This window comes from Phalangium opilio, unplaced genomic scaffold, assembly GCF_054372755.1.
Source record: "Phalangium opilio isolate 3A_F unplaced genomic scaffold, DU_Popi_V2 ptg000088l_1, whole genome shotgun sequence".
Classification (NCBI taxonomy): Eukaryota; Metazoa; Arthropoda; class Arachnida; order Opiliones; family Phalangiidae; genus Phalangium; species Phalangium opilio.
Genome location: NW_028324193.1, coordinates 2,475,438 through 2,547,205, shown reverse-complemented (window position 1 = coordinate 2,547,205; position 71,768 = coordinate 2,475,438). Strand labels below are relative to the sequence as shown.

Sequence of the window (71,768 nt, the reverse complement as noted above, 5' to 3'; positions counted from 1 at the left end):
CTAATTTATAAACTAATGTCGTCTTCTTAAGGCAAAGCAACAATGTTTATCCTGTGTGGTTTCGTTTAGTAGGTGGCTCTCTGTAGCACATGAAAAATATTAAGCATGGGCGAATACCAGGTTTTGACTGTCGAGACGAATATCGAATAGTGAAAAATTTTCTTATCGAATACCGAGACGAATAGTTGTTTGGGAACCGAATATCGAATAATTAGGCTTAACTTAAAATTGCCCTTATCGAATAGTTATCGAATAGTCAGAAATAGAAGGATTAATTAAAATCAATTTAAATTATATTTAGAATTTAGATGCGCTATAGAGTAGTAGCACTTCAGGCCTATTTTCCCATAGAAACTTATACATTAAAAAGTGTAACTGCCATTGCTTTTTTAAAACATTTTTAGGGGTAATATTTTTGTTTTCTCGAATAGTTAATCGAATATTTAACGAATAGTTAATCGAATATTTAACGAATAGTTAGTCGAATATTTAACGAATAGTAGGCCCGAATAGTAAAATTCACTATTCGATATTCGTTCGAATACCCGAAATGGGGCTTATCGAATATCGAGACGGTTATTCGTCTCGATATTCGATCGAGTTATTCGTGTTACTCGAGTATTCGCCCATGCTTAAAAAATATGATATCGGTGCCCTAGCATTGGTAATAGAGCCTAGCACTAGTGAACAAATTTGACGATTTTATGCCGCCAAGTGAAGAGTTTGGTTACCTCGATACTTCTAGTCCCTTATCTTACTTCTGATATAACCAAAGGTAAGGGTAAAGATTACATAAAAATAAATACTTCTCAGTACCAATGACTTGTTATATTCATTTCATGCGGAAATAATATGGGAATACACATTATTCATTACCAGTTATGCGAAGAAGGTCACACTTTACCTCGACACCCATTCCTCTATTTTCCCAATTTAAAAAATTTTAAAAGCACCAGTGGTTCAAGTGTATGGGTCATCTGAGCCTTCGCAACACACTCAGCCAATAATACCATATAGTTCGAAACCTTTTCACATTAGTGACTCTCCGGACTTCCCCGCCAACCTTAATAACCTAAAACTATATAACATTCGTGTACATGAATGATTATTGTTGTGGCTTGTCACTCGCTAGCGCCTGAAGGACCGATCACTCAGTGTAATTTGTGTACATTTGTAAGTGAGTAGACCATTTTAGAAATTACATACAGAGAAACTAAAACACAAGGGTGATGCCACCATTGGGGTCTTCTCTCTCTCTTGCCTAGAAGCACTGCTATAGGCAGAGCGAGTTGACTGGCCTCCTGCCTCTAGTGAACTTTGGCACCGTCTGGCGGTGACCCTTAGTGCGAGGGAGAATGACCCAATGGTGGCCTCGCTCCTGTGTGTTTTCCGAAATGGTCTTTAAGCGTGCTAAAATGATTACGCGTAATACGTAACCGGTGTACAAGTAGCGCCAACAATGTGGAAAGGGGTGGTGACGTTTCAAATGAAGACTGAGTTATGACCAAGAAATTCTAAAGCACGGAGAGGGAAATTGCAGTGCAATCTTTTCTTCACAGAGGCGACAATAGAAATGTAGCATTTCGATTAAATATTTACATTTTCCTTTCGAATTATATCAAAGTTCGTTTGCTCTTTTTAGAAAGTCAATAGAATATTTCAAATATTCAATATTGATCCCTGAACACGTACTCCCTTCAAAATAATTAATTTCATGATAAAATGTTTTCGGTAAATGTAATTGTTCTTGAAAAAGCGTAGATATGTAATTTTTTAAATTAATTTAGAGGGAATGGATCGATTAACAGTAAAATCAGTTGATTGAATTTAATATTGATTAAAGATTAAATGGATAAAAATAACTAAAACAATTGCAATATCTGAACTTCAGTCAAATGATAAACCTCACACATATCGTTTGTTTTTTCGGCCTTGGTCCAAACCAAGACGTTTTTTTATAATAAGTAATGACTGCACGCCTTATTTTGTTAACTAATAGTCCTCATTTATTATAATTTTAGCTCAAAGTGCTATAATTGACACGCTTTTAACAAGTTTTATTAATTGTGGTTATATGAATGTAACGCTTGATGGATGAAGCTCCTTTTGATACGATGCCACTTTACGTGAGCCAACCAACAAACAATGGCTGCTAAGATTTTCGTAACAAAAACGTCATTGAAATTTACTACAAATATTTTAATCTCTAAAATCACCAGAATATTTTTTACTAAGCAATTTTGCTAAGCCTCGGTCAAAATAGCGTTATGTTGAATTGTTGATGTTATAGGCAACATCAACTTCGGTTATTTGGGATAAAAGCCAGACAATACGAATACAGTCGGTAGGTTCAAATAAATTACAAACAAATTAATTATTAATCTTACTGGTAGATCAATCAATTACTACATTGTTATCTAAGACAGCTGGGACATATTAATAAGATGTAGAGGTAAATTTTACACCTTAACTATGAAACCTCCGCTGAGTCGTTGACTAAACACTTTAAACAAGGGAAATTATGACTAGCAGAACTGTATAGATTCTTTCATTTAATAACATTTTACATTTGCATTATTTAAATTCAAATTCTGCATTAAATGTTAAACCATTGCTGTTCATTGGATCTCTAAATTATTTTCATAATTTCAACAAAACCAACGTACCTGTTGTAATTTGAGGATGAGTTTTTTAAAGTCGTTTATAACACGATGTTTAATTAAATGATATTAATTTTGGATTTATGTTAAATATGTAACACACTGTTCAGCGGTTCTGTTACTAAGCCTTCTCAAAGATGTCAAGTTTCTGAAATTATTGGGAATAGACGATTCTTAGACGCAAGTGTTCGTTACCAAAAATTGTTTCAAACTTACACTTATGGGTCGTGTTATGGTTATTAAGAGGATCCCATTCTCAGGTTTTTTATTTTATATTCTTTATTGTTAAATTAATTAAAATCAATCAATTCTGGTTAAATATGTAACACTTACCTCGTATACTTTCAAAAAAACCAAACCACAATAAAATCCGAGAGGTGCGTGGTATTCTTGGAAATAGCCCTATTTTTTATTACGTTTCTGAAATTATCAGAGCTAAATATCAAAGACACATATTTAATTGCTCTCATTTCGACACAGCAGCAACCATATAGATTCATTCATTTAAAAACATTTCTCATTTCTAATTATTTAAATTCAAAGGGCTGTATTAACTTCTAAAGGCGAAAACAGCTGACTTGTCATCCTAGTAAACAAATATCGGGCGGCCAGGCTGTCTCTTACACAACAAAGTTGGCCATTCTCTCTTATGAGAAATGCATCCTTGTCATATGCATCTATGTTTGCCATTGTCTGGCCTTCTAAGGACTCAGGAGCCCTAGGATTCGGAGTCGGACTCCCAAGTTCCAACTGAAGCGAAGATTTCTTTTGCCCGGAGCATAGCCTACTCGATCACGAGCAACACGTCGCAAGCTGCTTGCGCTATAGCGCGAATCAGGGTGGGAAATAATTGAAGGAAATGAGGTTTACTTGAGAGGTGATGGAAGGGGTGTAGGGCCACGTCACCTCCGGCGGACACGGGGCAATCTGCACATATAGGGTAAGATCGCCGACATGTGTCTTATTCCCTCTAACTTTGCCGCCCAGAAGCATGGCTTACAGGAGTGCGCCACACTCCCGGAATTTCGCTGTACTCATCTTTCTATTACGAAATGTGTAGATCCTTCTACACCCAATACGTATTAGTCATGGGCCGTGGCGTTATGCGCGCTTTTTTGTCACTGTATTACCTATCAAGTAACGTAAAAAATTTAAGTATTTAAGTAAGTAAGGTGTTTTTGGGATGGTAATGGCGCGTGTTAGATTCGTTTGTGCTAATGTAGTAAAGTATTTATGTTTTCTAACTCGCTAAGGTAATATTCGATATGACCCAACGGTTGGGGTACATTAAGTTCTTACCACTTATAGCGAAAAAAAGGTGTTTTTATCTATCCAGCCTCCACAGACAATCAACCAACAAACAACAAAATCCCCAATGTGTGTGTATATATATATATATATATACATTGAAGGGTCAAGAAATGTTTTCAACGATAACAATGTTGTTTCTTTCCCAATACTTTGAAGAGCCGGAAGAGGATCTTTTCTTAAGAAGGGTTCAATCCAAACGTCCGTCCGAAGACGGAAAATTGCTGTTACCGCATACCATAGAACTAATGTACTTTTTTTTGCAATTCGTTCATATAATGAGTTCCAACGTGATAGCGTGTAACGGGGAGCCCGTTACAAGAGTTAACCACTAGGGGAAGCGACATAATCGATACCAGGGATCCCCGCTAGACGGCCCAGGAAAGCTAAACGTTAGACCTGTCGTCTGCTCGAGAGCCGGGATTGGCCGATCAACGGGGGCCCGAGGGGATATAATCAAACGTAGCCCGGGAATCTGGGCAGTTGGAGCGGTACCGGGATCAAGATCAGTTAATACCTTTTGTTATATAAATTAGCTTTATTTACTTGTTTAAATGTTATTTAACGGATTGTTCAAATATTAATTTTACTAACGGATTGTATATATAAATTAACCGGTTTTCTATATTAATAAATATATTGAAATAAGTGAAACTACGTAGTCGTGTGTTTTCGGGAATCAGCGATAGCGCGCGATTACAATTGGTGCCCCGAGTGAGGACTAACTTTTGAAGTTCGCGCCTTTATCTTCTGGATCTTGTGTTTACTACGGACTTGCGTTTTATACGGACGTCGTTTCACCGAGTGAACTTTTTGGTATACTACTGGACTTGTGGGCTGATGTGCATCTTAGTGTGTTCCTTCTGCACAACGTGGGATTAGAACACCCTACAGTGAGCCCCTGATCCGGCCTGTGGGGATGTTTCTTTGTGTCGGAATTTGCTAGTACCCCGTTTATCTGTCGGAAGCCATTCCACGTTGACCGTCGTACGATTTGTATCGTATCATAAGATTTTTTGCGCCCGACTACGAAGACCAGTTTTTCGCTATTATTTACCTGATTGCCTTGTTAACTGATCAACAATTTTCCGGTAAGGCGGTGGATTTAATTCTTACTTAGGGACGATAGTTTGTTTGTATAAACGGACCGTGATTCCGTTAACTATTTACCCTAAGCCTCGGTCACTATTGTGACGAGCTGAGTCATTGCGCATAGGTTTAGCCTATCTTCAGGGGCCGCCAACTTGGGCCTTGGACTTTTTGTCCGTTAAGCTTTATTAAATTTATCTAATTGGCCTTTATCTTTCGGTATCCAACATGGGGCTTTATTTTATTTGGGATCAAATCATTCTGCCCTATTTTATCCCATTTGCGGTCACGGTGACTTTAGGATATGCGGGCTATTTAATATGCCGGGAAATTGGTGTGACCGTGGGATATGATCGACATACCCCGTTACATGGATTTAATATACCCCCACCTCGTCAAGGTATTAATCCCCAGCTGCCAATTGGCAATATTAAACAGACTGGGCCTCCCATACCCTTAACATTAAACCCTGGCGCTGGGTGTCCGGTGCAAGCGCGTTCCGGCTCTTCTGACCTAATGGCCCTGTTCCTCAAGGATTGTGATTTACAATATAAGGACCTTAAATGCTCAGGACCTCCCCATAGGGCAACTTCCAGTATATTATCCAGGTCGGGTAGTGTCTTACGACCTTCCGAGTTAGATGCCGTCGATATACAACAGCGTAAAGACTGGCAAAACTGGGCTAGGATTGAAGCCGAAAGAATTCGGGCCCGCGTGGGTCATTTTCGTGAAGACCTAGGGACGGGTGAGCCACATCGGGAGCCACCGCGGGGAGCTGCCCCTTTATCCCCTTTAAGGGCACCCCCTCCGCCAAATATCCCGGTACTGAGAACCTCGTCGCCCTTGCATCAGGGACAGGTTTTAGCCTCTGCCCCCCTCTCCCCTTCGTCCAGCCAGGAGCTGTCAACCCGCCCCCCTTTGCAACCCCAAGGAATCAGGGTGCCATATCTAATATTCCGGCTAGGTCAAGAAATCGTAATTTTCCGGGGGAAGCCCCTCGTATGGTAGCATCCGGTAATAGCTCGGGTAGGGGCCCTGTTCTTCGACCTCCGCGTGTTCCGGTGGTCAATCCACCTCAGACACCACCTCCAGTGACTCATAGGACGATGGGGACCAATCTCTCACCCCCTGCTGCCCTAATTCAGCATATTTCGGTGGTCAATCCACCTCGAACACCACCTCCAGTAACTCATAGGACGATGGGGACAAATCCCTTACCCCCTGCTGCCCTACTTCAGCATATTCCGGTGGTCAATCCACCTCAAACACCACCTCCAGTAACTCATAGGACGATGGGGACCAATCCTTCACCCCCTGCTACGCCAGCTCAGCATGTTCCAGTGGTTAATCTTCCTCATATACCACCCCGCGTGACTCATAGGACTAGCGGGACCAGTATGACACCCCCTGCTGCCCCAGCTCAGCATGTTCCGGTGGTTAATCCGCCGCAAACACCCCCTCGGGTAACTTATAGGACTATGGGGGTCAATCCTTCACCCCCGGCTACCCCAGCTCAGTATATTCCGGTGGGTAATCCGCCTCAAACACCACCTCGGGTAACGTATAGGACTATGGGGGTTAATCCCTCACCCCCTGCTGCCCTCGCTCAGCATGTTCCGGTGGCCAATCAGCCACTCACGCCACCCCGAGTAACTCATAGAGTGTCTGGAACTACTATACCCCCGCCGGTGAACCCCACTACCCCGGTGCAGATAGTGGCCACCCCAGCCAGTGGCACGCGTTATAACCCGGTTCTGGGACCAGCCATTATGTTGCCTAGTTTTTCGGGTCGAGAGGATCCCAAAGAGTATTTATGTCAAATGGAAATATTTATTCAGTATCATAAGTTTACAGTTCAGGACATAGCATTATTTATACCCTTGTCCTTAAAGGAGGATGCCCTTAGCTGGTGGAAAAATCTTAGCCGCCATGCTAGTCGCCCCGGGGATTGGGGATATTTCCTTCAACAATTCACCCAAGAATATTTGTCCTCCCGAAGAGACAGGGAAATCAGGGTCGCCCTCTATAGTTTAAAACAGGGTATGGGTGAAGATCTACATTCATTTCGTAGACGAGTCATACAGTTGAACGAGACCCTGTTGGATCCTATTGCAGAACATGAATTAGTCGAGATTTTAATTACCAATGTTTTACCGGAAATTACCTTGCTGTTGCCGGTAGGTTTATGTCGTACCCTGACTCAAGTGCAGCAAGAATTTAGCCGTATCCAGAGTGGTTTAGACCGAAAGTATGCCCAGGGTGGAACAGGGGGATATCCTTCAAGTCCTGGCCCAAGGGTGCGTTTTTCCGGTCCTACTGGGGCCACGGGCAGTAAAACCGGACAGACGAGTGGCCCGAATAGACCACCACTATCTCAGGCTTGCTATCGGTGTGGTAGTTTTAACCATCTTCGTCGGGATTGCCCCAGACCCGCAGGTACACCTCCTCGCCCGACGCACACGAGAAATTTACCTGCACTTCCACCTGTGGCCCCCCAAGGACAGGCACCAGGTGCGGGAAACGCTTAGGACGCATCCTGGCAGGGTCTCGGGATGTGCGCCGGAACCCACAAGACCCCATTCTCATTCATTCAGTCAAAGAAGATAAGATTAACGATAGTCGACTTAAGGGTATAATCATTCAGATTGCATGTCAACCATGTGTGGCTTTTCTGGATAGTGGGGCAGACCATAGTATTGTCGCGTGGGATTTTTTACATAAATTAGGAGTCCTTGCGTTAGTGGTTCCTCAGTCGAAAATGGTCAGGGGTGTACAAAAAGGTATAACTACGACTTCTGTAGGGTATATTGAGTTAGAAATAGATTTGGGGACGCAGATGGGAACGATACCGGTACGCTTTCACGTTCTAAAAGATATAGAATTCCCACTTATCCTGGGAATGGACCTATTGGACGAGCTTCGAGCCAGCATCGACCATGAACGTAACGAATTCCGGTATTGTGGCTATACTCTACCCCTCATTTATTTGAGAGATCATGCGCCTGGGTTCACCCAAAACCACGAACTCGACACAGGGACAGTCGATGTGTCCCAGTTAAATATGGGTACTTTGACGGAACAAGAGGTGGGGGACTTAATCAGAATTTGTCAAGAGTTTTCATCCCTTTTCTCCGGTCGTTCGGGTAGAACTCACCTGTTACGCCATCGTATTAAGTTAAAACCAGGGACTGTCCCTATCCACCGACAGCCTTATAACCATAGCCGGGTGGCTAATGAAGAAATAGATAATCAGGTCAGAGAATTATTGCAGCAGGGGTTAATCCGGCCTTCCGATAGTCCATGGGCGTCGCCTACTATAGTGGTGGGAAAGAAGAATACCACAGAGAAACGAATGTGTATAGATGTTACCCGATTGAATAGTGTTACGGTAGATGACCCCTACCCGGTACCACGTATAGAAGACATCATAGATTCTATGGGAAAGCCCAGATACATTACTAAGCTTGACCTAAAGTCCGGTTACTGGCAGGTAGAGATGCACCCGGATGATATCGAGAAAACGGCATTTGTCACACGGGAAGGGAAATTTGAATGGCTAGTAATGCCATTCGGGTTAAAGAACGCCCCTTCCACTTTTTCTCGGTTGATGAATAAGGTTCTGAAGTATGCTAGACGATTTGGGGTTGGTGTATACCTGGATGATATTGTCATAGCTAACGCTAGTTGGGAGGAACACCTGGAAGCTCTTCGGTATGTGTTTTCACAGCTAAAACACGCCGGTTTAACGCTTAATTTAAGAAAATCGAGTTTTGGAGTCTCCAAGGTAGCAGTACTCGGCTATGTAGTAAGCGCACAGGGTGTACAGATTGACCCAGAGAAAGTGAAAGCTATTAGGAATTTTCCCAGACCACGAACCATGAAACAGGTTTCATCCTTCTTGGGAATGTGTGGGTTTCACTCCCGGTTTATCCCGCATTTCGCGGATCTGACGGCCCCTTTTAATCGCCTCAAACGTAAACACCAGCGATGGCGGTGGGGAGACGATGAGGAGAAGTCTTACCAGGCTTTAAAACAGGCGATAGCTGAAGCAGCGATGCTACAGGCCCCAACCCCGGAGGGGAAATTTATAGTCACCACGAATGCTAGTGGCATCGGTATTGGGGGTATGTTAACCCAGATCCAAGGGGAAGTAGAAGTCCCCCTAGCATATACCAGTCGTCTTTTAAGACCTTCGGAATTGAAATATAGTACTCCTGAACAGGAAGCCTTAGCGGTTGTAGAAGCCGTACGTAAATTTCGCCACTATGTAGAGGGCCGGAAATTTTCTGTCTTATCGGATCACAGGGCGTTATGCTGGTTACTACGCTTAAAGGATAAGAAAAGTCGGCTAATGCGGTGGGCCCTGGAACTACAGGAATTTATGCCGTTCGAAATCCTGCATAAATCCGGAAGGGAAAATGTGGTTGCCGATGCCTTATCTCGATGCCCGGTATCCGATTTGGATACAGTCAGTCCAAAGGTTTTAGAAACGGACGACCTAGATCAGTCGCCCGGTTCGAGGGACCAGGAAGTCCGGGTCAATATGGTATCGTGTAACCCGGTAGCGTTAGGTCTCCCGTTAGACGTAGCAACTAAGGCTGATATTAAGCTAGCACAGGCTAGTGATCCGTACTGGCAGGCTGTTAGACAGGACTTAGAACATGGAAAGGCGTCAAAATTGTATATACTTAAAGATGATATGTTATACCGGATAGCCCAGGGTTTTCAACCAGAAAAGGTAGTCATTCCAACCGCGATAGTACCACGGATATGTCAAGCCTATCATGACCATCCACTATCGGGTCATAGAGGTCGCACCGCTACGTATAAACGGGTGCAAGCTAAATACTACCATCCAAAGCTGTATTCCCTGGTTCAAGATTATGTCCGGGGATGTGACGTCTGCCAGAGATATAAGAGTCGCAATACTAAGAAACCCGGTTTAATGATTCCTTCTCATAAAATCCATCCCAGGGACTTGGTTGGGATTGATATTATGGGTCCCTTACCAGTAACGAAATCCCAGAATAGGTTCTTAGTGGTAATGGTAGATTATTTTACCAAGTATGTAGAGTTATTCCCGGCACGAAGTGTTACCGCCCTTTGTAAAATCTTACTGCAGTATGTTTCACGTCACGGTACGATGACAGCCTTATTATCGGATAACGGGCCTCAGTTCATATCGGTCTTATGGAAACGTTTATGCCGACTGTTAAAAATACAATTGAAATTCACATCTCCATATCATCCCCAGGCAAATATGACCGAACGAGCAAACAGGGTTATAGGTGAAATAATGAGTATTTATACCGGGAATGTCCATACGAAGTGGGACGAAAGCTTGCCCCTTATTCAGTTGGCCATTAACAGTGCCGTACATACTTCCACTGGTTCATCCCCGTTTTATTTACATCATGGTTATGAGTCTACGTTACCCTGGGATGAGCGTACATTTGCCGGAGTCCCTGAGGACATAGAAGGAGAAATAAGGGGTTATGAGGATGGGCCGCTCCGGGAATGGCAGTTGGCCATTGATTTTGCTCAGGAGATGAATGAGCAAGCGAGCGCTAATCAAAAGTGCTTTTATGACCGGAACTATTCCGATGGGGAACTAGAAGTGGGGCAGTTAGTATGGAAAGTAGGACATAGCTTGTCGAACGCTGCAGCTAAGTTCTCGGCTAAGTTAGCTCCAGCTTGGGAGGGTCCCTATCGGGTAGTGGAGAAGATATCCCCAGTTTCCTATGTTATCATGGATTTAGAGTCAGGGGCTTTAGCCGGTACCTGGCATATAAACCAGTTGAAACTACTGCTGAATTCTGTGGTCCTAGAAACTCAGGAAACCACGGAACTTGAAATCCCGCCGGTAATACAAGAAAGGGAGAACGTTGATGACCCAGACACTGGGCAAGAGCATGAGATGGATATAACGCTGGACGAAAGGTCGTTTAGGGAGGCAGATTTCCGGGATGATCAGGGGAATGTCTGGGATACGGTGCCCGTTAGAATATATGACTTCCGGCCTCGTCAAAGCTAGGCGGAAGTGACTGTGGATATGCCGTCGACCTTGATAATTGTAGAACCAGATGTATCCTATCCGAATAGTAACATTCCAGTAGAAAATGACGCAGTTCCCACCACGATTCCACGGCGGGAATATAATCTACGGCGTCGGGGTCGAGATCAGGAACAGGAACAGCAAGGGGTAGACCTAGCGGTGGCAGGTCCTTCCGGTGAGGGAAGGCTGAAACGAGGTATTCAGAAGGACCCGGTGTCGGAGATAGACCAGGAGGATGAGGACGATGTGTTGATGGCTCCCTTTCGGTATGGGTGGAAAAGGGAAATAGTTTTGAGAAAGGATACCGGAGGTCGAATTGGGGACGTATATTATTATACCCCGGAACCAGTTAGGGAGAAATTGCGGTCATACAAACAAATTGCGGCTTTTCTCGGTACCCATCGCGACCAAGCCCGCCTATTAGGCATGCGTAATTTCAGCATGAAGCCCCAGCCGTTTGCGTATCCCCCGTTTGAAACAGTTCGCCACGCGTTGTGGTGATTTATCTTTAAAAGAGGATCCGGATCTCTTTTATTTATTTATTCATTTATAGGGAATCATGGCCAAAGCGAGAGGCGGCATTATCTGGGGGAATGCCAACTACAAGAAATATCTAGAGGCAAATCAACATGAAGAAGATCCTGACGTTTCTGTCAGAATGAAGGTGAAAACGAACACCGCCCGGACCCTGCCGAAAACCACCACCGCCCTTAGACGAGTTGTTCCACGTCCGCCCATTCCACCCGCTTTAGCGGATGCAGAACAAGCCACAGTAACAGACACTGCCACCCCGGGTCCCGTGGCACAATTTAATACTCCCCAAACAGAAACGGATCAGGCCCCGCCAGCACACACTCCCCCACCGGGTCATGTATCACGACCTAGTACTCCCTCCGTAGAAACACTAGCAACACCTAATGTCGCCCTACACCAGGAACCTTCGGTATTCCCCTTCGTGGACGCTTACTGCTCCCTCGCATGTTATCTGGCGAGAACGTGTTTAGGACTGATGCCTATCATCAACATGCCACTTCATCTCCGACGATATTTCCAACCGGATACAAAGGATGTTATTACCCATTTAGGCGCTACCCCAGAAGAACTTAGCGAGTTGTACGTAAAGAAAATCCTGAATCTTAAGGGCGTCCTGGGAACTGTAGGGTTCCACCTCTGTTCTCCAAAGCATACGTAGAGGGCGACAGACTCGAGCAAGACCTCAAACACGCTTTAGCTTTTTCAAAGATAAGGGCAATAGGAGCTATCGGTCTGGACTATTCCAGGCCTATTGATATTTGCCCTCACGCTATTCAACGGGTAGCTTTCCGTGACCAACTACAGATAGCCCATCACTATGGATACCCGGTACTGATACAGTGTCGGGATGGACGCCCATCTCAGGAGCTTTCAAGGAATGCCTGGAAGAATTACAACGAAAACTGAGGAGTGATCACGTCATTGTGATGTTGAATTTTTCCGGGGGACCTGTGATGGCCACTAAGTTCATGGGAATCTTCCCGAAACTCTACGTGGCCATTTCTCCTATGATGCTCCACACGGGCCTTCCCCATCTGATCAGGGATATTCCCCTACATCGTCTCATTGCCCAGTCTGGGGCCCCCATGTTTAACAAGGACCGGAACCCACCTGCGGACACGCCTGTCCCGTCACCAGGATTAACACTAGACGTCATCAAGGCCATAGCGGCCGTCAAACAGGAACCGGTAGCGGAAGTGGCAGCCACCATCTTGAATTCATACCAAAGGATCTTCCGCTTCCCCGACTAGACCGACCGAGCTTATGGACAGGACACATAAAAAAAAATTATCTAGTTTTTTTGTTATTATTGATAATACTGTCTTCTGTTCTCATTAATTTTCGGTTTTCAGGATAAGAATAATCCCGGGTTTCTTTAGGGACTAAGTTTTTGATTTCATTCTCTATATGAACTTTTGTATTTTGGGGTATGATTGTCTTTCCCGCTAAAAGCGTGGCCCTTTGTTTTCCTGCTCTTAACACACCATTATTAAAAATACGTTCTACCTCACGTTCTTGTGGTCTTCCCGTGTCTCTGTATGGGGAACCGGAGTTTAGGGTTTCCCTTCCCATTAATTCTCTTGCAGACACTCCCAGCGGCGTTTCACAGCCGTTTCCCTTTCACCCGAGGCCGCTGCTTCTTTCTTGCAGAGGGGGAGGATGTAACGGGGAGCCCGTTACAAGAGTTCACCACTAGGGGGAGCGACATAATCGATACCAGGGATCCCCGCTAGACGGCCCAGGAAGCTAAACGTTAGACCTGTCGTCTGCTCGAGAGCCGGGATTGGCCGAGGGGATATAATCAAACGTAGCCCGGGAATCTGGGCAGTTGGAGCGGTACCGGGATCAAGATCAGTTAATACCTTTTGTTATATAAATTAGCTTTATTTACTTGTTTAAATGTTATTTAACGAATTGTTCAAATATTAATTTTACTAACGGATTGTATATATAAATTAACCGGTTTTCTATATTAATAAATATATTGAAATAAGTGAAACTACGTAGTCGTGTGTTTTCGGGAATCAGCGATAGCGCGCGATTACAAGCGGATCTTGTCTTAATCGGTTTTTTAGCCAAACTTGTTCATGGCGTACCCCGGGCACAAACATATATACACATACAAACATATCATCAGCGCAAGACCATAACCACACCTCACTTAAAAGTTGGGAAACAAAAATAAACCTCTCCGAGTCGAGACGTTTTTCTTAAATAATTAAATAAATATAATATATATTAAATATTTTGATCGTCATTAATTTACCTTTATTCTAGTTAAATTGTTTTAAGAAACTTTATTCCTAAATTCATTTTAAACATAGCTATTGTTGACGTTTGAATACAAGCCTACGCCTCTTTAACAATTTTTGGAAAATTAGGGTATATAAGGCGATTGATTTACAATAAATGGTAAGAAAACCCGCAATTGCGTGAACCTTTGGTGGAAGCCCTGCCATTGAAGGGCCAAACTTTTCTCGTAACCCTAGCAGATCGCCGCGTACATCTTAACCTTAACGATAACATTACTTTCTGCAAACACGTTTGCTCCGATTTGCCAACTGCGAACGCGGTGACAGCCCCCCCTACACACAGACACCCCCTACACACAGACACGCCCATTCTAAAACTTCTCCGTGACGTCATTGTCACTCGAAGAGGTAAAAAGTAGGGTCTTGTTTTGATTTGTGTTTTCAGCTATTTGTTTTGTTACCGGCCGCAATAAGCGTCTTAAAATTTGCTAAACAAATACACCACGGTGATTTTCAAGTCGTTGATAATTTGGCTGTCGTCCTTCAATTTGTAACTTAACTAAGGCAATTTAAAAACTCTAAAACGTTTTGATGAAATAATATAAACTCGCGTGCTGCAGATCTTAGCATCATTCCTCATAATGTACGGCAGAGGGGGTGGCACCAAATTCGCTTGACCCTGAATATCGTCCCATGAAATATCCAGGATTGATTACGAGAGGCTCAGTTTAGATTGATGTTAGCATAATATTGAAAAGAAGGGAGAATTTTGACATATTTCCATATTTTTTAAGACGGTGAAAGTACACAGTACATGTTTAAACTGTATTATTTACATATATTATATATTCTGTATTTAATTCACAATATTATTTAATTTCCAACGATTGTTGCGTTCTTTGGATTTTGGTTGTTTTTGTAATATTTTATCGGTGATCATTTCCAGGCATAATGCTAAACAAGACATTTCAATTCCCCAAGTATACATGATAAATATTATCGATAATTATTGGATGTTCTTTACAGTAATTTCATTGACGGTTGTCGTTTCATCCGACGCCAAGAAAAGATGAAACTCATAGTCGATAGCAATAGTACATCGTCGAGTCTGAGCAGTTTCAACGAATCGAGTAGTCCTATATAAGAAACACAGACAATTCAAGAGTGTGAGTTGTTAATGAGAATATGCTTGGACTGTGTTCAATAAAACTCTAAGAACATGGTTTCCTAATAACGTTTGGCTAGAAGCTGATGTAGTACAAACACTGCTTCTTAGTGAAATTTCTAAAGATAATGAATTATAGCTGAATTTTTTCCAATAGCAGTGACAAAAGATGTATGTATATTGTATAACTTGGAGAAGGTTCTAGTATAGGGCTCATAATAAATTTTTAGTGCAACGGGCTAGACATGAAAACCGTGACGTCATGATTTCGCTGCTCAACATCGTCGCCGTCCCGCCACCATCTGTGAATAATTTTCAATGTGGCCGTCACAGAATCAAATGGCATCAAGTTAAGACTTGTAAATATACAAATTTCAAAGTATTAAGTTTAGTCGAAACTGCTGCAAAGGCTGTTTCTTATTCTCGCATTACCTTACGTTTGCTAAATTTAGCAAAACATACTGCGTTAGTGATTCCCCTATGTTTTGTGTGAAACGTCCTGCAAAGAAATCCTGAATATGATTCTCTGACCACTGTTGCGTTGTCTGTTAGAAAGAAATGCGTAACGTTTGCAGCTTTTTAATGTTTTTAAATACGGAAACTCACAGCAATTTTAAAATCATATTTCTCTGTCGAAGTCATCTTAATGAAGCTATTTTCACACGTCACAAAGCTGGTGCGAGGAAATATTTACTATGGGAGAAAACCAAGACTTAAGTTTACTTCTCAGTAGACGGACGGTTTTAATGACGTTATTGCTATTTTTAAAGCAAGACACGTAAAGCCAGACAATATTTAACCATTTGAAACTGCCTAGTTCAAAGATTTTCTTCGTAATTGTTGTATATAAAAACAAGATGATAATAATAACCTTCTGAAAGTTAAAACGGTTAGCTTTTTATATTGACGACAGTGACCTTCGGTTTAGTTATAAGTGTTTTGTATTATTGTTTAATAAATTGCTCCATATTGGGAGGAGTTAGACATGGAGATTTGTAAGCAATTTTTAGAGTTTCTAATTTCCGCCTACCAAAAGTTATTAAAGTTACCGACCGCCTTCAATGGTGAATAAAGTTACCGACCGCCTTCAATGGTGAATTAAGTAACTGACCGCCTTCAATGGTGAATTAAGTTACCGACCGCCTTTCAATGGTGAATAAAGTTAACGACCGCCTTTCAATGGTGAATAAAGTTACCGACCGCCTTTCAATGGTGAAAAAAGTTACCGACCGCCTTTCAATGGTGAATAAAGTTACCGACCGCCTTTCAATGGTGAATAAAGTTATCGACCGCCTTTCAATGGTGAATAAAGTTATCGACCGCCTTTCAATGGTGAATAAAGTTACCGACCGCCTTTCAATGTTGAAAAAAGTTACCGACTGCCTTCAATGATGAATAAAGTTACCGACCGCCTTCAATGGTGAATAAAGTTACAGACCGCCTTCAATGGTACGATAGGAGTAACGTTTATCAATTTACTCAAGTTTCAGATAAAGAATTTTTTTAATGATTTTTAAAAATTTACTCTTTTATCACTATTTAATTCAATCAACAGATTTTACTGTGGATCGATTTATTCCCTCTAAATTAATTGAAAATACTACATGTCTACGTTTTTTCAAAAACAATTCCATTTTCCGAAATAATTCTATCATGAAATTAATTATTTTGAAGGGAGTTCGTGTTGAGGAACCAATATTGAATACTTGAAATATTCTACTGACTGTTTAAAAAGATCAAGGGATCTTTGACATAATTCGAAAGAAAAATGTGAATATTTTATAATGGTTGCAATTAAACTGGACGCGATTTTATACATTTAACTTCTATTACCGAAATGCTACATTTCCGTTGTCGCAACTATGAAGGAAGGGTTGTACTGCAATTTCCTTTTTCCATACTTTGGAGTCTCTTGGTCATAACTCATTCTACATTTGAAACGTCACCACCCCTTACTACTTTGTTGGCACCAATTGTACACCGGTTACGTATTACACGTAATCATTTTAGCACGCGTATAGACCATTTTGGGAAACACTCATTCGGAAACACATAGCCAGACGGTGCCTAAGTTCAGTACCGGTGGGAGGCCAGCCAGCTCACACTGCCTAAAGCGGCGTTACTAGTCTATAGGGAGTAGACCCCAATGGCGTCATCGCCCCTGTGGTTTAGTTTCTCTGTGAGTAATTTTCAAAATGTTCTATTCACTTTCAAATTAACCGTCGTCTACACCAATTACGCTGAGTCACAGGTTCTTCGGATGTCAAGCCATAATCATCCTCATTCATGTACACAAATTTGTTTTAAAGTGCTATGTTATTAAGGTTAACCATTTACCAATGTTAAAAAATTTGAATATATATGGAAAAATTGGCCAAGTGTGTTACGACGGCTCAGATGACCCATACACTGTAACCAAATGTGATTGAAAAATTCTTTATATTAGGAACATTGAGGGAGAGGGAGTCGGAGTTTAGGGTGACCTTATTAGCATAATTCGTAATGGATGAAGTGTCTAAACATATCAATTCCTCAACAAGACATTGGTTCCGAGAAGTATTTCTTTTCAGGTAATCTTTACCCTAACTTTGGTTATATTTATACCTTTATCATATTTTTCAAGAGCATAGAAGGAGAGCTACTTAGTAAAAGACACCATGCTGGACCAAGGTTGTTGCCTTTTCTTTAGTATATCACACTTTTTTATTAAATAGTCTGAGCAAAATAAATTATCATATTTTCTTGAACATCAGTCTCCTCAGTAACATATAACGCATGGAAATTTCTTTTGCAGCAAATTTGAAGATTTGTCCAGCCAGCAACAATTAAAACTGTGTCCTTCAAGGTGCTAACAATTTAGTAAATATCGACACGTTATCCCTTCAAAATAATTAAATGTTTTCATAAAATGGAATTGTTCTTGAAAAAGCGTAGATATGTACTTTTTTTAAATTAATTTAGAGGGAATACATCGATTAACTGTAAAATCAGTTAATTGAATTAAAAAGTGATTAAGGAGTAAATGAATAAAAATAATTAAAAAATTGCAATATCGGACCCTTCAGTAAAGTGATAATCTTCACTTATATCGTTTGTTTTTTCGGACTTAGTTTAAATCAAGACTTTCTTTCCATAATTATATGTCACTTTAGTCTCAATATAATCAAAGGTTAAGTAATTTTATATTTGTTTGACACATTCGACGTTTGGTAGCTTAATTCACCATTGTAAGGCGCTTGTTAACTTAATTAACCATTGGTAGCCGCTTGGTAAACTTATTCCCCATTGGTTGCCTATTGGTAACTTAATTCATTTATTGGTAGGCGTTTAGTAACTTAATTCACCATACGAAGGCGGTCGGTAACTTTATTCACTATTGGAAGGTGGTCTCAACGTCATGTTTTTGTAGAAGCTTAAGTCCTTCCAATTGCGAGAATTACGAAAAAAACCTCAAAATTTCAATAAGAAAAATTATTTTTAAAAAGCATGACTCGAGCCCTAGTAAAACTGTGAAACTGCAATACAAAATAACTCACGTGGAAATAATGATTTGGAATTTAAAAACCAAAACTTAAATGTTGTTAATGAAACTATGAAAAGGCACTATCCTGAAGTTTTACCTTTTTTAAAGATGATTCTCAAACTTAACGAACTGATAGTTTTCTTTATTCACGATCCCAATTGACAGTCACTTTCAAAAAATTCACATGTTATATCTATAGAAAAATATAGCACTTCTCACCAAATGTCGGATTTTTATTATGGAACTTTGTTTTCTACGAAATCGATTATTTGAAATTTTTCCCACATTAAGGGCCTGGATTTTAGTTAAGTGCAATTTTTTTAAATAAGCAAACGTAATACAAAAAAGTAACAACCAATCGAAAAAACTTCAAACTACATTACCGATCTTTTAGAGTTTCGGCTTTTCCATTGTCAATATCACAATATATTATGACATTGTCTTTGGAAATATTAGCATTTATATTAAAACATCTAGTAATGACGGTATTTGTTCAAGTTTTCGTTGCTATGCCAGTTGTGTATAGAAACGAAGTAAAAATTAGTCAATTTTGACACGCAATTGCAAGGCCAATCGAGTTTTCGTTTTCTTACTTACTGAGGTTATTCCGTAAGTAAGTTTGTTTTATAATTCTGGCCGCCATTTGTCTAGATGGTCGCAGAATTGAAAAACCTTTCTGCAACTTCATGGACCATACTCAATTAAAGTATAAAATTTTCAACGTTCTTTTATACGCGTCTGTTTCTTGGTTCTTATAAATAAAGTGAAATTTTTAAATAAATGTAAAACTATTCCAAAATTTCACCTCGTTATAGATGGTTAGATAAATAAAAAAGAAACTTGTCCACACAAAACATGTTATATTTCTATGACGTAGATTGGAAAAAGTGAACTATTGACCGGGAAGCTATATAATACTAAGACCAAGGCTTAAATAGGCTCATTGTTTTTGCTACGCCTAGAGTGAAAATTTCAAAATCACGCTCTTCTGAACCTCTTACTAAATTGTGACATAGAAAAGGAAAGAAAAGAATTCCCGCACATTTAGAATATCAGCACGATTGTTGAGGGAACCGGGTTTTTAAAATGATGAAAGAAATTTGTCTTTGTGAAAATTTAACCGAATTTAATGAAACTTTTAAGTGAAAAATACCCAATACCTTATTAAATGGTATAGTAAAACTTGTCCTTTAGAAACATCTTACCTGCAAAATTTCAGCTTCCTAGGTAACGCGGTTTGGACTGAGCATTGATTATCAATCAGTCACGACGATTGCTTATAAATATATATAGCGTTCTACAGGTTGCTTCTTCACTCGCTGTGCATCAGAATTCACAACTTAATCGCGTCTTAGGATTCAGAGTTTGATCCGCTACTGAATTGAAGTCTTTGGTGACATTAATAATTCATATATGAACTCATATGAGATAATATTATTCTAGGCGACGATTAACATTCTTATTTATATAAATATAAGGGAATATTGCCTTAAGAAAAACAAGTTAGGAAACCAAAACGAACCTCTCCGAGTCGAGACGCAATTAAGAGGATTTTGTTAAATAATTAAATAAATAGAATTGATATCAATTATTTTAATCGTCATTAATTTACCTTAACTCTAGTTCAATCATTTTAATAAACTTTATTCCCAGAATTATTTTAAACATGGCTATTGTTGACGTTTGAATTCAAGCGTACGCCTCTTTAACAATTTTTGGAAATTTAGTGTATATAAGGCGATTATAAATGATAGGAAAAACCGCAATTGCATAAACCTTTGGTGGAAGCCCTGACATTGGGGGCTAGACGTTTCTCGTAACCCTAGCCGATCGCCGAATACTTCTTAATCATATCGATAGGAGTAATGTCAAAAATGGTTTTCTGCGAACACCATTGCTCCTATTTGACAACTGAGAACGCGGTAACAGACACACATACAACACAACCCGACACGTCCAGTGTAATACCTCTCCTTGACGTCATCGTCGCTCGGAGAGTTAAAAATCACTATGCAAAATATGATATGTCCTTCGGTTGAACCATGGATAAACTATCTCATAAAGGATTTGTAATTTCCCGCCATTAGTATGCACGGGTTCCCCAAACTTTGCGGTTAACCGTTCGAGCACCGGCGCCAATACCCTAATTAACATTTAAAATAAGCCAAAACAACCCGGGCTGAAAAAAGGTTTTTTTGTTCTTCAATGCGTGTCTAGTTGAAAGTATTTGCCGGCTTATTCGCTGATAGTTAACAAGGCGAAACCGTCCTAGTTCGACATTTTTTTTTCATAAGACTATAAAAAATTCAAAAACAGTCAAATTTGAATTTATTTAAGCCAATGTGATAAGACAATGGACATCCGACAGATATATAAATCTAATTGTAATGTGAAACTCTTCTTTTTTTAAATAAATCGAAACCATAACTTACAGAAATCTAAAAAACTGAGGAAGAAGGACTCAAGTTACAGTTTGTAATATTCAATAATTTTGTAGAATAATTGAAACTATTTAGATAATTTCCTCTACTTGATATTACTATCATTCAATACTCGACTGGTACTCGACAAGCATTTAGGAGCTAAGTTTAATTAAAAGAATACCCCCCTACCAAAAAAAACTAAATCGAGTACACGCCCGATACCCGAGAAGCAAGCTTTTGATGAACCCAAGCAATTCAATATCCGAAACTCACAACCCGTACACCTTCCATAGATTAGAACTAGAATCAGTTTACAAAGGAAGTGATATTCAAGGCCCTACGCCTAATAGGTCAGAAGTGAAAAAGTCTCAATATTTAAGAATGGTTATCCCCCTACAGAGAGAATCTATCTACTTGCGAGAAATATTTTTAACGTCATAATTCTTTTGGTCAATCATGTTTTTATTAATAAATAAATCTGCAAATGCCAAATATATGGCGTTGTCAATGTTTCTTTCAAGATGCTAAACGCCTGAGTGCAATCATCGCTCTATTTAAAGTCAGTTCTCGGTTTTAGAAGGACATAGAGAGGTGCCGCAATAAATACAAAATTTCGGACAAACTTCCTGTAATATTACGGGTGGCCGTGGAACGACTGCAGCTCTCTTGTTGAGCTCGGCAATGGTCATTCAACTACTGTATCGATGTTTTGGGTATTCAACCTAATTCTCTAACGCGCCACTAACTGTCCTAAATATCCTACTTCCTCGTGGCAAAAATTACACTAGCATGGCTTACGTTTGATGTTGTTATCTTCAAGATATTTAAAATCTTTTTCTAGTCGTTGAAGGTGTTCCGTAAATTAATTAGAGATAATTATAACGTAGTCTAATATCAAACATATTTTGCACTTCAAACCTCGAAGTACACACTCCATTAACCGTTGGAATGATTTTGGAGCGCCTTATTTTTTTCTTTGGTAATGAATGCAGTTTTACTCCATATTAATAGAATCCAAGGCTATCTGCCAGTATCCCACCGCTGTCACCAATATAAAACTTTAGTTGGAGAGTAAAGATCGCAAGGCTCCAGTTACAATTAATTTATTTGCTTTTATCTCTCCGAATGACGTATGTAACGGAGAGGTTCTAATTTCTACGTGCGTGTCTGTCTGTTGTTACACCCCAGAGGACCGCGTTCACAGTTTGCAAATTGGAGCAAACTCGGTCTAAAATTCCGGACCGCAGTTTAAGTTCCAGGAAATTTGGAAAATTGTATTCCACTTACAACGGCTATTACTCCATTACGTGTCTAACACCACCATCCTTTGGTCATTTGTCCTTCCCACATGGACACCAGTCAATCATCTGCGCTTTGTCAATCCCACATGGACAACAATCTGCACACACTGGCTTCTACACACCACCATCTTCTGGTCTTTGTCCATTTCACATGGACACCAGTCTGCACACACTGGCATCTACACAACACCATCTTCTGGTCATTATCCATCCCACATGGACACCAGTCTCTACATACTGGCTTCTACTCCATCTTCATTAAGGTTAAAACGTACGCAGAGATCGACTAGGGTTACGAGAAAATTCTAGCCTTGCAATGGCGGGGTCTTCCTCCAAAGGTTCACGCAATTGCGGTGTTTTTATATACAGCTGAGATTCGAATCCTTTATATACTACCTATTTGTGTAAAGGTGGGTTTCCAAACGCGCTTGAACAGCTAAAGGCTCGTTTTCAATCAAGCTTTTTTGAACAAAAAAAGCGAGCTTGAGCTTGAAAAATCAAAGCAAAACGCAAAAGCAAAAACTAATGCCGTTTTCAATCCCGCTTGAGCTCAAGCTTTAAGCTTGCATACGCGCGCTTCTGCTTGAATCTTCGTTCAAGCAGATATCTATCCCGGGTAGATATTTGCGTGAGCTTTGCGCTAGAAGCGATGATGCCGTCTGACGTCATTTCAAGGCGTCCAATAGAAATTTACCACTAGTGGTGTTTCTCTCCCTGCTGAGCTGCTCCTAGGACCGGCCATTGTTGTTGTTATTTTACATTTCCGCAGAATCACGGCGGAAAGTATTTTATTTTATGATAGTACTAATTAAAATGCCATCGAAAAAAGAACTACAGGAAATGTTAAGGTCTGAAAGGGAAGCAACGAAAAAAGCGGCAGCGGATGAAAAGGATAAAATAATTTCATTAGTCAGAAATCATGAAAATTTATGGAACCGAGGCTTAGCTTCGTACAGAGATAGAGATCTGAATGAAAAATCTTGGACAGAAATAGCCAAAGAAATGAATTTAAAAAGTGAGTATCCACTATACAGTCATTTTAAGTTTCTACATATAATAATTTATAACATTTATATTAGAGGATGTGTGCAAGAAAAGGTGGAAAACTTTATTTGACCAGTTTCGAACACACTACCACACAGTCACCGTTTCCAAAAGTGGCCAAGAAACTGACGAATCTGTATTCGATAGTGTAAATTGGCCATTTTTTAAGTCATTGTTATTTTTGAAAGACATACTGAAAAGAAGAGAGTAAGTGGTTTAAATTTCTGGGCCACATTCCTATTTTCTAGTGACCCTAGCCTATACGTTAAGGGTCTCCGAAATAGGAATGCCTTTATCAGAACTTAATGGCAAATTTCACTTGTATTTATTGAACTAAGTGATTGAGTTCAATGAATTCTTTATTATAAAATTTTTGGCATAATATCTGAGAATATCTATCTATATTATGAAATAGAACCACATCAAATTTCTCAGATGTGGCAACAGCTGATTTCCAGGACAAATCGGAAGCGGATCCTAAAATAAATGGATCTTTTACTTGCAATTTCATGGGGAAAGAGTATACCGTTAATGAGGAAATATCCGACCATGAAGAAGAAGCAATAAGCGAGGAACGAAATGATTTAATAACTGACTTCGATAACCCATCCCCTGGTCCATCAAAAACAAGCGAAGAAATAACATCGTCAGACTCGAAGAGCTCGAGGGAGAAAGTTTCTATCGCCAAAAGGAAAATTAACCACGAAAAAATGTACAAGAAGAACAAGAGGGAATCTAACCCTTCTATTCCACCCTCTTCTGTGCTTGAAGCTCTGGCACATTGTAACAAGTATTTAAAGCATAATTTCATCCTCCATTTCAACCAAAAATTTATTGATTTAATAACATATTTGCAGAGAAATTTCTAAACCTGATGATTCAGCCACTGCTTTTGCAGACTATGCTGCTAGTCTTCTGAGAGATGTTGATACCAAAAAACGGCGTCGCTGTGAAAGAGAGGTCATTGACACCATTATGAAATTTATTGAAGACTGTGATTGAGTTCCATGAATTTTTATTTAGAATATGTATAAATAAATGTAACTTGTTTTGTACAAATAAATTTGATCTCAGTTCGATTAATTGTCTGGTCTCTTCACACCTTTCAAGTCCCATTGCCATTCAACATTGCCTTCTTTTACGAAATATTTGGCATAGTTATCCCTAATTATCGCCACTTCTCTGCTATAATTTCTAGCCGATGTAGGTTTCAGTTTTTCAAATCCCTTAGCAGGATCATTTCTCAATTTATCATGCCATTTTCCTTTTATAATATTTCCAGTGTTTTTATCAACATAATCGGCAAAGTCATTTGGGCAATAACGTTTTTGCTTCGTCTTCTCTTCCTCTTTCATCAAAAAATTATGTAGCACTACACAAGCTTTAATAACTTTGTCGACATTAGATGGCTTCAAAATAAGAGGTCGTCGAAACACCCTCCAACGTGTGGCCAAAATGCCAAACGCATTTTCGCTACATCTCCTAAAATATTTTAGTTCAAAAAGCAAAAAGGTTACAATTATTTGAACCAAGGCAATAAAATTTTGCAAATTAAAGGTCTACCTGGCTCTGCTTAACCGATAATTAAAAATGATTTGAGAATTTGTAAGTCGACCATCTCTAGAATACGGCTTCATAAAATTGGGCAATAGCTGGAAGGCGTCATCTCCAACAAGGACATGAGGAGAAGCAATGTTGGTGTTTGGCAATAAAACAGCCGGTGGAAATCTGGCTTGGTTATTTTCGACTGCTTGACCAAATGAAGAGGACTTGAAAATTCCTCCATCAGAATGCGAGCCATATCCCCCCACGTCTACTACTAAAAACCGGTATTTTGCATCAACAACTGCCATCAAAACAATGGAGTTGAAACCCTGTCAAAAACAGAAGTATTAAATTGTGCAAATTTAGTATATTTATAGTCAAAATAATTAGTTACTTTGTAATTATAATCCAACGTTCCACTGTTTGATGGTTGCTGTATCATTACATGTTTGCCATCAACGGCCCCGCAACATGTAGGAAAATTCCATCGGTTTCGATATTCTGCTTCAGCCATACTCCAATTATTTTCAGTAGGTTGCTAAAGATAAAATTTTGACTTAGAAATATAATAGGCCAATATGCTATGAAGAATGACTTTACCGGTAAATACAAAGGCTGAAGTACATCCCAAAGCGCCTGACAGGTCTCTTTAACAATGTTATGTGTTGTGGTTTTACCGAGGCGAAAGGCGTATGCCATGGAATCAAATGAATCTCCAGTTGCCAAAAACCTTTAATTTAATATATTTTAATCAAGAACATTTATAAACAATATTTAATATTAAATAATAATAGCTTACCGTAATGTTAGAGCCAGTCTTTCTCCGGGAGATATTGGTTTTCGTCCTGGAGGATTCTTAACAATGTATGGCCTTACTAATTCCAAAAGTTTATCAAATAAAGTCGGTTCCATTCTAGTAAAATTAGAAAATTTCCGGTTGTCGGTTCGCCTCATTGTTTTCATCTAAAAATAAAAAGAAATTATTTAAACTGATTTCACCAAGTGTGATTAAAATTATACAAGAATATAACTACCAGAGTCCTATAGTGTCCTTCACTACTACGTTTTCTCCAAATAGGATGAACCCACCATCTCTTCTGTTTATATTTTTTCTTTGCATTTAACGTCAATTGATAATACAATTGAATTAAAAGTAATTGCCTTTGAATTAAAATACGCCGTCTTCTCGTAGTGATCGCCATTTTTGTTCTGAACTTTTCACCCGCGAGATAGAGAATTCCACGCCTATCACTATCACGTGATGTCGTTACAGGGCGATTGAAAATCTTTTCCCGGCGGGCTTGAAAACGACCTAGCCTGTCCGCTTTTGCTTTTCTCTCTCGCTGGAGCGCGGAGATGCAAAACGCGATTTTTTTTACTTTCAATCGTAAGCAAAAAGCGTATATTTTTGCTTGATTGAAAACGAGCCTTAAAAGATTGAGCTCAAGCTTGAAAATTTCAAGTTTACGCTTAAGCTCCAGGTCGGTACCATTTCCAAACTCGCTTTTTAAGTAGCTTGCGCTTGAAAATCGCGTCAAGCTTATATCTGTCGTGAGTAGATATTTGCTTGAGCTTAAACAGTTCAAGCTTGACGTCATAGACGTTTTGGCCAATGAGGATCAAATTTCATATGGCCAAGGCCCAAGTTTTTATAAATTCGGACTCGGAGTCTCGGATTGAGAAAGTCAAATCAAATGACTTACACAACGCGAATTGAAAGAATTAATTAAAAAGTAAGCAGGGAAATAAAGAAAAGGCGGTGGTGAAAGAAATATTTATCTAGTTATAAATAAGCCAGCAATTTGGCATAGACGAAGAAAATATAGTTACTGTGGAATGCCACTGCAAATTTATTGCAACTGAAATGAAATTCTCAAGTAGGTTCAATATAGCCTTTGAAAGTTTGAGGACACGTGTAAATCTATGTGTTTATTTTTGTTTGGCTTGAACTTTGAAATTAGTTGATAATACAACTGAATTAGCAACAAATTCCGTTTTATAAGCAAACGTCGTTTCCGCTGGTTGATAATCGCCATTTCTATTTCAGAATTTTTTGAACTGCTACGCGAGCTAAGCAGCTATTTTTAGATTCTTTGGAAACAGGTAACGCTTGTGCTCATACTTATGCTACGGCACAAGATGGCGCTAGTTATAGGAGCGCTTGAGAAGCGCGGATTTTGAAACGCTCAAGCTCAATCTTTTTGACTTTCAAGCGCGTTTGGAAACCCGCCTTAAGGCCAAGCAACAGGCGTATGCTTCATTTCAAACGTTAATATTAGTCAATTCTCTCAAGACGTTTTAATTGTTCTTTTTTAAAACGATGTAACGCTCAATAAGGCGAACAACTAACGTAGAAAATATTAAATATTAATTATATTTTTCAGGGATAGATTTAATTTTAGGAATGGAGAACGGTTAGTATTTACTTGGTCCGACTCATAGCCCAGTATAGAGCCCCTCCCTCCAACACGTAAAGAAAAATTTAAGTTATCTTATTGGCTCACTTAGACTACGTTTTGATGACGTTGCTGACGGGGACGTAGAAAAATACGTAATTCCTTTTTACCTCTGTCACTATGACCCGCCTCTTCTATCATACCCCTCCGTCCCGTGGAAGGGGTCCGGGACTTTGACGCGCGCCCAGACTACTCTGTTCTCCATTCTTACTTCTAAAATTAAATCTATCCCTGATTTCTTATAATATTTAAGTGTTAAAAAGCAGTCTATGTTTATACCTCTCCGTGTGACGTATGTCACGGAGAGGTTCTAATTTCGACATGTCAGTCTGTGTGTGTCTGTCTCTTGTTACACCCCAGGGGACCGCGTTCGCAGTTGGCAAATCGGGGCAAATGTGTTCTCAATTTCCGAACCGGAAATTTGGAAAATTGTATTCCTTTTGTAATGGCTATTACTACATTGTCTGTCTAACACCACCATCCTGTGGTCTTTTGTCCATCCCACGTGGACACCAGTCTGAACTTACTGGCTTCTAAACACCACCATCTTCTGGTCTTTTCTCCATCCCACTTGGACACCAGTCTGTTCTTACTGGCTTCTATCTCCATCATCATCGTTAAGGTTAAGATATTCCATTTTTCCATAATATAAAGTGAATATGTGGAAATATTTCTCATAATTACGATGTCTTTAGTATTTTTGTTGCATTAAAGCTCTGTCTCATTTTGATCACTGCCTTCTCTAATACTAGGCCTTGAAATGTACAACAGAAGCATTTTTTATGTGACATTTTGAATTTGCGCTTAGTAACCGTTAGATGGCTCATTTCTGAGGCGAATTTTCGCGATGACGAAAGTAAATTCGCACTGCGCAGTCTCGCATGACGTCACGTCTTTCGCTTATGGCGGACCAGGAAGGGAAATAAGGATTTTTTAAACTGGACTAAATAACCTTGTCCATGACCATTGACCAGGGCACATCGTCTGCTAAACTAGAGATGTGGATAATTAAAATATTGGAGATAATGTCTGTGTCCGAATTCAGCTGCCAAAGAAATCTCCTCCTATCTCTCCTAAGCTCGCTCATTGGGTAATCCAAATCAAACTTAAGGTATTTCATTGGCAGTGGCAGTTTTTGGGAAAAACTTAAGGGCTGTGATGGGTTGAAATTTCCATGCAGACGCCATTGACACGTGGCAAAACAAACACCAAATTTAAACTAGTATTTTTCGAACTCGGAAACCGTTCAGCATCATGAATCGGTTTATTGACCGGTTTTTGCTTTCTTTTTCGATACGAACTTAGCAGATTACACTTCGTCGTAGCTAACAATTTCCCATAGTTTTAAATTTGCCGCCGGTTTGAAACGTCCTTAAAGCGACATCTAGTGCCATTAGTGAAATCCTAACTTCCACCCCCCTTTTATTCCCATCGCAAGGCCTAGTATTAGAGAAGGCAGTGGAAATATAGTAGGTGGTAGGGACGAGTGCATTTTTACTTCTCCTGAGAGACAGGCTATAGAGAATAGGTATGTTGGTGATCCTCAAATATTGTTTCACTTCCCATTTTTACCTTGACCCTTTTATATTACACTAACCCCTCTTTGTTCGAGTCTCGGACGTTTATGTTTAGATAATATGGATGGGTTTCGCAACAAGAATCGAAGGCATCCATTTTCAAATTATAAAGATAGCATTATCTATTATTCCCTTTTGATGCTACACATTAATATCGCCATTTTTACTATACGGTAAGAAAAAGTAATTTTCAAGCCCGGTAATCAAAGACGTTAAGTTCTTACACACTTAATTCAGTTTCCCACTAAAACCGGTGTAATTTTGCTACTAGTTTAAGGTGGTATCGCGAGATCCCTATGGCGAAAATATCACAATAATACTTTTTTTGTTGTTCGGAGGAAAAAATTTTGCTATATAGTCCACTAACGTAATAACTATGGCTTTTTGGAATTGTCTTTTATCGAAAAGATTGTAACAATAAGTGATTTTGGCGATCTGATCATAAATAACTGATACGGAGAAAAGCGTATACATGTTAAATTCTAATAAAACACAATAGTGACAAAATTTAAGATGAATGTCTACTACAAAAAAAATGATTTGAATATTTTTTATGAAGCTTAAATTATAAAATATTATGGTAAAATTTTGCCGATTGATTAGATTTGCCGGTTAAGTTTTTACTAAGATTATTCAATCTCATAAAATGTCAGCTAAAATTGTTGTTTTGTTTAAATGAATAAACGTCTGAATAATTTTCAATTATTTGTAGTTAACCGTATTTTTCGATAAAAGCGATCAAAAACCCCGAGCCCTACTAAGGGCTGGATTATCTACAACACTGAGTCTTACCAACAAGGTGTCTGGCTGTCTAGGAAGTAGGAAATGCGGGCACGGCTGCAATGAGCTTGAGACCGCTTTCCACATTTGTCAAACTTGCCCGCTTTTTCAAGGAGCGCGGATGAAGAGACACAATATAATTGTGCGTATATTGTGCAGAAAGTCACTAAATACATAGGTGACAAGATCTTTAACTCCTGAGTGGAGCTGGAAAAATTGAGGTTAGATGGAAATGGAACGCGGCTCAGGCCAGATGGAGTTATCCTCTGCCCGGATAAGAACTATATTGTTGAGGTTGCCGTCCCTTGGGACTGCAATGAAGCTGCCCTCAACAAGGTGTACCAACAAAAGGTGGACACCTATGAGAGTCTTCGAAGAAAAATGACTTTTGAGAAAACTACTCAATTAATTCCCGAAATAATTGGAGCTAGAGGCTTGCTATTTTCCAGGACGGTCAGACACCTTAAGGAATTTGGAATCACGGACTTTCAACAGCGCTTCCTATCAAAAGATGCACTGGTCGGAGGTCTCTGTGTCCTCACCAAATTTAAGGCAATTTAACATTTAGTCTGTGTTTAAATAATAACTTACCTTTTTCTCTGATTACCAATTGGCTTTATATTATAATAACATAAAAAGAAAATTAAATTAAAACTAAAAACAAAACACACGTTTAACTTACCTATATATTTTAACCAGGTTAATGTTATAAAATAAATAATTAAATACTCACTAGTTTAGATGTCGTCGCGGCTATTTAATTATGAGTCGGACCTAGTGACGCAGGTCCAAATCTGAAAATAAGCAAATGCCTCGTCATCTAATTAGTGACTCGAATGAATGGATTAACGAGATTCCCACAGTCCCTATCTATCTACTGAGCGTTGAGTCAAGTTATTATTGGAAAGAAGCGCCATAATGGTACATCCGGTGTGCGAGCTCTACAAATCTACAAAACATTCATGTCCCTATCTGTCTGGCATGCGAACTTTCCGCGATACAGGGGTATATAAATCGCAAAACCTGTTCCTATCTACTATCGGTGCAGGGGGATATAAATAGAAACTAAACTTGTCCCTATCTACTATCTAGCGAAACCAGAGCCAATGGAACGGGCTTTGCTGAAACAGCGGGGAAAGAAGACCCTGTTGACTCTAGTCTCACTCTGTGAAGAGACATGAGAGGTGTAGCATAAGTGGGAGGTCGCTCGCGGCCGCCGGTGAAATACCACTACTTTCATCGTTTCTTTACTTACTCGGTGAAGCGGAGAGCGAACCGAAAGGTTCACCTTTCTAGCACTAAGCGCCGGGCTCTCGTGGCTCGGCGCTATCCGCTCCGAGGACAGTGTCAGGCGGAGAGTTTACTTGCTCTTATTGCCAGGTTTTCCAGGTTTATTCAACAGAATAATCTTTGCAGTTTTCCAGATCTTAGGGAAGCATCCGTATTGCAGACATGCATTGAAGAGGGCGAGGAAGAGATCAGCGCGGATGTCGTAAGTATGTTGGATAACTTCAATGGTGATACCGTCATGACCTGGGGAATTGCCCGTCGGCAAAGCGTAGATTGCTTCGGAAAGTTCACTACCAATTAAGGGAACGTCGTCTTCTGTTACTGTGGGAGCACGGCTCAAGTCTCGCATGCGTATGTGCCAGTCAGAATCCGTTTCTGGGTCATCTGATGGAAAAAGGACCTGATAAGTTTCGTGGACGGTTTGAGTGATTGTTCCAGACGGAGTCTCCAAGCCGAAAAGAGTGGGAACTGTTCTGCATTTTCTCGCTGCAAGCTTGTATGGGAGCGTGACTGGGTTACTAACTTCACAAGAGGAACAGTACGCCGCCCAAGAAGTTTGTTTCGCCTGGGTGATAGCCAATTTGTAACTGGCTAGTTCAGCTCAATAAAGCCGACTAAGTCGATCGCGCTCAGTGTGAAAAGAGAAGTTTTGATACCTTCTGCGTAGTGCTCTTCTTCCAGTGAATATTCAGTGTTGGCGACCACCAGGGAACTACAGAATGAGGTTTAAAACCTCTCCTCTTAAGGCACGCTTCACAGATAGCGCTTGTTTGAATACCTATGATATCGGCAAAATTTTCCACGTCCTGTGGTTGAGTAAATTCAGGGATTTCTAGAATATCCAGAGATTTTTTCGCGTTGGAGGCAAATAAATTCGGGAAGCCTTCACATGAGCAGTTCCCTTATAAGCGGATTTCATAATAGCGGTCCTCATAACAACAGTTCTCTAAATAGCGGTTCCCGAAATGGTAGTTTACCCATTACAGCAATTACCGATACAGCGGTTCTCGCAAACGCGGCGTACCGTTACAGCAGTTGTCTAAACAGCGGAAAAACAGATATGCGAAAAACCATAGTTGTTTATAATGGTGTAAGCTGACCCAGCTGGGTTATATGAACTCAAAAAGAACTAGGCCAGATATGGATAATGTCGTTAGGTTAAAGTTGATTATTTCAACTGAATAGTTTAGGTTAGATTAGGTTTTGTTTCGTTTGGTTAGACTTAGGTTAGTAATATTTTGGAAATGGTGCAACAATGTTACGCCTTTTCCAAAAAACTAATGTTTACAATTATCTACTTCCGAAATAAAATAACCATTCTCGAATTATAATATGCCTTTTCCAAAAAATAACTGTTTACATTATCTACTTCCAAAATAAAATAACATTTCTCGAATTATAATATGTCTTTTCCAAATTATTGTAAACTGATAACAGCCAGAAGAACAGTACAATATTTAAATGTACTTTTTTAAAAAAAATCATAAACACGATCCGTTAGTAGGTCACATTACTGACTAAATGATCACAGAAAAAGGTAGTTTTTGAAACCAACGAATACAACTGTATTGTTAAGAAATGCTCAAAACTCAACACAAACACTGCTAGTTCCCAAAACAGCAGCCGCTATTTCTAAAACCTTAGTTTTGAAAAACTACGCTGTTTTTTTGGAATCGCGGTTGCTATTTCGAGAACTGCTCTACAGGGAACTGCTCATATGAGGTACATCCAATAAATTACAGTGAGTACTGGACGTATTGTATATGTGAGTGGACTGTGTGTTGTTTGTATGATTTTAGTTGAGTTGGAATGTGACATATCTATGATCGCTGAGACTGTCCGTGTCATCCAGCACCGTTCAGTCTGAGATATGCGGTAGTAACTGGCCCGTGATAAGAGTAAGATGGATCGAACTACGTCCGTTACACGACGAGAAAGTTGGAGGGAAATCGGGATTGTTAACAACGTAAAGGTCCAGTAGATTAATGAAGTCGCTAGTAAAAAGCGTTCCGCCCGGGCACCCAATCCGTCCTCAGTTGGTACGTCGCCGGCCGCCTCTGCTGCGTCCGCAGTGACACTTTCTGCTCCGTCCTCAGTTCCACCTGCAAAAAAGGAAAGAAAGTTAGTTCCCCGTGAACCGACAACACACTTTGGATTTACCCCCTAGAGGGTTCCAACGCCTCCTCGGATGATCTTAAAAACCCAAATTCTTCATCACGTCGACCCAGCTAAGATGAAATTGGGATCACCAATGTTCGTTCTTGCCAAAATAACGGAGTAGTAGTAGTCTGCAACGATAAGACCGATGCCCAGGCTCTATCAAACTTCGATTCTAAGTCTGCAACTCAAAGACTCATTACATGCTGTTACCCCATCTAAATCTAACCCTAATATGATCATCCTGGACGTTGATAAACGATAAACGAGAAAGAGGATCATCTACAGAAGATTTTCTCCCAAAACACTTTTGACTTTCCTCAATTAAACATAACTGGTTAATTTGCGCTCAATGGCAAGTCTAACACTGTCAACTGGGTAATTGAATGCACCCCACGGCATTCATTGCACTGAAGAAACAGTGTAAAATTTACGTTTGTTCGACTCGTAACGTTGTTAAAGAGTTTCTAAATATTCCACGTTGTTTTAAGTGTTGTCTCTTGGGACATACTAAACAAACGTGTTCCAATTCCATTCAATTCTGTACGCTATGTGTCGAAGAACATAGTTTCCAAACATGCACAGCGACTACCTTATCTTGTTGCCGTTGCTGCACTGCTAACAATTTATACAAAACCAATTATGACACGGCTGATGCTTGCGTGAACTAACAATGTCCAACTTATCAACGTGAACTTTCCCTTAGAAGGTCCCACACTAACTACACTCCAAATCCAGATACTCATTCTTCTACTACTGTCATCTCCCACGATGAATAACAACCAAATTATCAAGCTTGCTCAAATAAATATTGGCCATGACAACTTTGCCACTACTCTTCTACGACAGTTCAGTTTAGACAATAAACTTCACATCATTCTTATATCCGACCCATATCTTGTTGCTGGGAAAATCGCTGGCTTAACCGTCACCTCCTGTGTTTTTGCTCATCCTGAACACCCTAAATGTGGTATTGTTATTTTTGACCGCACCATTGATGCTCTGCTTCTTCAAAGTAGCTCTGATATGGTTACCATTAAACTAAGATTTCTTGGCTCGATTCTTCGTGTCACTAGTGTCTATGCTACCCCGACCTGTAATTTTGAATTATTTCTGCACAATCTTGGTGCAACTATCACAGATTTTGGCCCCGACAACATGCTGATCGGCGGCGATTTCAACGCCAAGCATGGCCTCTGGGGATCTCCTTTTTCAGATCCCAGGGGTCTTGCTGCAGTTGACAACGTTAACGGCTCCAACTTCTATGTTCTTAACGATCCCTCCTGTGACCCGACTTTTGACGGCCAAGGTCAGTTATATAGGCCTCACGCTCACAAGTTTAGACACCGCTGCACATTTTTCTGACTGGAGCATCCCTAATGATGTTTCCATGTCCGACCATCGATTGATTTGTTATTCTTACTAAACCACTCCAGCTACCCATCAGTATAATACTGGTTATAACCTTCGCAATGTCGATTGGCTGCAGTTTCAGCGGCCCTGGAAGGACCTGACAAAGTTCTTTTGTCGACCACTGATGAAGTTGACATGTACGTTCCTTCCCTCACCAACTGCCTCTCTCAGCTATGTGCTCAAAATCTAAAAAAAATCATCAAATCCTGCTCACAAAACAGTACCTTGGTGGTCTACCTCATTGAATATTCAACGAAAGCTAGTTAATGCGCTTCGCCGCCGGTATCAACGATGTGCAAATCCCTTTGTCCGTCCCTAATACCAAAGTACTTATAATAAAAACTTGACAAATCTACAGATCTTTTCGAATTTAATAACTACATCACAGCCAAACTGCCTAGGTTATTTTTCGCCTCCCAATATTTCCGATTTTAAAATGTAAAAATTTAAAAGCTCGATTATTAAGATTACCGAGCATTTGAACCACATAGAAACAAATGTTAGTGGAAAATTACCCTATTATCCCTTAAAAAATTCTTGTTGATACTCTTTTTTCTCGATCTTATATTGAGAGCAAATACTTGCGTAAATAATGTAGAAAAATATTTTTGGGCAAATGAAATTTTGGTTAAAAAAACTAAGATAAGAATTTTTTCAAATAATTGATGTTTTATAATCATGTTTTGAAAAGAGAAAATTTGAATATCTGTTACTTCAGACAATTCATGTTCTACACTTATCTTTTACTTTTTTGCGTCTTTGTTTACAATGACAGTGAACAGTAACCAGAGTCCACACATTAAAATTCTAATATTTTAATTATTCACTTCTTTAGCTTAGCAGACGACGTTCTCTGGTCAATGGTCACGGAGTAGTTTATTTATTCCAAGTCAGGAGGGTCGCTGGCCTAATGTCCAGTTTAAAAAAATCCTTATTTCCCACCCCGACTCGCGCTACAGCGCAAGCAGCCTGCGACGTGTTGCGCGTGATCGAGTAGGCTATGCTCCGGGCAAAAGAATCTTCAGTTCAGCGTTGTAAATAAGGCGGTGGCACAGGGAAAATGACCAGTTTAAAAATTAAATCGGAGGGGGAGCAGTGGTCCACGGGACCACTCATGAAATTCTAGGGTAACCAGGTTCCAGACATTATCTCAACTATTTTAATTACCCACTTCTTTAGTTTAGCAGACGCCGCGCCCTGGTCAATGGTCATGGACCAGTTCATTTATTCCAGGGCAGGGGAGGTCGCTGGCCCAATGTCTAGTTTTAAAAAAATCCCTATTTCCCACCCTGCTTCAGTTGGGAGTCCTGGAGCTCCTAAAGACCAGAGATGCATATGTTGTGAGATGATGATGTTGTGTTAGATACAGCCTGGCAGCCCGGTATTGGTTTACTTCTAAGTCAGCTGGGTTTTCACCTTTAAAAGTTAATACAGCCCTTTGAATTTAAATAATTAGAAATGAGAAATGTTATTAAATGAATGAATCTATACGGTTGCAGCTGTGTCGAAATGAGGGCAATTAAATGTGTGTCTTTTATATTTAGCTCTGATAATTTCAGAAACTTAATAAAAAATTGTGTTACGTATTTAACTGGAATTTATTTTAATTAATTTATCATTTAACCAGAATTGATTTTAATTAATTTAAGAATAAAGTGCTATAAAATAAAAAGCCCGAGAATGGTATCCTCTTAAAAGCAGAACTTCGGCCCATAAACGTAAGTTTGAAACAATTTTTTGTAACGTACACTTGCGTCTAAAAAACATCTATTCCCAATAATTTCTGAAACTTTGACTTCTTTGAGAAGGATTAATAGCAGAACCGCCTAACAGTGTGTTACATATTTAACTAAAACTGAAAATAATATCATTTAATTAAACATTGTGTTATAAAGGACTTTCAAAAAACACAGCCACAAATTAGAAGAGCTACCTCGGTATGTCGAAATTGAGAAAACGTGTTAGAGATCCAATGGACAGCAATGGTTTTTACCTTTAATATAGAATTTGAATTTAAATAATGCAAATGTAAAATGTTATTAAATGAAAGAATCTATACAGTTCTGTTTATTATAATTTCCCTTGAAAAATTATAGTCATCGGAGGTTTCAATATTAAGGTGTAAAATATACCTCTAAATCTTATTAATGTGTCCTAGCTGTCACAAATAACACTGTAGTAATTGATAGATCTACCAGTAAGAGTAATAATTAATTTGTTTATAATTTATTTGGACCTACCGACAGTATTCGTAATGTCTGGCTTTTATCCCAAATAACCGAAGATGATGTTGCATATAACATCAACAATTCAACATAACGCTATTTTGACCGAGGCTTAGCGAAATTGCTTATGCTTAATAACTTGTGATTTTTACGTTTTGTAAGTAATTCTATTATTCTAGTAAATTTTAAAGACATTTTTCTTACGAAAATAATACAAAATCATACCTAATTGGCCTCCAGATTAAGTCCAATTCCAAAATTTTGGTTTTAAGTGGCCGCTCTCTAACGCGATGTTTTTCTTGCTTAATCTCCCACTAACGGCGTGAATCATGACAAAAACGCCGTAAGTCCAATATAAAAAGTTAGGGCTAAAATGCGTGTCTTTGAAAGTGGTAAAACGCCGTAACTTCAATACCCAAAACATCGTAACTAGTAGTATGAGTTTATAATGATAAAAATAAATACTTAAACTTAATTGATCTTAATGAAACTAAGAGAAGGCACATCTATGGACTGTTATCTTTCATTTAAGATGGTTCCCAAACGTAACGAATAAATAGTTTTCTTTATGTACCTGCTGACATAACCCTCATTTTTATAAAATTCCCATGTTATGTCTATGGAAGAATATTGTATCTTTCACCAAATGTCGGATTCATTTTATGAATTCTAAAACCACCCTTAGCAACTTCATTCTTTAAAGAATTAACTATTAAATGGATCTTTTTAAAATTTTAACTACAAAATAGGGGCCCGAATTTTAGTTCACTGGTAAAATTTCAAAGCAGCAAACACAATTCGAAAAACGATACGGCCAATCAAAAAACCCTCCTTATGCATTAGAGGCAGTATGAAGTATAATCTAAGAGAGCGACCGCTCTCCTAGAATTAATGTCCAATTCAAATCATAGCCGTATTGGTTTATAACGGTGTAACGTATCTTATTTCATACACTTGTTGAGCAAAATGGTTAATTTTAATCATATCAATTTAAATATTCAAGAAAAGGTGGTCAATAAAACACCCCAAAAATATTTATTTACATCCTTATCAGTACCATAACGAAAATTTGGCGGGAAATTAAAAAAAGCACGCTTGTTTACATTCAAGTTCACTGACAGATAAACATAATTACAACAACTCCCAATGTCGCAAACTTTAATGAATGATAAGAGATGTTGATACATGCCTCGGGTTGTACACATTGGCAATGGATTTACACAGTGTACTTTCCACATGTCGTAAACTTTAAGTTAAACTTCAAGTAAACCCTTTATCGTAACTAGAGATATTTCAAAATATTAGCTTTATCAATGTGAAATACAGTTATCTTTCACTCGTGTATAAAAGGTCCGACACCCCCAAAGATAAAATCATTTTACAGCTAACCACGCTCTCTCCAAGTGAAATACTCTATACAGCAGGACGACAAACTATAATGTAAGTACTTTTATTATTGTTATTTATAACTTTAATATTTACTTATTTAGATGTAAAAGTCTGAAATTATTCCAAGTTTTTATATTAAGGACTTTAAATTATATGTTGTAGTTCCTAAATTTATTATGAACTAATAGTTATGTTTTAGGAAAATAAGAGTTTAAATCTGATGAATTTAACTGAGTAATCTCCATATTTCTATTTAGGGGCTCTACAAATTTCTTCGAAATATCTTCAACCAAGTCCATCTCCGTTACACCTGACTGCAAGGTTAGACTGGGTTTGACTGACGACTCAACTGGAATCACGTTGACTGAGGAAGAATATTACGAACTCTATGGAATGCGGGAGAAGATCACCAACTATTTCCAGAATGATGACGCGGAGGAAAAAGGTGACGTCCTAAGGCATCGTTCTCTATATCCTCCAAACGTACTCGTGCCACAAAGCAATCTGAGAAGAGAAACCTTGCCACCTGCTCGTCCTGCTTGCTAACTGTTGACGACACTCACAAGTCCTTTCAGTGTGAGGCCTGTTTCTCATGGTGCCATATTGCATGTGTTAATGTGTCTAAGTGTTATTTGACCTACATAGTAGCCACCCATGTGACAAGATTGTGTTCTTCTGTAATGTTTGCATTGCAACCCTCTCTTCTATCTCTGACACACTCGTCTCCACTAAACAAGAACTAACCACTTTATCAGCGGACTTCACTACCTTAACCTTACTCATGATTTTCACCAAATCAAAACGATAGACTTACCGCCACTGCAAGCTTAGAATGAATTCATCACTCAAAAACTTGCCTTCATAGATGAACTTTCTGCCAAACTCGTCTCCACCAACCAAGAACTTGCCACTTTATCTATGCACTATACAACTCTGGCTACAAAACTTGTCAACCTTACTTTCGACTCCAACCAAAACTCAATGGATGAACATTCCCCCTCCTCGTTACCCGGCATAACATCACACCACCTACAGGAGGCCCTACAAACCCTCAAGGACTCAGTTCCTTGTCGTTCTGAATTTCAAGAGCTTGAAGGTCAACTTAACTGTCTCCGAGCTGTAGCTAATAACTTCACCATCTCTTAGTTCAATCATGGAAGAAATGGACTCCCTTAAATCTTTCTCCATCATTCTTACAGAACAAGTTGAGGCCCAGAGTGATGAGATTTCCTCTCTAAAAGTAAGCCATCATCAGCCTCAGGAGCAAAATAATTCTCCTTCTATGGTACGGAGCTCCCATGATGTGGCCCTCTCCTCCAGCTTTTCTAGTCAACCTCAAGCTAATGAGAGGCATACAGATGTTTCAAAGCCCATATTGCCTGATGTCACTAATCACATAATGCGTTGCTCTTTGGGGTACCGGACACTGATAACTACATAGAAGACTGCTGGTTCTCTTATAGAATTCTCCAAGACTTGGCATTTTCTCATTCTCAATGCGAACGCATTCTGGTCACGCGTCTTGGTCGCTATCGCCAGGGCTACAACCGTCCATTGCGTCTCAAGTTCCAATCTGTCTCCCATCGCCAGTATTTTGTGAGAGGAGTTAATAATTGAAGACACCATAATGATTTTGCTGATACCGTAACCCCTGATCGTACTGCTGAACAACGTGACGCTCATCGACGCTTGGTTGCTGAACTCCGTGAGCGCCGTTCTCACGGGAAAGTTGGTTTCTTTATCCGTCAGGGCCAAATAGTGAAACCTGACTTTGACTCCATGCATCTGCAGCCCACACCACCTCTCGTCACTGTTTTACAAGCACCTTTTTCGTTCCCAAACAGCTCATGCATCACCTACCCGAAACAATTTCTACCAGCGTTCTCTTCACCTCCAAAAAACTAGTTCCAGCATCCCCTCACTTCCCCTAAACTCTTCCGGAACCTCTCAGCCTCGAATCTAAAAATTACGGTATTTAACGCCCAAAGTCTTTATGGAAAACGAAGTGAACTTTTGGCCCTCTCAAAAGTATGGGATGCTGACTGCATCTGCATCACCGAAACTTGGGCTTAAGCGCACCTTGATGATGCAGTTTATAACCTACCTGGATATGCTACTCTTCGTCAAGATCGAACTGACGGTAACGGGGGTGGAATTATTATCTATCTACGTACCTCCCTCAATTACCACAAACTTAGTATTCCAACATCTTACGATGAATATTTATGGGTTGAACTACGTGATTACGACTACTGCCAGGGTGACTACGTCCTGCTTAACACCCTTCTTTCCAACATTGATGCATGGACGTTCTTCAAATCAACCCTTTTTAATTCTAAATCTAAATCAATGCTGCTTTATGATCCGGCTACTAAACGCCCATCGCGGTTGTGGATTCCCGTTGCGACGAAACATGCAGTCCGTAAAAAAGAACGTCTCTGGAGAAAGCTTAAACTTGCCAACCGTACTAGTTATCAGTCGCTCTATGATCACTACCAGCCCCTCTACAAGGCCCAGATGAAACTCGTGAAGACGCTCCTATCCAATGCCAATGCTAAGGCCCATGCTCGTAAGCTACGCTCCGTTAAAACAAATCCTCGAGCATTCTATCGTTTTGTAAGAAAGCAGATACGTAGTCCACCTACTCGACTAAATATCAAGTTACCGGATGGAACGAAAACTGACTCTACTCTACTTATGGCGAAGAATTTAAATACAACCCTTGTTAAAAACTTTAATTACTCCCCTGCTGACCTAACAAGTTTACCTCAACCTCAAGTGCCCGATGATGGATTTCTGTCCTACTATTCGTGACATTCACTTAATTCTAAATAACTTAGATATTAAAAGCGCCTCTGGTCCTGATGACATTCCCAACAGACTCCTAAGAAATTGCGCTTCAACCCTTTCCCGCCCACTGCACATTCTATTTACAACCTCTCTTTCTGAAGGTGCTCTTCCCTCTGATTGGCGTATGGCTCACGTTACTCCCATCTTCAAGGGTAAGGGTAATAAAAGTGATGCCTCAAATTATCGACCCATTAGTCTGACCTAGGCGATATGTAAGGTCTTAGAGAAATGTATCCATTCCGCCCTTTTACTACACGTGAATCCCTACCTTAGTCCAGTTCAACATGGCTTCTTAAACAATAGATCGGTAGAAACCAATCTTTTGTCCGCCTTTTCCACCTGGCTTGAAGCCTTTGATCGCGTTTGTCGGGTGGATGTTATTTATCTTGATATAGCCAAGGCATTCGACTATGTTCCCCACCATCGCCTCTTGGCCAAGTTGCGCGCTTTTGGAATAGACAATAACATCTACCATTGGATCGAGTCCTACCTTCTCCACCGTACCCAAGCACTTAGGGTGGAGGATTCATTAAGTGATTTCCTTCCTGTTGTCAGTGGGGTTCCTCAAGAGAGTGTCCTGGGTCCGTTGTTATTTCTACTTTACATTAATGATCTACCTGATGTACTCTCCTCTCAGCTGGGTTTGTTTGCTGATGATCTTAAGATCTTTCGTCTGATTCGATCCTATGATGATATTCTTTGCCTTCAATCAGATCTAAAAAAGCTGGCGACTTGGTCAGAAATCAATGGTTTATCATTTAATGAACGAAGATCTATGGTTTTAACAATACAGAAAAGCAAATCTGACCCCAAACCCTGTTAAAGGAGTGTGAAACTTGATTATAAAAACAGGTATCCCAACAGTAAGTGATTTTTGTATCCCATTCATTTTATAATTTTTTGAGGCCCATAGAGTAAATTCTTTGTATCTCCTAATGAAAAGGAGAGAGCTGATCTGCTGGCATCATAAGCGAAAATATTTTTATTTATACTTCACATTGATTAAAAATGCCCCATCCCCCTCTGAAACTGTTATCGGTTTTGAAAATTTCGTTCCATTCTCGGGATTTGGAGCCTAGTAAACGAGGTGTGGGTCTTCGAAAGAAATTTTTGTGAAACGAATAGGAATCATAAACACTAAATAGAAGGACTAGAATTACACTGATGACGCTATGCGTAATTTAATAAGGCTCCAAACTCGAAGTCTAACGAGATATTTGACGTTCCTTGTGTGTTGCTAGAAACTTGTGAGAACAGTCTAATTCACAGATAAAGATACTTTTGAAATAGGGTCTAATTTGCATTCACGAGTGATTAGTAACTCAGCAACGACCAAGTGAGGTGAAAACTATCGGTATTCCGGTACGCGAGTACCAGAAAGAAATAACACGATGGGTAGTAATTGCACCGCGTAATAATTGACCGTAGTGTAATTTTAATTGTGGGAGAGCTAGGCGCGTTACGTTGATATCAGTATTCCGGACTGAAACAAAATACTGAGTCGAATTGAAACGTACGTCCTTAATTGAATTTTAATTGTTTGAATTGAATCGCGATAATTTGAAATAATTGATGCGCTTTTTTTTAAACTTTATAAAAAACTAACTTTATTTTGTAAAAAAAAGACTGAATTTAACCATATTGCTAAAGACTTTAACAATAATTGAGTCTTACCTCGTCCGAAAATTGGGAATTGGGGACTCATAAAAATTGTATCAATTGAACGGGAATTGTAAAAATTGTGTTTTTTAAATTGGAAACGAGAACCTTTTATAAGTTTCTGAGAGAGGGGGACGCTCGATTTTGAAAGCTTCGACCAATCATCTACGGGCTTTTTGGGGTATTGCGACCATGGCTGATAGTGAACTACCAATTAGTTACGAGCTTTCTTGGGTATTTGCGAGCGTGCCTCTCGCTGTTGTTGACAAAATTCTAGAAGCGTGCTTCTTTACAATAACATGTTTTTCTTCACAGTTTAAATTTTCTATTCTTTACAATTGAAAATTTCGGTAAAAAATATTTTTGTTTTTCTTAATATTAGACTTATTTTTTACTAGCATGTTCTTTTTTTAAGGCCTTTTTTTAACTAAATTGAGTTTTTTAATTTTAATTATTGAATGTTAGACGTAATTTTAATTTTAGGCTTAATTTTAATTTTTAGATTTCAGAATTTTAGAGACGCTTTGTGTATTATTCAACATGAGAAAGATGGTATGAATTTTCCCTTGCCCATCGACTAGTGATAACTATCTATAGAACACGAGCCATTCTAATTTTGATTTAAACATAACATGATTATCTCTCATCCCCACCGGGTATGACTTCTGTTCCATTCCTTATGCCTATTGTCCATGATAGGACCGGTTAGAAAGAAAACATTCTTTTCTCATTCGTGGGGGTGAATAATATGAAGTAATCCTTTAGTATCGTCCATTTCTCGTCCATTGTCGGCTACCATTAAGATTTCAATGGCGGACCTCTCGGAAAAACTATTCACTCACTCACGTGACCCAATAAATTCTAAGAGGAAACTCAAGAAACTTCTATTCGCTTCTTCGGATTATTTCGAAAAAGCCAACAAAAAATAAAATTTTGCCCAGTTTTTTGTGCAGTAAGTAGCCTGTAGAGTGGAGACTTGGGCGCGGCGTGTCAGACGACAGAAGTGTTGCATTCACGAAATTGTAGCGTTGGCAACTGGAAAGGAAAATTAAGTTTGCCTATGTGAATATTCCCTTATTTCCTGAATGGTTCCAGGTTAGAACGCATTAGTGACCATCGGGACCTAGGCGTCATTGTTTCTTCTGACCTATCCGCCACCAAACAGTGCGCCAAGCTTGCGTCCCGCGCCAGTAGCGTTGTCGGGGCTCTTAGCCGAAATTTCTCGTACCTCGACCAGTCCTCCCTTACCCTCCTCTACAACCAACTTGTGCGACCCATATTTGACTACTGCTCCCCGATTTGGCGACCACATCTCGTTAAGGATTATTCATCCCTAGTCTCCATCCAAGCACGTGCCTCCAAGATCCTCCCTGCCCTGCGTGGGGTTCCTCGAGACCTTCGACTTGAAGAGTTGGGCTGGCCTTTCATCCACTCTCGCTGGGATACCATTGACCTCATCCTCCTATTTAATATCCTCTCCGATCCCACCCAACCTTACTTTGAAGCTAATCATTCCTCCACGCGCGGTCACTCTCGAAAACTTTACATTAAACGTCCACGACTCAACGTCGTTAAACAGTCATTTTTTACCGGGTTTGTTCCCTTATGGAATTCCCTTCCCAATGATATTATTAATTCGACCTCTGTCAAATCATTTAAACTTAAGCTAAAAACCCACCTCTCAAATATGTAACTGTTCTTAACTCTGATGTATACTTTAATTTTTCAATCTGGCCCATACCTACCAAATATGTCCCTGTTTCCTTGGTACTATTATAGTCAAATTTTAAATATGCCTCAAGGAGCTGCTATGGCCTGCGCCCTAGCTCCACAAAAAACCAGAAAAAGAAAAAAGAAAAAGAAAATTCAGTGTGTTTTGTTAGACACCACCGAAAGCGCGGTCAAGTTTTGAACTGTAAATGCCGGACTCTTTCATCAGAGGTCGCGGTATTGCAAAACTAAAAGTGTAAAGTTTTTCTTGTTGACTCATGTTTCAGTCTTTTTTCTCTCTTTCGTTCGTTGGTAATAAAACTACTTCTGTTTTTGTATTGAACCACGCCAGTCGTATTATTTCTAGGCTTAGCTCGTTTCATTTTCTAACAGGTTATGGGCTCGCGACGATTTCATTAGCTCACAATTAGTTGAAGTTTAAGTTAACGTTAAGTTAATTAATAAATTGCTGCAAAAGACGGAAAACAAACGAGTGAGTTATAACGAAGGGTTTAGAAAGTTAGGGCACGTTCATAAAGAAACAAAGAACAATGACGACTCCAAATGACGAATTCAGAATAACAAGATTGTCGGCGGATAAAGCAAATTATCATACTTGGTCGATACGGACTAAAGCGGCGTTGATAAGTAAAGCTGTCTGGGAGGCCATAGATCCAGGATATGGACCAGCAATGACTGTTGCCGAAAGGAAAGTAAACGAAAAGGCACTTTCTTTCTTATACCTCGTAGTAGAAGACAATTATTTAGACGATATTGGGAGTCATGTTAGGGCTAAAGATGCATGGCAAACGCTTGAAGATATGCATACTAAATACGGTTTACTACATGTATTGCAATTGTTGCGAGATTTTTTAAATATCAATAAGAAAAAGGATGAAAAAATTCAACTGTATCTGGGAAGAATCATGGACCTACACAGACGACTAACATCATGTGGATATGGTTTTCAAGACAAAGAAGTAGCTTTAGTCATGCTGATGGGATTACCAACGTCCTATGAATCCCTTATTCTGACCTTGGAACATGACGTAAACAACATCACAACACAAATCGTAAAGGCACGTCTTGCAGTTGAAGAAAAAAGACAAGACAGAAGAGAAGAAGAAAGCAATAATAGCGCTGAGGAAGCAAACTTGAGTAAAGCGTTTATATTGCGCAACAGAGAAGAGTTCGCAGGTAACAAGAAGAAACAACACAAACAAACCAGTGTGAAGAAAGCTGGAGGTCAAGGCACTGTCAGACACGTTACATGCTACTGTTGTGGTAAGTTTGGCCACATAGCAAAGGAATGTCCTGATGTCGAAGAAAAGGGACAGAAAAATGTAGCAAAGAAAGCCACTAAGTTGGAATCTCACAAAGCATTGTGTTCGGGCAACCGGAAAGTAGACGACACTAACAATAACACATGGTTTCTTGACAGTGGGGCGACTGACCACATGTCATCACAAAAGCCGAAGATGACGAATTTCTGCGACTTCAAATCGAGCGTAGCAGTTGCTAATAATGAGTCAATATCAGTGGAAGGAAAGGGTACTATGGAATTCAAACCGAAAGCCGAAACAGACGCATATATCATCAGGCTAGAAGACGTTTTATATGTTCCTGACTTAGACGGTAATTTGATGTCTGTCGGACGAATCGAAGAGATGGGTTACTCCATAGAATTTAAAGATGGCAAGGCTTCTATCAAAGAGAAAGACGAAATAATTCTAACTGCGGAGAAGGTGGGCCGCCTCTACAAAATAGAAGAAGAAATCGTATCCCCCCTTATATAGCTGGCGAAAGCTTCTGATAAAGCAATATGGCATAGAAGATTGGGTCATCTTCATGACGACGCCTTGAAACACTTGTTGAAAGAAGAGGTTCAAGGAACATACGAAGAAGACGAACGTTGCGAAACTTGCATGTTGGGAAAATTTAGACGAAAGCCGTTCCCAGCAGGACAAGCAAATAGAGCAAAACGACCCTTAGAACTGATTCATTCTGATGTGGTTGGCAAGATACAACCTCAATCAAAGGGAGGTGCAAACTACGTCGCCACCTTTATTGATGATTTTACACGTCATACATCAATATTTTTCATGAAAAAGAAGACCGAAGTTCTTGAAAACCTCCAAGAATATAAGGAACGCTCAGAGAACGCCCTGGGATTGAAAATTGGAACGCTAAGAACCGACAACGGCGAATATATTAGCAAGCAGTTCGACGACTACTTGGCAAAGTATGGTATCGTGCGTCAGTTAACGTTCCTTGGCACTCCTCAGCAAAACGGTGTAGCTGAAAGAATGAATCAAACCCTCATGCACATGACGCGATGTCTATTGATTGAATGGAAATTACCGAAGTATTTCTGGGCCGACGCGATGAACACTGCATGCTACCTTCGCAATCGATGCCCATCAAAGGCAATAGACAACAAGATTCCAGAAGAACTATGGTTCGGAAAGCCCATAGAACTGAACCACTTAAAAACATTTGGTTGCAGAGTCTTGGCTGCACGAAGTAAACTGGACAAAAGGGTTAAACTTGATCCAAAAGGAGAAGAAACAGTTTTACACGGGTATCCACAAGATGTAAAAGGCTATAAACTCTGGAACCCGGAAACTGACAAAGTTTTTGTGAGTAGAGACGTCGTATTCGATGAATTAATATTTCCTCTAAAGAAAAAAGAAGCACTGCGTTCACAAAATGAAGAGCAAGACGTCGACGAAGTCATAATATTCGGAGAAGAAAAATCGGAGGACAAAAGTACTCAAAACGAAGACGACGCAAATGATATGGACATGGAAAACGTACCATCGCAAGATGAATCTCAGCAAGAGAAGGTATCAACACCACTGGAAGACATCTTGATACATCCCGTAACGACGCAAGATCCGAAGACAGACGCGGGAGCAAGCAAGAAGAAAAACAAACGAAAGAAGACCAACCCCAACATCGACCCTCCGAGAAGATCAGAGAGGATAGCTGCTCAGAACAAAAAGTGTTACACAGCTAAGCGCAAAACCGGATCCTCTTACCGCAGGACAGGCAATGAGAGAAGAAGATGCCAAAGACTGGAAAGATGCCATGGAAACGGAACTTGGTCATCTTCAGGATAACCAAACGTGGCAATTAGTACCACGACCTACAAATAGGACGGTAATTGGATCAAAATGGGTATTTAAAAAGAAATATGCAGCTGACGGCACCTTGGAGCGCTACAAAGCTAGGTTAGTAGCTAAAGGATTTTCCCAAATCCCTGGCAAAGACTATATGGACACCTACGCACCCGTTTTGAAAATGAAGTCACTGAGAATACTCGTGTCCCTCGCAACAAAATGGAATTGGCAAATACGACAGTTAGACGTCACAACAGCGTATCTCAATGGAACACTCCAAGAAGAAATTTACATGGAGCAACCAGAAATGTTCCATGAAACCGGGAAGGAAGACTGCGTTTGTTTGTTAAAGAAAACCATATATGGTTTAAAACAAGCAGGACGAGAATGGAATGATTGTTTCGACCGATTCCTCAAAGAAACAAGTTTAACTCGATCGAAAGCGGACCCGTGTATTTATTACAATCTAGAAGACGGAATACTCATCGGTGTTTATGTCGACGATACCCTAATGATCGTAAAAGACGAAGAAACAGCAGACCGTTTTAGCAAGAAAATGCAAGAAGAGTTTGAGGTACACAATCTAGGGGAAGCAAATCAAATACTGTCAGTAAGAATCCACAAAGAAGAAGATGGCTCGATGGCCATGGATCAAACAGCGTATGCTGAAGAAATATTGGAAACCTTTGGGATGAGCGATTCTCGCCCGCTATCAACTCCATTAGACCCAGGAACCAAACTGAAGAAAGTTTCTGACGAGGATTGGGCTGAAGAGGAACCCAAAAGTAAACAAATACCTTATCTTCCAGCCGTGGGTAGTATCCTGTATCTCGCAGGAGTTTCAAGACCAGATCTAGCGTACGCGGCTACGTACTTGAGCCAATTCAACGAGAGACCTACGGAAGAACATTGGAAGAGCGTTAAACACGTTCTACGTTACATCAAGAAGACGAAAAACTATAAATTAACATTCCAACAAGGCAATGTCGGACTATTGGCTTATTCAGATGCAGATTGGGCAAGAGACAACGTTGACAGAAAGTCGTTAAGCGGCTACGTATTCCTACTAGGCAAAACAGTAGTGTCATGGTGTAGTCGAAAGCAGAAAACGACGGCTCTCTCTACTGTCGAAGCCGAATACCTGGCTATGTGCGAAGCAGCCAAGGAAGGGGTGTGGCTGCGGACCTTGCTCACTGAACTCGGAGAGAAGGTGTTAGTCACAGAGCCACTGCAAATCAACGTGGACAATCAAGGTGCGATATGTTTGGCGAAAAATCAGATTACTTCCGACAGAAGCAAACATATTGACTTAAGATATTTTTTTCTGAGAGAAATGGTCAATGAAGGAAAAATTGCCTTTCAGTACGTGCCCACTGAGCACAATTTAGCCGACATGTTAACGAAGCCAGTTGGTGCCCATCATGTGAAGGAGCACAGTGAACTTTTGGGATTACGCGAACCCTTACCACGAGACCGTCAAGGGGAAATGTTAGACACCACCGAAAGCGCGGTCAAGTTTTGAACTGTAAATGCCGGACTCGTGCAACAGAGGTCGCGGTATTGCAAAACTAAAAGTGTAAAGTTTTTCTTGTTGACTCATGTTTCAGTCTTTTTTCTCTCTTTCGTTCGTTGGTAATAAAACTACTTCTGTTTTTGTATTAAACCACGCCAGTCGTATTATTTCTAGGCTTAGCTCGTTTCATTTTCTAACAGTTTCCCTTTTAATAGTATAGTCAGAGTTAATTCTTCAGATTCACATTGTTTATTGATATCTCTTATTTCACTTTAAATTACGTTGTTCAAAGTAAGAAGAAATGGCGCTATTATGAACCGCCTTCTCTTCTTAACCGTTTTCGCGCCAAAATGTAGGGTGGGGCACGAAACAGTCCTCCTAGTCTCTCTCTTTATGTGAACGTATCATATACAGGGTGTTTCTGGCAAGTCTAGCACAAATTATGGGGGCAATTTAGAATTAATATTTGAGTATTTTACGGATGACTCCTTAAAGGAAAAGTTCAGGGTACCAAACATTAGACCTTAAACTAACGGCCTCGTTTAGAAGATATCGAAATGATTGAAAAAAATTATAATTTCCCTAATTAAGATTAAAATCCAATTAATTGACCCAAAAATTGAAGAGAGCAGCAGCACCATTTTTAAAAGTCACGTGAAAAACTCGCACACACACCTTTATTGGCCAAATGGCTAGCGAATAGGAAAGTTAGATTTCTCTACTGCAGACTACTTTCAGCATAGCCCACTCGATCACGCGCATCACGACGTAAGCTGCTCGCGCTAATTCTCACCAGAAGCTTGGCTTACAGGAGTTCGCCAAACTCCCGGCTTTGTTTTAGCATTTGTCTACTTTTCTTATTTTGACGATAGACTTTATATTTTAATCGATTAATCTTTTAAATGCCCCGCCCAACAAGTAAGGATAACATTTAAAAATCGCCAAGGGTTTTCGCGACATCTGCCCCTCTGCATGTTTACAAATCATAGAAATTTGGTTCAAGAGGTCTAAGTTTTATAATCTATTACTCCCCAAAAGGCAAGTTTTGGACAAGTAGAATGGGGCTGGTTTTTTTATCGTGGAAAAAGGTTGTAAGTACTTAATTTACAATTGTGACATCGGATATTAATCGTTTTAAATATAATCGATTGTAACATAGCTCTTATTAAATTTTCGGGACATTTGGGCCATTAGATCGAAAGATATTGTGCATTAAGTACTTAGTTTAAAATTATGACATTGGAAATAAATTTTTATTAAAATAATTATTCACTCTAAAAGCTTGAATCCTTTTTAATATAATATAATAGATTGTAACACACCTCTCATTAAAATTTCAGGACATTTGGACCAGTAGATCTGAAGATATATTCAGTATTATCACTGAACCCATCATTTTGGCTATGAAAATAATTTTTTTAAAAAAAACCTATCCACTCTAGAAGCTTGAATCGCTTTTAGAATATAAACACACGTCAAAAGACACGTCTAATTAAAATTTCAGCTCATTTCGATCAATAGGACAGAGGATCTGGCCAAGAAACCTACCTCCTCCTATAGAACTTAATGTTAGTTTTCGCTGACTTCGAATTTCCCGCCAAGAATCCAAAAGTGGCACGTTTTGGCCGATTTAACAGGCTTTTATAGCGCTAGCAGCTTACGTCGTGATGCGCGTGATCGAGTGGGCTATGCTGAAAGTCAACCCTTCAATATATCAATAAATATCGTCGTCTGCAGTATAGAAATCTAACTTTCCTATTCGCTAGCCATTTGGCCAATAACGGCGTGTGTGCGTGTTTTTCACGTGACTTTAAAGAATGGCGCGGCTGCTCTCTTCAATAAATTGGATTTTAATCGTAATTAGAGAAATTATAATTTTTTTTATCAATCATTTCTATATCTACTAAACGAGGCCGTTAATTTAAGGTCTAATGTTAGGTACCCTTAAGTTTTCCATATTTTATTTATTTATTTATTTATTTATTTTTTTATTTATTTATTTATTTACCAGTTAGGTACAGGTAAGCCACTAGAGCTTGGTTAGTACAGCCAAGAGAGAGTAACGATTTAGTGAGACATTAGAAAAGAAAAAAGATAAATACAAAATAAAAACGATATGACTTCAGGTCAATTTGGGGTATTATTGAAGTGGGCCGATAACGCGAAATTTAGATTTATCTGAGAAGGAAATAATAGATTCAGGGAGTGCGTTCCAATCTGAGATGACAGTGTGGGTGAAATGATGTTGGCGGATAGACGTCAAGCGCGTGGTTTTGAGAGTTTGAGGGAGTGTCCACGGGTGGGGGGATAGGGTGCAGGATGGAAATGAGTTTCGACGTTAAGTGCCAATTTGTTGTTAAAGAAGTCATGAAGTAAATATAGATTGTTTATTTTGTGGCGGATAATGACGGGATCAATTTTAAGGTTTTCTAATAGAGAAGGGGCTGGGAGTTTGTCTAATTTTTGGGTTAGTTTCGTAAATTTGTTATGGGCTTTCTGCAGGGCAGTAATACTAAGGGAGAAAGATGGTGTCCAAATAGGGGAGGCATAGTCTAAAATAGGCAGGGCCAATGCGTTGTTGAGGATTTAATGAGGGCTGGGGAACGGTTGTTAAAATTACGTCTAATTAAACCTGATAGGGAATAAATCCTTTTAGAGACTTTATTGGTGTGGGAGGTAAATTTAACGGTTGGGTCCATCGTAACGCCTAGGTCAGATTCAGACAGGGTAGCACGAATGGGTTGACCGTAGAGACGATAAGTATGCCACGGGTTAGAGGATTCTAGGTGAAGTACCGCGCATTTATTAATATTGAAGCTGAGGCCATGGTCAGAGGCCCAAGCTTCTATGGAATCCGGGTTAGTTTGAAGGTTTATAGAGTTAGACGGTGATTTTATACGGGATGATAGCTTCGTGTCATCCGCAAAGAGCAAAACTTGCGAAAATTTAACAACACTAGGGAGGGAGTTGATAAATACATTAAAAAATAATGGACCTAAAACTGAACCCTGGGGGACACCTTTCTCAATGGGGGCCCAGGGAGAGTGCTGACCCTGTGTGACAACTCTTTGGCGGCGGTCAGCCAAATAGTGGGATAACCATTTCAGAGCCTGGTCAGTAACTTCGGCTAGAAAAAGGGCATGTAGTAATTTATCGTGGGGGAAACTATCGAAGGCTTTAGCGAGGTCGAGGTAGACGACATCAACGCCAAAGCCTTCATCTAACCAAGCAGTCCATTGATTGGTGGCTACGAGTAAGTTGGTTAAACATGAATGTTTGCACAGGAATCCATGCTGAGCTGGAGAGAAGATATTTACACTATTGAGGTATTATTATAATTGGGTATGCACCAAGATCTCTACATTTTTGGCTTCTTGGTTGAGGGAGCTAATGGGGCGATAATTAGAGGCTTCTGTTTTAAGACCCTTTTTGTAGATAGGTGTAATATTCGCCTCCTTCCAAGGTCCAGGTAGGGTTCCAGTAGAGAAGGAGACAGATATTATACGTTCAAGTGGGGGGACAGAGTTGTAAAGCGAAGGTGCGAAGAATTTAAGGGTGAAGACCATCGGTGCCAGGAGATTTGTTGGTTTTGAGAGAGAGAAGAATTCTACATAGAGCGGGCAATAAAGTTGGAGAATCTTGAGGGGGTGGAAATGGTGGCACCTCTGGAGCAGAAACAGTAGAAGCAAAATAATCATTGAGAAGGGTGGCGTTGTCAATGGCAGAGTGGGTAAAGGTACCAGAGGACTTACGTAGTTGGAGGGGAGGAAATCGACATTTTCGGAACTTATTAATGTGGGCGTAAAAGGATTTAGGGTTAGAGGCTATTTGGGAGACAAGGGTAGCTTCCTACTTCCGGTTTGTGTTACGTATGTGGTTGGTTAATACACAATGGGCCCTACGATATTCAGTGAGACTGGCAGCTACGATAAGGGGAGAGGCACATTGAGATTTGTATTTTCGAAGGCGACGCCAGGCGGTAACCTTAAGGTGGCGCGAACGCTTAGTACGAGGGCATGGTTTTGAAGACTTAAGAAAGGTACGGAAGGGCACAAAGGCCTCAATACATGAGTGTACAACAGAATGGAAGGCACTCCAAAGGGAATCTAGGTTGTCTAAAGTAAGTAGTAAGTCCCAATAAACGGTCTCCAGGAATGCTAGGAACGAGGGTTTATCACACTTTCCAGGTTATGAGTATTAGACAGATTAGTAATAAACGCAATTATGTTGTGGGCGCTAGATCCTAAGGGCGGGTTGGCAGTGGGATTGGATATAAAGTTAGGGTCTGTACAGAGAATGAGGTCTAATGAACTATCGTCGGAGAAAGTAATTAAGAAACTGAATGACAATGCTAATTAAATGTAAGGAGTCAACCCTAAAACTTTCAAATCATAACTTGAAAACAGTGGCCCGGACGGCAAAATGTTCCACAGAAAATCACCCAGAGAATATCCCCCTTAAGTTGTCCCCGACTTGCCAGAAACACCCTGTATATATCTTTTATATTTAATTTTTGTAAACCAATTACGTAACATGGAGATAACGAAGGTGGATTTGATTAATTCTTACTTACTGTTACATGGGTAGTCTTGAAAATGTTACAAAAAAAATATTTTATTACATGAGCCTCATTATAGTGTAAGAACCTTGAGGGTATTTTCGTTAACTTTCCAACAACTAAATTACGTGGACCCAATTCCGGTTTTATTTGGGCTATTCGGAAGGTGTTAAAATGTTTTACCATTATGTCCCTATTAAGGAGTCCCTTTCCGCACTATTATTAAATAATGCTGTCCAAAAAATTATTCAGTTCCAAAGCCGACTTATAGAACTGGTGAAAATCAAGTTCTTAGAGATATAAGTGATGGAAACATCTTCAAAAAATCTTGTTTAGAAAATGGTGAAAAATCCATTCAGCTTCTTATTTTTCAAGACGCTTTTGAAACTGTTAATCCACTTGGATCAGCAAAATGCCAACACAAAATTGTGGGTGTATAATACACCCTTGTTAACATTCCCCCAGAATTTCGTTCGTCGGTTGATCACATTCAGCTTATTTCGCTCAATAACGACAAAAACATAAATACTTTTGGGATTAGAAAATGATACCAAAAACTGGTGAGCGATTTGAAAAAATTAGAAGACGAGGGACTCCATCTTAAGCGAGGACAAAAGTTGAAATTAAATCTTGTTAGCCTTCTTGGAGACAATCTTGGTAATAACGAGATTGGTGGTTTTCAAAAGAGTTTTGCAAATGGAAATATTTGTCGCTTTTGCTTAGTATCGGCTGAAAACCTAAACGAATTCATGTCATAAGATAAAAGAACCAAACGTTTATACGATGAAGATCTTGAAGTACTCAATCGTAATTCGTCTTTGAATGTGAGCCGCGGTATTAAATTTAATTCCTCTTTCAATGACTTTAAGAATTTTCATGTATGCGAACCAGGACTAGCGCCGTGTTTAGCGCATGATCTTTTTGAAGGCGTGGTTTCCTATGTTCTTTACTTAATTATATCATATTCGGTTAAAGAAAAATGGTTTTCTTGGTGTTATTTTAACTGGCTTCTGCGCAGGTTTCCTTATCAAGGAAAAGATGCTGGCAATAAGCCAACCCGTACAAAAAATTTAAGCTGTAATTCAGCTGCATACACGCTTTTTTATTGCCAAACACGATCTCGTTTGAACGCCATACACGATCTCGTTTGAACGCCATACACGATCTCGTTTGAACGCCAAACACGATCTCGTTTGAACGCCAAACACGATCTCGTTTGAACGCCAAACACGATCTCGTTTGAACGCCAAACACGATCTCGTTTGAACGCCAAACACGATCTCGTTTGAACGCCAAACACGATCTCGTTTGAACGCCAAACACGATCTCGTTTGAACGCCAAACACGATCTCGTTTGAACGCCAAACACGATCTCGTTTGAACGCCAAACACGACCTCGTTTGAACGCCAAACACGATCTCGTTTGAACGCCAAACACGATCTCGTTTGAACGCCAAACACGACCTCGTTTGAACGCCAAACACGATCTCGTTTGAACGCCAAACACGATCTCGTTTGAACGCCAAACACGACCTCGTTTGAACGCCAAACACGACCTCGTTTGAACGCCAAACACGACCTCGTTTGAACGCCAAACACGACCTCGTTTGAACGCCAAACACGATCTCGTTTGAACGCCAAACACGATCTCGTTTGAACGCCAAAACGCTCTCGTTAAAATGCTAGTGCAATCATATTTGAATGCCAAATTGACCTAATCTGAATGCTTCGTTAGCGTGAATTTTAGCGTTCAAATATGAACATTTCGTTAACGTGTACAATTGAATACCACTTTATGCGTAAATATTTGATTGCTAAGGAGAACCACCACAGTGGCAAGGTATTGAACGCTGAAACATTCAATTTCGAATGTTCTTTTTTTACTGTGAGGAGGAACACCATATAGGTTATTCAATATTAGAAGAAATACCAGACTTGAAAATGATATCAGGATTTCCGTTAGACTATATGCATTTGGTTTGCCTTCGGGTTATGCGTAAGTTGCTAACCTTATGGATTTAAGGAAAAAGTAGCATCTTTAAAGGGTTACTCTCGTTACAAATTACAAGCCTTATTTTCCGTTTCAAAGTGGTTTATTTTATGTATTAAGGCACGTAGAGTTCGAATATGCACTTTATTTTACATAAAAAGATGTATTAACCTTAAAATAATTGTATAAAAACTACGATTAACTCGCTTTTGGCTCCACCCCTTTTCGAATTTCCCTCTATAAAAATATCCGGCATACCCTGAGTACGTCATCAAAACTAGCGCACTAGCAGACGCCATCTACAATTCCGAAAATTTATTTGACTAGTCACAGACGTAAAAGCCTAGGCTTAGGGTTCGGTTATCGGTAGCGTTCCGTGAGTTCTTTTAAATTATTTAATTTCAACTAAGCTAAGTTTGAAAACAACATGACTAAAGTATATAAGTGTGTTGTTCCTAATTGTGGAAACAATTACAAGTCAAAGTATCCCGGATTATTATTCCATAATTTTCCAAATAATGAAGAACGCCGAAGACTTTGGTTTAAAAGCATTGGGATCAGTGAAAGTACTATTAAGACGAATGGTCGAGTATGTTCAGAACATTTTACCACTGATTCTTACGAACACAAACCTGGAATCCTGGTTGACCCTAGTCTTCAATATGGTTCAAAACGTTTAACCCAAAATGCGATCCCTACGCTTATCGCTACGAAGTTAGTAGAAGCGGGTACTAGTTCGCTTGACTTAGATATTTTTCCATCAATGGAAGCTTGTGCGTCGGCTTCAATAAGTTCATTAGACACTACAGTTACAACTGAAGATGTTCTTGAACATGATGAGATTAAGTCCAATATGGAAACTGAAAACTTGGAGGCTGAATTACCACCAAGAAAAAAGGCTAGATCCTTGGTGAGAAATATACAGGACAATTATCTCAAGAATAAATAAGTAAAACATGAAATTTTAGGATTCCTCATCAGCTGGACCTCAGTCTGTTACTCTTACAAAATCAAAGAGTAAAGGGACTCAGTTAACAGTTTCCCCTTTTGCGAAAACCTTCGGGACACAAACTGTAAAATCTCAAAGTGACAAAAGTAGGTTTTTATGTAAAATTTAAAATAAATGAATAAACTTAAATGTTTTCTGTTCATAGGATGTCAGGTATATTTGAGACCCGCAAATATGACTGACAAATCTACGCAGACTAACGTTTTCAATGATGATGTATTAAAGAAATTTGTTGAAACACATCATTCTCACGATAGTTATGATTTTGAAGAAGAGGAGGAAATGGATGCGGGAGCGAATTTAGATCCTTTAGATTCTAGTTTCCAGCCCTCATCCATAGCAGAAGAAGACGTGGAAGAGTAATTTTAATAAATTAGAAGGATCTTTGAACTAACCAGCTAAAAAATTTTTCCCTGCTAGGGCTAGGGTTTTAGATGGAATAGATCCAGCTCCAGAGCGAAAGTTTATTGTTTTTGAAACGGCTCTTCTTCAGTTGTTTTTAGTGTGCTGCCAGTGTTTATCAAAATGTACTGTGAAGTCAATAATCAGAGGATCTATGATCACTATTGAGACTCATTGCGAAAGAAATCACCGACACTCGTGGCATAGCCAGCCCCTAATAGGGCGGTTGCCAGCTGGCAATGTGATAACAGCAGCTGCAATATTATTTTCCGGCCACAATCCAGCAAAAGCACTTAGAATGTTTGAATTTGCTGGTATCACCATGTTTAATTTGAAAACATTCTACAGATTACAAAAAGCGTATCTCTTTCACGCAATTAAGAGTGTAGGTTAAGAATTCGTCTGCTCAAAGTATATCCACTTTGCGATTACTAATGCATATATTCACAGGTGTGGCTGAATGAACAAAAAACTCTTTTAGACTCTCTGCGTGGAAGAAACCTAGAATTAGGAGGTGATGGTAGGTGCGACAGTCCTGGTTACTGCGCAAAATACGGGAGCTACTGCTTTTTGGAAAGCCAAATTAAAAAAGTCATTCATCTTGTACTACTTCAAGTAACCTTCTTCTTCCTTTGTGTTAGATAGTATCTTGTATGAGGTAGTATTTCATTTTTTAGAGCAATCAAGTAAAGAATAGTGTCGCGATGGAACTGGAAGGCTGCAAAAAAGGGCTTCAGTTTCTCTGCGACCAAGGATTGAAAATTGGTTACTTAGTAATAGACAGGCACAAGCAAATCCGATGTTTCCTAAGGAAAAACTACCCAAAAATTATCCATCTTTTTGATGTCTGGCATCTGGTAAAATGTAAGTTTTTTGGTTGATCAATAATATATGGTGTATATGTAAATAAAAAAAGTATTTCAGCTGTGAAGTCAAAAATTTCTAAAGCCTGTGGAAAGAAAAAGAGCATGGAGGTCCTCCTGAAATGGAGTAAAAGCATACAAAACCACTTGTACTGGATCGCTAGTTCTAGTGATGGTGACGGGAAGGTAATGCAGGCTAAATGGATGTCCATATTACGGCACACAACAAACAAACACTCGGGTCATGGAGAGCCATTTCCAAAATGCGCCCATGGTCCCCTCGGAAAGGCCAAAGATAGACCAAGAAAATGGTTGAAAATTAGCGACATTGCCTACGCCACCCTAAAGCAAATTGTTGACAGTTTCGTCAAAGACATTGGACAGCTAGCTTGGGTGCGCCAGACTTCTTCTGTTGAAGCTTTTCACGCGGTTATTGTGCAGTTTGCTCCAAAGCATACTCACTACTCTTTTCACGGAATGGAAGCTCGCCTATATTTGGCAGCTCTTCACTATAACGAAAATTCGCAAAAACTACAAGCCATCACAAAAAATGGGCAACGGAGGTGGAACATTTTCTTCCCTAAGTATAAAGCTGGTGAATATTCTGTGAGACCAATAATGGCAGCGTCAACATATGGTAAATACGATCTAAATTGATTGAATCTACATAACTACAAGGTTATTCTTCGCTAACCTAGAATATGTGGAAAATCTTATGGAAATGACATGCATTTTGGTATCAACGGAAACTTATAAGAAAGGAAACGAATCATCATTAATTGCATTAGGGGAAGCGCCTCAGTCTTTGGCTTCAGAGTACGCACATCCTTTAAAAGCTGATGCTGTATCCTCTTACGAGAAAACAAAACGATTTGAAAAAAAATGATCTTATTAAAAAAATAAATATATTTTAAACATGTCACACATTTTGAATTTTATTCTCACACATTTAAATATATTTTAATTTAATAACGTCTTCCTCTCCTATTTCTAACACTGATATGCTTAAAACCACAATACTCATCTGACGGGTAAGCTTCTCGAATTTTGCTAATAACGCAACTTGGTATAGGAAGGCGAGTATTGGGCAAAAACCAGTAAATCCATCGCATAAACCTCCGATAAGCAACATATCTATAAGTCCTATTAATAAGTAAAATTAATACTCAGTGCTCTTCTGTTTACCTAGATCGGAATGTTTCGGTAACTGCAGGGTTGCCACGGGTCAGGGAAAACCTGGGAAAGTAAAAGAATTTCAAAATGGATCGAAAAGGTCAGGGAAAAGTCAAGGAAATTTAAGAATTTTAACGAAGTCAGGGAATTTGTTTCAACTATACAGCTGGGTGTGCGTTTTAGGGAGGTCATGTTTGAAAAAACCCCAAAATCACGGAGTCAGGGAATTTGAGTCCGAAAATTTCGTGGCAACCCTGAACTGGGATCAAACCATTAACACACAAAAAAATAAAATAAAATTCCTAAACATTGTAAGAAACATTTTGATACAAAAGACAACTTCGTCTTAATCGTACTTGTGTATGAAGCCTTCGGGAGGCTCTAAATATCTATTACCGCCGTTAGGGTTAACAAACTCAAGATACGCTAATCTGAGTTGGTTACGCCTTATACAAGTTTCATCAAACTCCTCGTGCTGGGTTACACATGGCCCATTAATTAAAAAATCCTTTAACGCTTCTTGCTCTTGGCAACAAACGCTTTCTTCAGCAGTGCCCATTACAGTGCAAAATCCACAGGTGCACCTTTATATGCATAAATGTTTAACTAATTCAGTAGTAATTAAAATCGACTAAATCAGAGAAAATAAAGGCTACCAATCAGTGTTCCCTAATCTTGGATTTTGGGTGGGGGGTTCTCCTGAGTCGCCACTGACATCTTCATCCGAGGATGATGCCAATGGTTCAAATTGATACGGTAATACCCCATGCACCACACTCTCTGACGCGCCAAGGCTTACATTATTACCGTCGCTATCTTCCGAGTTTTCAGACTCATAAAAGCTCGACTCGCGAGACGCTTCGCGATGACTATCGCTAGATAAATCCGAATAAAAAATATCCTCCGAGGAGTCTGAGGTTCCCATAATAATTTAATATTTTCATAAAAAGATAAAACGGATAGATACTTGTAAACTACTAGTTTGCGTTTCGTCCAACATAACATATACCACGTGATGAAAAACAGCCAATAAGTAAACGCCAGAGTACGGGCCAATAATAATAAGCTGTATTGCTATGTCTGACTACGTCACGTTTAAATCACGCCTTCCCACAAAATTCAAAATCCGCCGCCGTTGAATGTTCAGTTTTAATTTCAGAATTTGCTTAATTATCGGATCAGTTTATTAAAAAATACTATTGTATCGAATTTATAGGTCCCCAAGGCATTTCTTTATTAAGATAAAACCACCTTCGAATTTTTTGTGTCTGTATACCTTTAAATTGAGGCCTGCTCAGATATCGGAGGTATCTTTACGGCTTCTGTCACTTTCTGGAATAACTTGTTCAGACTTCGTTAGAAAGCCTAGGTCTTTAACGGAGATTAATTATTGGAAAGCCACCGAATTCAGACAGTTCTTGCTGTACTCAGGACCTTTAGTTCTAGCAGATATACTTCCGAAAAAATACTATGAGCACTATATTTGTCTCCATGTTGCAATTCGTATTTTAGCATCTGCAACGTTTTCAGTTGATATGATAAACTTCGCTAGAAAACTGTTGGATTACTTTGTCAAAAGCTTTAGAGTCATCTATGGGAGACATTTAGTTTCCTACAACGTTCATTGCCTTACTCACATAACAAATGATGTTGAAACTTACGGCTCACTAGACACGTTTAGCACCTTCGTATTTGAGAACTATTTACAAACGATCAAAAAGAAAATGAGCAATTCAGGTCGACCTTTAAAACAAATAATTAACCGAATACACGAATAAAGAAACATAGAGAAGCACAACGTCCCTAAAGATGCAAGTCCAGCTTTTAAAATGGCACACAGTAATGGTCCCCTTCTCCCTGGGTGTGGTGGTCCACAATTTAAAAAAGTCGAATTGAATGGCTTTGTCATAGGCGTGCGTGAATGTGATAACTGTTGCGTTGTGGAAGATAAGTCATATGTTGTAGTAGAGAACATTGCTAAGAATGAAGATGGTGTCAGTGTTATTATTGGCCGAACATTTGAAAAAAAATTGAGGACTTTTATTCAAAACCTTGCGCCTCATCTCTTGTTGGTGTTGTGAAGGCTAGTGGTCTTTCATCAAGTTTAAAGCCGTGGAAAGTTTCCAACGTATTGCGAAAAGTCCAGAAGTACCAAATTATCGGTGCTGCTGAGGAGTGGCCCCTCATCGATCTTTTGCATCAGAATGGTAGGGATATAGCTATGGGTTTGAAGCATGCATTTATTCCTGCAAACCATTATAGCTTTTCCCACCTAAATTAATTTGCTTTTATTATTCTATATTTATGCTTCTGTTTCCACTATTTAAAGTCATTTTTCGCAATTCTTTCCAGGAAAATGACTAATACAGGTGACAAATTTCTTGTTGTGGATTTCTTGGGAACGGCTAGTGTTGCAGTTGTACCAAAGGCTTGGGTTGATGAAGAAGGCGAAGTTTGTTCGTTTCCAAAAAGTAACGGATCAAAATTGGCAAAGCGAAACGCATCGCCAAATGAAAATTGGCCAACATATAATATTAGGATACTTTATCGCTGTGGTTAGTCCTCATCTTTTCCAAACATTTATAACTATATTTTAAATGTTCTTTTCATTCTGGTTAAATACAGATACATACGAGGTTGCTGTAAAGAAAATTAAATGCGTTGAGAATAATGAATCAAACAGCGGTGTAGATAAGGGTAGAGGCTTAAGAAACAAGAAGCCATCAAAACGTTTTTCTCAAGCCTATTCAAGTTCTGAGGAATCCGAAAGCGATGACCAAACGCATTGTTCACCCATTCCTGAAGTGCCTGTATTTTCTTCTCACACTAAGAACCTAAATCTTTGTGAGTTTTCATTGTTTTACCCTGCAAATCATTTTCATAATGAGTTTTATTTTAATTTATAAGTCAGTTCACCAACGCATTCAAGTCAAAAAGGAGGAAGTGTATCAGAAAATGAACTTAATGTCGATCTGCGTAACTCTTCAAATAAAAATTCTGACAATGTACCTGCAGGTACTCTACTTAATACCACCATATCTGAAATGTCCAGAACTTCAGCCTGTGATGATCGATTAGCCCTTAGCAAAGACTCCAACTTGTCTCCATAAAGTACGGCAAATTGAAGGTTTAAGTAATGTTGAATTTAAACAATTAACTAATGCACTTTCGTTTATAGGAGTGACGTGCGTCAATAATCAACAGTTTGGCTCAGGAAGTAAAAATAGTGAGTGAAAATCATGCAAAAACGAGTTTCCTTACTCATTTATTTTTTGTTTACCTTTGTTGATTGAGAATATATTTAATTTTATACAGGTCACCTGCGACGAAACCCTGGAATGAAAAGACCCACTGAAGATAGCAACGAAAAGGAAAAATCCTGTTCTCGAGATTTGACACCTGGCATGGTTTTGGTTAAAGAAGGTAAACATAAGAAGTTTTAACTAAGTCTCCACAAGGCTAAAAATATTTAATTTTTTATTATTCGATCAAGATTGGTATCGAAATGTGAACCGAAATTTTGAAATTTTAAAAGTAAACTCTAACGAAATGTTGTCCATGTTGGAAAGTTTAATGAGGCACATTCAAAATGATAAAAATGTCTTGACGTCTGAAGCACCTGCGGTGGAATTTGACTTCTCATTTCCCTTAACATCAAATGATGACCTTCAGGAACTTGAAGAAAAACTGAAAAGTGACGAGTTGAGGGCGCAATTTGTAAGTAAATTTATAACGCAACCTAACGAGCTTTTTACATTGCATTAACCTAATTTGAGTTGTAAAATTTTAAGCTCACTTATGAGTTATCCATACTCGGTCTAGCCAATTCCATACTCTACCCTCGGCTATGGCACCCTAATTTTTCCAATTTTTGCACCGCCTAAAATTTAAAGGGATAGTGCAGTCTCAGTTTATACATAGTTTACAGACTAGGACGATTCATACCATTTACACGGGAGGCCAGGCTTAAGGTGTTACGCAAGGAGGCCTGACTCACTGAATGAGTCTAAAAACCTTTCGGAGGTAGCTAAATTAAAAGCATCACTTACTAGGGTTAAAGTAGAGCCATTTATGTCCCAAAGTAGGTCTACTGGAGTGATGGCACGAACTGAGAGAGTTAACGCGTGAAGACTAGTCATAACGGACTATATCACTGGATTGCCTCGTAGAAGGTTAATCTACCCTACATCTAAACAGGTCTTAGCTTAGAAGGTGAATACGGCCTAGGGCCTACCGCACTAGCTAACTAACTCTCAACTAACACCAACAACTATCCATGATAAACTGCCACTCTATCAGGATACTATCATGATGACTAATGAAACAGACTGCTTAACAGACTGCACCAAGATGAAACTGTACACTGACTCCAATACACAGCTGACCCGACTTTAAATAGCCCTAGCAATAGGCCTGACTCAATATAGGGGGCGCTCACCAAAGGTGCACTATGAGACGCCACCTATCCCACTCATGTTCAACTAATCTATGATGAGGTTAAAAAAGTCTTAATATAAAAACTTAAGATTAGAGAGCAAGGGGAGCCGGACATAAGCTTAGCTAAGTGTGATTGTGAAGGCTCAGTAGCGCATCCGCTTCAAGTTAACCTTCTTGTTTAGATTTTAAAAAAGTTATTTTTAAACCACGGGCTAGCAGCCTAGCATCACGCGCCAGCACGTGCGACTTTAAAGTTTCAACATGGATAAAGATTGCGCGTGAGGAAATTTGTTTTCACGCTATAGGATCGGCAACTACCTATCTCGAACGACAGCTTATTCTGTATATACTCTGTTACAATATCGGTTGTCAGCACGCGCAAACCTAGGTCTCTAAGTAACGTAGCTTTGTACGTGCTGTCAAGAGACAAAAAACTTCAGGATCTTCAGGATTTAAAATATCCGCGAGTTTTTTAGCTCGAGTGCACGGACCTCTAGGCCTTAGTTTCAAATACGTGTGAAATTACCTAAAGCCCATACTGCTATTTTATTCTTTAGGAACCTTGCCTACAGCCTACTACTACTGCTAGGGCTATGACCCTAACAGGATCATGCCAATTGTTTCCTGTTTATATTCTGAGTTTACATTGGGTTGAAGGACACAAAAATGTGGTATAGGCATATGTTCCAGGTCAGAGGAATTATATTCACGAGAAAAGGTCATCGAGGTCATACAAGGACACCCTCAATAAAATACCAATAATCAACAATACTGACATTTCTGACTGAAGGTCAAATGGGGTCAATGACTCAATGGCAAAAAAGAATGGTCATGACCACATCCACATGTCGTACAAGCAGAGCAGTGGTAATTAATATGTGCTGAAAAATCAGGATAATGGTTCTACTCTAGTCTTTAACACCCAAAATGACCTATGGTCAATAAAGTCAGCATGGGGGTGGTTAATACTAACAAAACTTTAGGTGGTAGGAGACCTAAATTTGGCCTATTACTATGACACATTTAAAGTTCAAGGTCATGGTCACAAAGCTCCATGATGCAGTGGATTCAACTTATTAGGAACTATTTTCAAAGCAATATAGAATGGCCAACTGTGTTCCCTACCGACCTAACATTTTTTGGGCACTTTTGGGGTCATTTCTAAATCAACAATTAAAGACACTTTAAAACCTGTTTTCAAGGAAAACTATGATGGATCCTAAGAGGTTGTGAAGGGCTAAAACCGAAAAAATTACCAAAGAGTACATGAAGCCAATTTTTTGGGCCTATTGCATACAACTTTGGCCTATTTTTGCTTAAATGGCTCATTTATGGTTCAAAAATTATATAGAAGTTTAAATTTAACTTTTTGAATGTTCAATAGACTGCCAAACATTTTGAAATCAAATCTAGGTCACAAATTATTGTGCCTGACCTACTTATTATTTAGGGAACCCTAATGGATATTTTACACTACATTTACACATTTGCTATTTATGGGGGTGTTTATTTGACCTATTTTACATCTACACCTGGAACATTTTATACAGGCGATTCGGGTCGTTTTAACCTTCTGTTACTCCCTGTTAATAGCTTAGTTTTATTGTTGATATAACAAGATGTGCCCGGCTGGGCACAGAATACTTTTGCACGGCAACTGTCGAATTACTATTATTACTATCAAAAAATTTTCCAGGGATGGACATAATATTAGCCACAGCGTACCGAACTTAAAAGGCGTATAGAAAATTTACGTGAAGAGCCGTAACTATGCTAAAACGATTACCCGTAATTCTAACGTTAATTTATTTACTTCTATTATTATTCTAATAGTGCAACACAATAATAGAAGTGAGTGAGTATCCCCTCGTTGCGAATTCTTTAACAGCGCGATCATTCAATAAATTTACTTAAGTTATAATTTTCAAACTTTTTCCTTATTATCTTAAGATGAATTTCGTCCCGAAACATCTTTAATTAAAATAAAACGTGAATCGAACTTGCGACCCATGGTTCTGCCGAGCAAAACTCAATATCTCTAACCGATATACCACGCGCCCATCGGTCAAGCCTCGCCAACATTATTAATACACGCCTGAGCGCGCTCCCCCGAGAATTTTTTCGGTACCTTTTAATTCGCCGAATGCCTAAGTTTCTTTATCTCATTTTAAAAACAGGAATGTTAAAACAGAACATTAATTTTTATTACGTAAGTTAAACAAAACTGATTCAGATTATTTTAAAACATTTTAAAACTAGTAATAATATAGTGCCACATTAAAACAATAATATTCCTATTTTTAAAATGTGAACAATTTTATTCCTATTTTTAAAATATGACTCTATTTTATTCCTATTTTTAAAATATGACTCTATTTTATTCCTATTTTTAAAATATGACTATTTTATTCCTATTTTTAAAATACGACTCTATTTTATTCCTATTTTTAAAATACGACTCTATTTTATTCCTATTTTTAAAATACGACTCTATTTTATTCCTATTTTTAAAATACGACTCTATTTTATTCCCATTTTTAAAATACGACTCTATTTTATTCCTATTTTTAAAATACGACTCTATTTTATTCCTATTTTTAAAATATGACTCCATTTTATTCCTATTTTTAAAATACGACTCTATTTTATTCCTATTTTTAAAATACGACTCTATTTTATTCCCATTTTTAAAATACGACTCTATTTTATTCCTATTTTTAAAATACGACTCTATTTTATTCCTATTTTTAAAATATGACTCCATTTTATTCCTATTTTTAAAATGTGGCAATATTTTATTCCTATTTTTAAAATGTGGCAATATTTTATTTATATTTTTAAAATTCCTCAATCTCAAAGTTTTGCTGGTTTTAAAAATTCGCGGGGATTTTTGGGATTTGAGGTTTTGAAAAGCGACATCTATGCGTGGTGCCCAAATACACCTTGACTGCCTTCCCTGAGATAGCGCGCTTAGGCCTGTATTAATAATAAATTTACTTTTGTTAAAACTTTAAAACTTTTTCCTCGTTATTTTAAGATGAATTTCGTCTCAAAATATCCTTAATTAAAATAAAACTTAAAAAAAAAAATATTTCCTCGTGTGGAATCGAACTGCCACCCATGGTTCTGCCGCGCAAAAGGCAACGGCTCTAACCACCATACCACGAGCGTAGTTACTCAAGTATATATTCTAGGGGTATTTTTTTATAAAGCTCGCGCATGCGTATCAGATTCTTGGTCACAGCATGACGTCAGCAAACCACCGCCGGTATTCCACTGGGGAATTTTTCATCGTTTCCCTCTCGTGGGCCCGTATATTTCAATTGACACCCGAGCGTGCTCGACGGGCTTTAAGCCTTCCGTTTATAAAAATATAACTTTTGAACGCCATCTGGCGTGCAAAAGTAAAAACGCGGTACCGATGATGGATATTGTTCATTCATTGTTTAGTAGATATGTTTAGTTTATTTTAAAACCAAATATATTCGAGACTTTTGAATTATTTTTAAAAAGAACTTCACACTCTATTACCCTATGGTTATTTTTTTTCGGGATTAAAGTATAATGCAGTTTAAGTTAATTTATATAGTTTTTCGAGTATGGTAGGCTTAACCTTGGCCTTAGTAACATTTCCTATTGAAAAATTGCCGTCATAATATAGGGTAGTAAGAGCTTAATGATTCGTTTCTCAACTTTTCCATGCAAATGTTGCCTGTTTTTTTGAGTACATTATGTAGAGAAAGTTTTTGAGGTCAGTATATTCTCCGAAACGGAAGGAAGTCGCTAGAAACGGGGCGCCCGGCAGTGCCGGCGAGCGACGAACGGACGCAACAGCTTGATGGCGAACAAAACTTAATTGCAGGCACTCCTTCCCCCTTCCCCTTTTTTATATTTAATGGGCTTCGAAAACGCGACAACAAGAAATTTTCTCGAGAAAGTCGCGTGCCGTCCATATATACACTATAATGCTCCTATAAGTTTATAAGTGATGTTAAATAAGTATGACACTACCTATATACTTCGTAATGCTCCTGAGAGACATACAACTGAGAGCTAGTTAGAGAACGACGTAAGCGAGAATTGAAGTCCTACACCCGGTGGTTGATTATCCAGGACAGGACTTACATCTAGGTCCTATATAGTCTGTACTAAGCCTTTGACAGCGCCTCAATAGGCGTATATTCGCTTTATGAGAATCTACAACCTGCGTTGTCACTTCATGACAAGCTCCAGTTACAAACTTATGGTGAACATATCTTATTCACTTATGAGTTATCCATGCTCGGTCTAGCCAATTCCATTCTCTACCCTCGGCTATGGCACCCTAATTTTTCCAGTTTTTGCACCGCCTAAAATTTAAAGGGATAGTGCAGTCTCAGTTTAAACATAGTTTACAGACTAGGACAGCCCCTGTAGAAGTCAACCCCCCCGTGCCCGCGTTGCAGTTGTTCAGCGGGGGGTTCCCATTCAACCGAATCTCATTGGACAGAATCGCAATCGACAGAAAATGTTTGGCTAGAATTTCAAAATCTAGCCCAACGGCGGGTTTTAATTGAGGTGGAATATTTTATAACATTTTTAAAGTCAGTTTATGTTAGGTTTGGATGTAATTGGTTTATTGGTAGGTTATAGGTTTGGTTTGCCTTAGCCGTTAATAGGTGGTAGTTTCCGTTCGTCTGCGGATTTTGACTACAGCTTGATGCTGAGCAGCTGAGTCTCGGTTTACATCATAGATTCTAACCATAACGTCTCTAACCCATCCTTTTCCCATTAATTTATAAGCGTCTAATCCTTTTTACGCTTTAAAGTCGTCCAATGTATAGGCACTTTTTGTGAAAATCAAATAATGAATCAAATCTGGATATTCAATTGCTGGGAACATTTGGAGATTTTCTAAGCCTTGCAACCAGGCTGATTTTGGAAGCGCATATGGATCATCACAGTTTATCACGGCTATTTTGTTTAAGTACCTTTCTTTAGCAGTTTTTTCAAGTGATAGGGTGTAATTCTATAATTTTCCGTCATATTCCATAGTTGAAATTGATCAGAAATAATAAAAATCCGAGAAACAGCCGCGATTCTGCGTTAAAATTATTTACATTGCCATTCAAGATGGCCGCCGTCATTTTACCGGAAACTAACAAGTTTGGTTTCCATGGTAAACCAGCTTCGCGTGCCCCTTGGTGCCGATTCCCTATACTCTAAAACTGCATCCAAAACCATGTAACGTGATAAATATGACTTAAAATAATAAAAAAAATCTACAATTCCCTTTAAAAAGTAAATTTTCGGGAATCTGAAAGTATTTGGTTCTTCTAAACTAAAATACGTGCTTAATATTTTACAGAATGTTCGCGTATGGTGCTCAATTTCTTTGACCATTATTTTATTATAAGTCAAATAAATTGTTTGCTTTTCAAAAATGCAAGCTATGCGCTCCCGGATATTCGGGTGTTTGTGGACCGAACCTGTTCAGCAGCCAGCCCCAGGGGCAGCTGCCCCAGGGGCTTAATTTGAGCATTTTGATTATCCAAGTAAGCTTACGTGATTTTTTAAAATCTTTAGGTTCTATTTTTTGTCTATCTAAGCTATTATCGTCCTAATTATTATTTTCAGCTATTGTACCAAAACACAAGTTGGGAAAACCAAAATAAACCTCTCCGAGTCGAGACGAATTTACTTTCCAAACACAGGTCCACCAGCCAATGAGAAAAACCGGAAATACATAGTTCAAATTGGCGAGATATTGCCAAGGTCATTTGTAAAGGTTAAAGCGTTTAACAATTTCGTGCGTATCATCAATAATTCTAATGAGGACCTAATATCTATTACTTAAACGTGTATTTAACTTTCGGCTCACTCTGAGCCGTTAAGACCTTCCATAAGAGGACACCCGAAATTGCGCAGCCTGTCCGAAGGGGGGCCGAGTGGTTAATGGATTACCCCTAGTGCTGGGCGGATCCGATTACTAGTATAATCGAGTAATCGGTTACTTCTTAAAGTAGTCGCCAGGATTCGGTATTCGGATCTCTATGAGTCCCTGACGATTACTTTTAACGATTACTTTTTTTCGGATCTAACTCCAACTCCTAGTTAGGATCCGAAGTTCCGAACTCGGATCTTTATCGAACACATTTCGGAAATGTTTCAAATCTTTTTAAGTAATCGTAGTCGGACTCGGATCCCGCATTCTGGGAGGTGGGGAAGACGGGATATCATTCAGACTAGAGGGCCGACAAACTATATTTGAACTACACCTTAAAAACATTTTCTACTTCGTTAATTCGTTTTGTCAAAACTTGAATTTAAAAATGATCTTGAAAGTTGGAAGTTAAGAAATATTTGTTTTGAAATTGTTTTGAGCAGAATCAGCACCTGAAATTGTGTTTTGTATACATTTAACATGCATTTAAATAATGTCTCTAGCATTATACGGGTGACGTTAATTTCAAATATAGGTGTCGCTTTAAACTTGAGAGTAATCGGTAATCGATTACTTTACTTAGTAATCATAATCGGTAATCGGATATTTCCAGGTAATCGGATCCGCCCGGCACTAATTACCCCAACGTTTAGCCGAACGCCCGAGAAAACGTCCTCAAGAACACTAGGACCTCAACGAGTTGGCAACCGTAGAGGCCGTAATAATTAATACAAGTTGGGAAAACCAAAATATTACCTCTCCGAGTCAAGAGGTCTACTACTACAAAGTTATTTACCTAGATATGGAATTATTTCTCTTTTTTGAAGTAAAAATTTACGAAGTATTGAAGCAGTATTCCAAGCATAGCGAATATACAGTAAAGCAGACGACATTTTACATCCAATAAGGATAAATCTTGGACACATGGAAATCAGTCAATGGCAAAAAGAACAGGAAATGAAGTCCACGCTTCAGCTGTTTACCCTATATTCTGATAGCTACATTCACAACTGGTTTGCAGTGTAAACACTATCGTCTCGTCTTACCTCACCTAAAAAATATACTTAGTTTGCCAACATGAGTGTTAACGTTAAATAATACCAAAGCTAAATTGTAGCTAGACGCACTGATAGTCAATGCGCACCATAAATAGAATAAAAACTCTGTAGCTTAGCCCTACTAATCTAATTGCCACCATGATCTTTTCTTCTATTATAAAATCTTAATCTGATTATTTTAGAGTGTATTTAACTTTCTGCTCACTCTGAACCGTTGATGTCTCTTCATTTCAGACACGAATATCAAAACCCAAAGTTTACTTCACCTCAGGCCTCATTTATCTACTCTTTGTTTCACTAAACCAATTGCGGACAATACTTAATATAGCCGCCGGAGTCTAAGTCTTAGCTTTCTTCATGAAATCACTAAATCAAGGATTATTCTATATACATATGTAGTATAGCTAAGGTAATATAAAAACAGCCATTTCAAATAACAATATTAAAAAAAAGCTTTGGAATATCAAAATAAAACGAAGCTTTATACCTACAAAAGTACTAAATGCATCATAATTACGAAAAATATTTCCACATATTCATTTTATATTATGAAAAAACGGAATATTAGGGTTCTGTAGGATTTCTTTACACCTCAAATCAAAACGAACTTCTAACGCAGCGCACTAGTGTAACAACGGACGGACAAACACAGACAAACACATGGAATGCTGTTTACCCTTTCCGTATTAATTTTGTGTTGAGAGACATGATTATCTTAAATACTAAAATAAATATAATTATTATAATAAATTTTCTAGTTATTCACCTTATTCAGCGTTACATCCGTTTTAGAAAGAACAATTAAACATTCTTGAGAGACTTGACTAATATTGACGTTAGAATTGAAGGATACGGCTGTTGTTACGCCTTACTAAAATAGGTAGTATATAATGGTTTCGAATCGCAGCTATGGATAAGAACAGCGCAATTGCGTGAACCTTTGGTTGAAGCCCCGCCATTGGGAGGCCAGACGTTTCTCGTAACCCTGGCCGATCGCCGCGTATGTCTTAACCTTAAGGATGATGATGGAGTAGAAGCCAGCTGTACAGACTGGTGTCCATGTGGGATGGACAAAAACAAAGACCAGAAGATGGTGGTTTAGAAGCCAGGTGTACAGACTTGCGTCCAAGTGGGATGGACAAAGACCAGAAGATGGTGGTAATTAGAAGCCAGTATGTACAGACTGGTGTCCAAGTGCGATGGACAAAGACCAGAAGATGGTTGTGATTAGAAGCCAGTATGTACAGACTAGTGTACAAGTGGAAGGGACGAAGACCAGAAGATGGTGGTGATTAGAAGCCAGTAAGTTCAGACT

General features: G+C 39.2%; 6 protein-coding genes across 6 annotated transcripts; 4 read left to right on the top strand and 2 right to left on the bottom strand.

The window, feature by feature from the left end:
- Positions 1-23,066: 23,066 nt before the first annotated feature.
- LOC149649060 (uncharacterized) lies at positions 23,067-23,603 on the top strand. The gene is made up of 2 exons (XM_089849387.1): positions 23,067-23,325; positions 23,390-23,603. Exons 1-2 carry the CDS (start codon positions 23,106-23,108, stop codon positions 23,563-23,565), a joined length of 396 nt encoding a protein of 131 aa, XP_089705513.1. The 5' UTR covers positions 23,067-23,105; the 3' UTR covers positions 23,566-23,603.
- A 206-nt stretch (positions 23,604-23,809) lies between these two features.
- On the top strand, positions 23,810-24,356 carry LOC149649059 (uncharacterized). The gene is made up of 2 exons (XM_089849420.1): positions 23,810-24,144; positions 24,212-24,356. The coding sequence occupies exons 1-2, from the start codon at positions 23,864-23,866 to the stop codon at positions 24,354-24,356; spliced, it is 426 nt and encodes a 141-aa protein (XP_089705546.1). The 5' UTR covers positions 23,810-23,863.
- Positions 24,357-25,206: 850 nt separating this feature from the next.
- LOC149649058 (uncharacterized) lies at positions 25,207-26,101 on the bottom strand. Its single transcript, XM_089849418.1, has 4 exons — positions 25,934-26,101; positions 25,699-25,862; positions 25,500-25,629; positions 25,207-25,437 (listed from the first exon to the last, which is right to left on the bottom strand). The coding sequence occupies exons 1-4, from the start codon at positions 26,099-26,101 to the stop codon at positions 25,207-25,209; spliced, it is 693 nt and encodes a 230-aa protein (XP_089705544.1).
- Positions 26,102-38,179: 12,078 nt separating this feature from the next.
- LOC149649057 (uncharacterized) lies at positions 38,180-44,746 on the top strand. Its single transcript, XM_089849504.1, has 3 exons — positions 38,180-38,237; positions 38,444-38,631; positions 39,052-44,746. Coding segments are annotated over exons 1-3 (471 nt in total). The 5' UTR covers positions 38,180-38,235; the 3' UTR covers positions 39,333-44,746.
- A 10,896-nt stretch (positions 44,747-55,642) lies between these two features.
- Positions 55,643-58,784, top strand: LOC149649056 (uncharacterized). The gene is made up of 8 exons (XM_089849502.1): positions 55,643-56,498; positions 56,557-56,683; positions 56,743-56,956; positions 57,018-57,384; positions 57,450-57,614; positions 57,677-57,863; positions 57,924-58,499; positions 58,561-58,784. Exons 1-8 carry the CDS (start codon positions 56,016-56,018, stop codon positions 58,746-58,748), a joined length of 2,307 nt encoding a protein of 768 aa, XP_089705628.1. The 5' UTR covers positions 55,643-56,015; the 3' UTR covers positions 58,749-58,784.
- LOC149649055 (uncharacterized) lies at positions 58,267-60,311 on the bottom strand. The gene is made up of 3 exons (XM_089849503.1): positions 59,692-60,311; positions 59,392-59,619; positions 58,267-59,005 (listed from the first exon to the last, which is right to left on the bottom strand). Exons 1-3 carry the CDS (start codon positions 59,958-59,960, stop codon positions 58,828-58,830), a joined length of 675 nt encoding a protein of 224 aa, XP_089705629.1. The 5' UTR covers positions 59,961-60,311; the 3' UTR covers positions 58,267-58,827.
- Positions 60,312-71,768: the final 11,457 nt, after the last annotated feature.

Excerpts from the sequence above, each read along its gene's own strand:
- LOC149649060 (XM_089849387.1), top strand. The coding sequence starts at position 23,106 with ATGATAGTACTAATTAAAATGCCATCGAAAAAAGAACTACAGGAAATG. Across the intron at positions 23,326-23,389 it reads CAAAGAAATGAATTTAAAAA|AGGATGTGTGCAAGAAAAGG; the intron begins GTGAGTATCCAC and ends CATTTATATTAG.
- LOC149649059 (XM_089849420.1), top strand. The coding sequence starts at position 23,864 with ATGGGGAAAGAGTATACCGTTAATGAGGAAATATCCGACCATGAAGAA. Across the intron at positions 24,145-24,211 it reads GCTCTGGCACATTGTAACAA|AGAAATTTCTAAACCTGATG; the intron begins GTATTTAAAGCA and ends ACATATTTGCAG.
- LOC149649058 (XM_089849418.1), bottom strand. The coding sequence starts at position 26,101 with ATGGCGATCACTACGAGAAGACGGCGTATTTTAATTCAAAGGCAATTA. Across the intron at positions 25,863-25,933 it reads AAGGACACTATAGGACTCTG|ATGAAAACAATGAGGCGAAC; the intron begins GTAGTTATATTC and ends TTTTATTTTTAG. Across the intron at positions 25,438-25,499 it reads TTCAGCCTTTGTATTTACCG|CAACCTACTGAAAATAATTG; the intron begins GTAAAGTCATTC and ends TTTTATCTTTAG.
- LOC149649057 (XM_089849504.1), top strand. Across the intron at positions 38,632-39,051 it reads TGATGACGCGGAGGAAAAAG|ATGAACTTTCTGCCAAACTC; the intron begins GTGACGTCCTAA and ends TTGCCTTCATAG.
- LOC149649056 (XM_089849502.1), top strand. The coding sequence starts at position 56,016 with ATGACTAAAGTATATAAGTGTGTTGTTCCTAATTGTGGAAACAATTAC. Across the intron at positions 56,684-56,742 it reads AAAATCTCAAAGTGACAAAA|GATGTCAGGTATATTTGAGA; the intron begins GTAGGTTTTTAT and ends TTCTGTTCATAG. Across the intron at positions 57,615-57,676 it reads TTCATCTTGTACTACTTCAA|AGCAATCAAGTAAAGAATAG; the intron begins GTAACCTTCTTC and ends TTCATTTTTTAG.
- LOC149649055 (XM_089849503.1), bottom strand. The coding sequence starts at position 59,960 with ATGGGAACCTCAGACTCCTCGGAGGATATTTTTTATTCGGATTTATCT. Across the intron at positions 59,620-59,691 it reads AGATTAGGGAACACTGATTG|GTGCACCTGTGGATTTTGCA; the intron begins GTAGCCTTTATT and ends ATGCATATAAAG. Across the intron at positions 59,006-59,391 it reads CCCGAAGGCTTCATACACAA|GACTTATAGATATGTTGCTT; the intron begins GTACGATTAAGA and ends ACTTATTAATAG.